We start from the raw sequence: 72,089 nt of genomic DNA on the forward strand, positions 1-72,089 counted from the left end.
CACGTTTTTGATATGTTGAGGCATGAAAGGGTCAACATCTGGACAGTCTGAGAGTTTGCTGCAAAAATCCTGCCTTTTTAAAGAAGTTTAATTAGTCTCGGGCCTTTGCAGACCTCCTCTGGTTTGGGTTATCATTTCTGGGTATCATCAGCCTGTGCTGGTTTTGGCAATATCTAGTCTCAGCTGCAACACCCCTGGCTGCTCATGTCAATGCTTGACATGAGTCTCTGCTTGACATGAGTGACTCCATCTTGCTCTCTATAACGATAGAAAACTATCTAACTTTTCTGTTTTCAAGCACAAGTTTGGGAAAAGACATCTCCATTTCTTGATGGATTTGAAAGAGGGAGAACTGTTTACTCACCAGCTGACCTATCTTTACAAGATCTCCCTACAAGCCTCTCCTTCCCTCTCTCCATGGCTCACATTTTCTGACTGCCAAGATGATGAGAGGGGTATAAGATTACCTCCATTTGGGAGATTTATTCCTTGAAATTTTACCTTTAGAGATCAAATATTTTGGATTAAGTGTTACCTTTCTTAACATCTACAATGTAAATAATTTCTGGAAGGAGGAGTAGGGGAGGAAAAATAATTGTCCCTCTACTTTTCTAGGTTCTTGAGTGAAAAACAAATTTAATCAAGTACATATGTGGTGAGAGCCCACTAAAGAAGTAACCAAAGCAGAAAGATTTTATGCCTTTTAGACAAACAAATTTGTGAAGAATCGATAAGAGAAAGAGGTTTGGACTACGTGTGGTAAAATGGCAAAGATATAACAAGGTTATTTACACAGTGTTCTTGGCCCTAAATTCCCTATTTCTGGTGATAAGGATGCCTATTAGCCTCCTGGTACAGGGAGGATATTTTCACATGGGAGATTTATCTCCTGCTTTCAGGGACACAGAGAGGGTCAGAGTGTCCTTATACCCGCTATTTCTCAAATACCTTTAATTCAAAATAATCAGTAGCCAAAGTGGCATATTTGGGGGTAACATATTCTGAGCCCTTACAGAGGTAACCTATTACTTTCTTTATACATTAGGGAGTTTATCACATCAATCTCCTTTACTTGAAAGAACTGGGTAGAGTGAGCTTTGAATATCTTTTGGAGAGGGAGGCAGAAAGCCTTGAAAGATATGCAAGGCAGGCGTTGAAAGGGGACATGAGAGTCCCCAACACCAATAAAGGGCTGGGTGGCCCTTTGTGATTACCAGGATGTCATTAAGGGTGAGGCTGGGAGAAGAGATAGAAGCTCCTGAGGGTTCTTCACTGGTCAAAAGAAATTGACGATTCTACTTCCTCTGTAGACTTCTGGTAATAGTGCTGCTTCTGGAAACAAGCCCCCATTGACCCACTTCCCCAGGGTAAGCAGTGTCTCTCAGCCTTTTTCCCCACTCTGAGTTAGGCCAGACCACAGAAACTCATCTGGGTTTACAGATAGGCAGTAATGACAATTTGTTATAGGTATGACCGATTTTACTTTGGTTTTCTTCAAAAGCAATGAAAAAGAGCCACCACAAAGGATATAAACAAGGTTAAGTTTGCTGGAGTGTGGAATGGCTCCCCATTGTCTCTCTTTATCTTATAGAGACTTTTCTAGAGTTTGATGATCTTGCCAGCCTGCAAAGATGCTTTTTATGCTCCAAATAAGAAAAAAATTTACACTAGCACATGAGGCGATGATTTTACTGCACAGGAAGCTACATCTCTCAGACCTTCTGTCTGAGTTTACAGCCTTGAAATTCTTGTTGCATCAGCCCTGGGACAAATTTCCCCTTATCTGTGCTTATGCTTCTGGGCTGAGTTTTCCATTTATATCTACTAGAGATGATGGCAACTACGTATGCTCCATATTCCAGGGGTGGGACACACTTCTGTGAATAACAGTACCTCATACCAGTGGGAACTTAGCTGGTCAGAGAAGAGAAGAGTAGCTATTGGCCTTTCTGGAGCAGGGAAGTTTCTAATATATCCTACGAGAGAGAGAGAGAGAGAGAGAGAGAGAGAGAGCACTCCAGGCAGTGTTTCCTTTAAAATATATACTTTTGGGGCACCTGGGTGGCTCATTTGGTTAAGTGTCCAACTATAGCTCAGGTCATGATCTCGTTGTTCCTGAGTTTGAGTCCCACGTTGGGGCTCTGTGCTGACAGCTTAGAGCCTGGAGCCTGTTTGATTCTGTGTCTCCCTCTCTCTGCCCTTCCCCCACTTGCAGTCTGTCTCTCTCTGTCTCTCTCTCAAAAATAAACAAATGTTAAAATTTTTTAAATATATAATTCTAGTGTTAATGGAAAATGGCAAACAAACTTACAATATAAATTTTGCTTTATAAAGTTTAAACTAGTTTCCAGCTGCTATGATGCATGTTGAAGGTGGTAGTTGGGATATCTGTAATGTATTCTCTTTAATGTCATGTATTCTGATTTCAAATGCTTGAATTTGCAACGCTTAAGGACTATAGACTGCTTTTAAAATTGTAATTTTTATAATTTTTGTCTTTCTTGATGAACTTTTAAAAATACTTTTGGCAATCTAAGAAATTACCTTCTATGCTTGGAGGGTAAGGATGTGATGACAGTTGTTCTTCTTTATAAACTCCTATCTTTTTGGAACAGGTTGTGATTGTGGGAGGATTATTCTGATACTATTGCTTTGGCTGTGCAGTATTTTGCAACCTAAAAGTGAAAGTTTTCTCTGTTATCATTGAACATGCATCTTTGCTAAGCATACAATGGTAGCTCTCTAGATACAAATGAGTTCTTTAAAATCTGTTATTTCAGTTCAGTGGCTCTCAAATTTTAGCATGTATTAACATCACCTGGGAAGATTTCTGAAATGCACATATTTGGGTGTTACTCACAAAGCTTATAATTGAGTAGTGTGGGTTGGGGTCCAAGGATCTGCATCTATATTATGTTTTTTTAAATTTTAATTCCAGTATAATTAACATACAGTGTTATATGAGTTTCAGGTGTACAATATAGTGATTCAAAAATTCTATGCATTACTTAGTGCTCACCAGGATAAATGTATTTTTTAATCCCTACCACCTATTTCACCCATTTTCCCCACCCCACGTTTGTTCTCTATATTTAAGAGTCTGTTTTTTGGCTTGTCTCTTTTTTTTTCTTTGTTTGGTGTTTTGTTTCTTAAATTCCACATATAAGTGAAATCATATGGTATTTGTCTTTCTCCAACTGACTTACTTCGCTTATACCCTTTAGATCCATCCATGTCGTTGCAAATGGCAAGATTTCATTCATTTTTAAGGCAGAGTAATATTCCAGTGTGTGTGTGTGTGTGTGTGTGTGTGTGTGTGTGTGTGTGTAAATCACCTCTTGATCCATTCATCTATCAATGGACAGACACTTTGGCTGTTTCCATATCTTGGCTATTATAAATACTGCTGCAATAAATGGGTACATGTATCCCTTTGAATTAGTGTTTTCATATTTTTTGGTAAATACCCAGCAGTGGAATTACTGGATCATATGGTAATTCTATTTTAAAATTTTTGAAGAACCTCCATACTGTTTTCCACTGTGGCTGCCCCAGTTTGCATCCCTACCAACAGTACACAACAGTTCCTTTTTCTCTACATCCTCACTAACACTTATTGTTTCTTATGTTTTTGCTTTTAGCCATTCTGCCAGGGATGAGGTGATATCTCATTGTGGTTTTGATTTCCATTGCCCTGATGATGAGTGATGTTGAGTATCTTTTCATGTATCTGTTGGCCATCTGTATGTCTTCTTTGGAGAAATGTCTGTTCATGTCTTCTGCCCATTTTTTAAGTGGATTATTTGTTTTTTGGGTGTTGAGTTGTATAAGATTTTTATGTATTTTGGATACTAACCCTTTATTGGATATGTCATTTGCAAATATCTTCTCCCATTCAGTAGGTTGTCTTTTAATTTTGCTGATTGTTTCCTTTGCTGTGCAGAAACTTTTTATTTTGATGTAGTTGCAATAGTTTATTTTTGCTTTTGTTTCCCTTACCTCAGGAGACATATCTAGACAAATGTTTCTATGGCCAATGTCAGAGGAATTACTGCCTGTGCTCTCTTCTAGGATTTTCACAGTTTCATGTCTCACATTTAGGTCCTTAATCCATTTTGTTTTGTTTTTGTGTATGGTGTAAGTAAGCAGTCCAGTTTCATTCTTTTGCATGTAGCTGTTCAGTTTTCCCAAAACCATTTATTGAAGAGACTGTCTTTTTCCCATTGTACATTCTCACCTCTTTTGTCAAAGATTAATTGACCCTAGAATTGTGGGTTTATTTCTGGGCTCTCTATTCTGTTCTATTGCTCTTTGTGTCTATTTTTGTACTAGTACCATACAGTTTTGATTACTACAGCTTTGTAGTATACCTTGAAATCTGGGATTATGATACCTCCAACTTTGTTCTTCTTTTTCAAGATTGCTTTGGCTATTCAGGATCTTTTTTGTTTTTATATAAAATTTAGGATTGTTTTTTCTCATTCTGTTAAAAATGCTATTGGTGTTTTGGTGGTTTGTTTTAACATTAAAAAAATTTTTTTTAACGTTTTATTTATTTTTGAGACAGAGAGAGACAGAGCATGAACAGGGGAGGGGCAGAGAGAGAGGGAGACACGAATCGGAAGTAGGCTCCAGGCTCTGAGCCATCAGCCCAGAGCCCGACGCAGGGCTCGAACTCACGGACTGCGAGATCATGACCTGAGCTGAAGTTGGCCACTTAACCGACTGAGCCACCCAGGCGCCCCATGTTTTAACATTTTTTTAAAGTTTATTTATGTATTTTGAGATGGGGGAGCAGAGAGAGAGAGGGATGGAGAGAATCCCAAGCAGGATCCATGCTGCCAGTACAGAGCCCAATGTGGGACTCAATCTTACCAGTTGTGAGATTATGACCCAAGATGAGGTCAAGAGGAGGATACTTACCTGCCTGAGCCATGCAGAGGCCCAAGGCATTGGTATTTTGATAGGGATTGTATTGAATCTGAAGATTGCTTTAGGTAGTATGGGCATTTTGACAACATTTGTTCTTCTGATCCATGAGCATGGAATACCTTTCCATTTGTATCACCTTCAATTTCTTTCATCAGTGTTTTTTTAGTTTTCAGAGCATAGGTCTTTCCCCTCAAGGATATGCATTGTAAAGCTGTGGACTGAGACCCACACTCTGAGGGTAAATCATTGCATTAGAGCAGGTCTCTCAACCTCAGCACTATTGCTGTTTGGCTGGATGAGTATTTGTTGTGTGCTGCTCTTTGTGTTGTGGGATGTTTAGCAGCATCCCTAGCCTCTACTCATGAGATGACAGTAGCATTCCCACTCTCTTCTTGGTTATGACAACCAAAAATGTCTCCAGACATTGCCAAATGTCCCCTGGAGTTGTGAATTTGTGAACCACTGCCTTTGGAATTTTATTATTCGTAATTCAAACAGCCTAGCTACCCATTCTTATAAATGACAGATTTGTTTATGGAACTCTAGTCCCAAACTTAGTTTTCTAGTCCCAAACTTAGGATTCTGTGTGATAAAATAAGTCTTTTGTCATGTAGGGCTCAAACTAAGGAGCCATGACCATTTCTAGTTCCCAGACATCTTCATTTGACTAGGATAGATTTTTTTTTTAATTATTAAAATTAGTTGCTAGCACATGCAATTTGGGATATACTCATTTCTAACTGTGCTTGAAAATTCAGAAGATTTGACCCCATTAGCCCTTATTAATATGAAGTTAGGACCAGCTGTATTGGGGGACAGCTGCAACAGAGACCCAGATGTGCTCTCTAGCCGCCTGAGTCCGCAGTTGGCCGATCTCACTTACCCACAGATCTTGTCTGGCTCCTACACACATTGGATTTGCAATTCTTGATTTAATGCTCCACAACCACTAGATAAAAATGGAATATTCCATATGGAATATTTCTGCTAGAGTTGGCAACTTTGATGCCAACTCTTGAATATATTTAAAGATTAAATGGATTGTAAGGCAATGGACCAAACGTTTTAATCTCCTGTGATTAATGTCTTCTAATTTTGTGATAGATTTACGTGGAATTTCAGGTATTTGCCCTTTCAAAAGGAGAAAATTTCTAAAATGTGGATCCTACGTACTCAAGATGCATCACCGGTTTATCACATTCGACCAATATTTGTTGTTGTTGACTGATGCAATTCTGCATTGTCTGTTAAGAATTCTTGTTTTCTCAAGTGGTGGCTCTTGGGAGGCAAATGAAACATTTCAGAAAACAGAAAAACAAAGGAGAAATGGGTGTGTGATGAACTCCCACCCAAATTACTCTTACCCCATATGAACCTACGTCATTGTGGGAATAACAATTTCATATGGGGTGTCTAGAAACTGGTTCTATGACTGATCTCAAAAGAAAGGTAGAAGGAAATGCCATGGGGTGGGGCTGGATTCGTGAGCGTACGACTGCACAGTTACCAAAGGCCTTGTGTGTAGAAGGGCCCTGCCCTTCTTTTAATGCTCCACTCTTGCCATCTTGAAAGGTTTTTTTTTTAATATAATCCATTATAACTCTTTCAGAGTAGTAAAAACACTGGAAACAAGGCAAATGTCCATCAGCAGCAACTGGTTGAATAAGCCACACAATGGAGGACACTGAAGCTGCAAAAGGAACAAAGAATAGTTCAACACAGTACTGCAAAGAGATCCCTGGGGTGAGTTGTTCTGTGAATAAAGCAAAGTGGGTGTCCAGGATAGGCAAATGTTTACCAGTTTATTATAAAAGAGTTTAACAGGAATAACCAGATGGAAGAGATGCGTAGGGCCAGGTATGTGGGAAGGGGCGGAGCACGCAGCTGCCAGCCATGCTCTCTGGCTGAGCTGCTCTCCCTGAACCCCCATGTGTTCACCAACCTGGAAGCTCTTGATATTCTTAATGACTTTTGACCAAGAGGCCCTGCAATTTCATTTTGCACCAAGCTCTGCAAATTAGGTAGATAAATCTGTATGGAGGAGGAGTTTTTCAGTTGATTTGATTTGATTTGATTTTTGCAGGATGTGGGAATGTTCAAGAACATCAAGTTTAGGAATTTCATTATTGTAGGAGCCCTCAGGTGGCTCAGTTGGTTGAACATCTGACTTCAGCTCAGGTCATGATCTCATGGTTTGTGAATTCGAGCTCCACGCTGGGCTTTGCGCTTGTATTGTGGAGCCTGCTTTGAATTCTCTCCCTTTCTCTCTGCCCCTCCCCTGCTCTTTCTCTCTCTCTCTCAAAAATAAGTAAACATTAAAGAACAATTTTTAAAGGAATTTCATTGTTGTAAAGAGAAAGCGTCCTTTGCTCTTAATGTGATTGGAGTGCATTTATTCCGGAAACTAACATGCTCTTAAAGTCAGCTGTGTGTGGGGAACCGCTAGGAGGCAAGGAAACACAGATGACAAGGAAAGCAGTATGGGGATGTGGAGCCTGGTGGAAATGGGTTCTAATGAATTTAGACAAACCATATAATGTCTCCAAACCTTAGTTTCTTAATCTATAAGATGAGGATAATAGTTCCAACCTTGAGAAATTGTAAGGATTAAATGAGATTGTATCTCTTACAGTGATTGGCACTTAGCCCTCAATATATGGCAGTTATGTGAATATGGGTCTTTGCTTTCAGGAAGTCTAGAATCTAAAAGAGGAGATAGACACGTATTGAATCAATTGCAGTAGAACCTGGTGTACTAGTCACCTTGGGCAGCCATGACAAAAGACTGTAAACTGGGTGGCTTAAAGAACACAAATTAGTTTTCTTACAGTTTTGGAGCTGTAAGTTGAGACCAGTGTACCAATGTGGTTGGGTTCTGGTGAGCACTGGCTTTCTTTTTTGCTGTGTGCTCATGTGATAGAGCTCTGGTGTATCTTCCTCTTCTTATAAGGACACCATTTCTGTTGGATCAGTGTTGTACCCTTAAGACTTTATTTAATCTTAATCACCCCCTTAAAGACCCTTTCACCAAATACAGTCACATGAATGGTTACAGCCACCCATGTGCATTTGGGGGATGCAATTCAGGCCATAACACCTGGTATAAGTACAACTAGGGCATAACTGAAAGTGATTCTATGGTAGGGGAAGGTCAGAGAAGGCTTCATGGAGGAGGTGATTCCTGAAATGCATCTAAAACATTTAATTAAAAAAATGTGTGTTTGAAATAACAAATCAAAGAGCATAGAGTAGTTTAGAGTAAAACACAATGGTCTCCCCACTTCTCTCCAGCCTCAGGAGTCAGTGCTATGGAGTAAGTATTTATGTCCCTCCAAATCCATATGTTGAAACCCTAATCCCAAGTGTGATAGTTTTAGGAGGTGGGGCCTTTAGGGAGATGACTAGGTCATAAGAGTGGGGCTCTCGTGATGAGATTAGTGCTCTTATAAGAAGAGACACAAGAGAACTTTTTCTCTCTTTCTCTCTCTCATCTCCCCTCCCTCTTCCCTTCCTCTCTCTTTCTCTCCCTCTCTATACCAGAAGGATACAACACAAACATGGCCCTCTATAACCCAGGAATAATACTCTCACTAAATACTGGACCTCCCAATGCCTTAATCTCGTATCTCCCAGCCTCCAGAACTATGAAGCCACCCCAACGTACAATAGTCTGTTATAGCCATTCACACTGACTAAGACAGTCAACATTGTAAAAATACTTGTTTTAGTTCTCATATTGCAATGACATGCTCCTTCAGTCCTTCCAGTGCTGGATGACTCACCTGTATTTTTCCCCCATTGGTTTCCTTTGTAACTGAAGGTAATTTACCTCTACCTGTGTTTCCTGTGTCATCAACTTTACCATTTATCTATTGCCTCCCTGCTTAATAGAATATATCGGTGCCCCATTCTTTTCTCTGGCTTTCCCCTCTTGCCACGGCCTCCCTTCTGTCAGCTATCCTTTTCCATGATCACGATTACCAATTTGCATTCTGTTCTGCCATCACAGTCAAGTCTTCCTTAGAAGCCAAAAAAGCAGCTTTTGTGTTAGTCGGCCCATGCAAACGCTGGCCCAGCTTATGTGCCTGAAATACTTTCAGTTTTTTACTGGGCCAAATGATATAAACTCAGGATCGGTAGGAGGATTTCTTTTCCTCAAAGTCAAATGGAATTTCTTTTCTTATAATTTAAAAATTTCTTAAAACCATTATGCATTTGAGTTTGCTATATATTTAGATACCTTTTTCTTATAGAGTTTTATTTTTAAGTTTCTAAATGCCTCCCCCCCCCCCCAATCTCTATTGCTCTCTCCTCTTAAAGCACTTGCTTTGGCTGATCCTTTCTATTATACCATCTACCCCATCATACCATCTGTCTGCAATCCAGGCTGCTGTAACAGCACACTATACACTAGGTGTTCAAACAATACAAATTTAGTTCCCACAGGGCTGGAGGCTAGAAATCCAGGATCAAGGTGCCAGTATGGATGGATTCTGGTGAAGACCCTCTCCTGGGTTGCAGAATGCAACTTCTTGTGTCCTCACATGGTGAGGACAGAGAGAGAGGAAGCAAGCTCTCATGACTCTCATAAGGGCACCAACCCTATCCATGAGGGCTTCATCCTCATGACCTTATCTAACCCTGATTACCTCCCAAAGGTTCCAACTCCTAATACCATCACATTGGGGGATGGGATTTCAACATATGAATTTTGGGGGGGATATAAACCACTAGTCCATCCACCATCTTTTTCATCAAGAATACCTTTTTAACAGAGACCATCCTCTCAAAGATCTGCCTCCGTTCCAGAGAGCTCCATCTTTCTGCTCCTTTAAGAATGGCATACTTTGGGGTACCTGGGTGGCTCAGTTGGTTGAGTGTCCGACTTCGGCTCAGGTCATGATCTCACAGTTTGTGAGGTTGAGTCCCATGTCAGGCTCTGTGCCAACAGCTCAGAGCCTAGAGCCTGCTTCTGATTCTGTGTCTCCCTCTCTCTCTGCCTCTCCCCCAGTTGTTCTCTCTCTCTCTCTCTCTCTCTCACACACACACACACACACACACCCCACACACACACACACACACACCCCACACACACACACAACTAAATAAACATTAAAAAAAAATAAAAAAGAATGGCTTATTTTCTAGCCCTGCACTGCAGTTATCATTCTGGAATTCTGGAACTTTCCTTCATTGCTGTTTTCTATGGCATCTACTGTTTCCTGAATACCATATCTTCTTCTTTCTTGGTTCCCTCCCTGTTGTGCTAAAATAGATCAAGAAATTTCCTAAAAATGGTGTTAAACTGAGAGAAATGTCTCAAAATATCTCAGTTCTGTCAGTGCATTTGATAGTTTGGTTGGGTATAGTGTTCAAGTATAACTGGAAGAGGGCAATTTTCAATTGGTTTTGCACAGTCTTGGTCAGAGGAAAGTGCTTTCTGTTCATGCCACCAAATCCCCACAAAACGTCTTAGGTATACACTGTCAGACAGTGCATAGTCCACTCATACTAATGATTGTCCCATCAAACTGGGCACTCAGGGGGTGATGACCAGCCATTAGACCAGAAGCACGGAGCTCCTCACCAGAGCCGGCAACTGGTGTGGACAGCTCAGCACCAGATCAGTTTCCAGGCAGCCAACTGATACCTGTGATGAGAAGCTTTCCCCACCTTCCCCATTCCCCTCCTAAATTTGGAGTTATCTTCGTTCCCTTCTAAGGTGGTCCCTCTGCCTTTTTCTTCCTTCTCCAGTTAATACTCTACCTCATCTTGGAGGTAGAAAACCTAGCTCTGCAAGCATGCTGATACATCTTTCTGTCCGATCCTTTGTGTAAAGGCTTTTTCCTTTTAATTTTATACTCTTTGTTGCCTATTCCAAAGTGAGTGACTCATGGCTATCTGAGTAGGACTGAGTGGAAGAAAAAAAGGCCCCAGGGGTTCAAGTAAGTAAAGAGGGAAGGAAACACACAGGAAACATACAGATTAATACCTCAAGATATCATCTTACCACAACAGGTCAAAAATTATTTTCCCTTCAGCCTTTGAAAGCATAGTGCCATTGCTCTCCAGCACCCGCTGTTACTAATGAGAAATCAGAAGTTAGTCTGGCTTGTTCCTTTGTGGCTGATTTGGTTTTCCTTTCTGGAAGGTTTTAAGATGTTCTCTTTATGTTTGGTGTTCTAAAATTTCATAGTAATGTGTGTAGGAACAGATATTTTTAAATTCTTGAACTGAGCATTTAATAGCTCCTTTCAACTTGTAGACTTGTGACCTCTTGGCTTTAAAAAATTTTCATTATTTTTTTTGCAAGTTTCCTCTTCTGCATGGTCTCTGTTTTCTCTTGGAATGTGATTTGTTTGCATGCTGGCTTGCTGAATTAGTCTTGTCTTGTCTCATCTTTTTTTTTTTGTTTGTTTGTTTTTAATTGTGGTAAAATACATGAAACATAAAATTGTCTCAACCTTCACTTTTTCTGTATCTCTGTGTTGTTGTTGTTGTTGTTGTTGTTGTTGTTGTTCTATGGTCTAAAGAGAGATTGTCTGAACTTTTCCATTCTTCCATTGCATTTTTTATATCAGCAACTAATAATTTCTTAAACAAATTTTTTTAATATTTATTTATTTTTGAGAAAGAGAGAGAGACAGAGTGTGAGTGGGGGAGGGACAGAGAGAGAGGGAGACACAGAATCTGAAGCAGGCTCCAGGCTCTGAGCTGTCAGCACGAGCCCGACGTGGGGCTCAAACTCAGGAACAGTGAGATCATGACCTAAGCCGAAGTCGGACGCCTAACCGACTGAGCCACCCAGGCACCCCATCAACTAATAATTTCTGATTATTCTTTCCGTTTTCTGATTTCTCCTTGTGTATAGTGCCTTAATCTTGGCTTATGAATAGCTAATTGCTCCGAGAATTTTCATTGCTTTCTTTCCTAAATTCTGTTTTTCCAGTTATTTATCTTGGTCTCTCTTTCTTGTTGCTGGTTTTCTTCCTATGCCTGGCAATCCTAAACTGTCTTTTCATATGTAAGAAGGAAAGACTGAGTAGCTAGTGTATCTTTCTTCTGCTGTGTGTGTTCATTTATATATATCTTGGGTAGTTCCAACAGTATGCTTTAAAAAGAAATAAAACTCTGGTACATCCAAATGATAAAAATTTCCTAGTCTCTGCACTTGAACTCACTTTCTCCTTCCTCCCTCCATAGAAGTTTAGTAATGGTTCAGAAAATATCTATTTAATTCAGTTCTTTTTAACATCTGTTGCAGGAATTCTGAATCCAATCCGGCATCACTGTGTTTCTGGATGGCAAAGTTGAAGATTCTAGGATCTTTATGTTTTGTGTCTACAATTGGTAAATTACCCTTTTGCTTACCTGGGCTGCCTCTACTTAATTCTGAGGCTTTAACTTTGGTGGATCCTGAGGCATATCACATCTTCTCTTTCTCTAGTTTACTCTGGAGCTGGATAAGCTGTCCTGCCTGCTCTATAGAGGTCCCTGGGGTCACGTCCTTGCTTATCACCCACTCACAATACAGAGAGTGGATCATGTCCAACAATCCCCAAGCTTTTCAGTAGAATCTTAAGACTCCTCTTTGACAAAATGTTGAGACTTTTTTCTCCTCATTCAGGTTGGATCCCCAATTTTCTGGGGGTGACAGCAGCCTAGGCTGGAATTCTGCATGCCTTTTTTAGGCACCGACGTGTACCCCAGAGAGAGGGCAAAGGCTACTCCAGGAGTCCGCCATCTCTATGAAGTGAATGCTGAACACTGTGTGCACACTTTCCATACGGAAACCCTAATGGTGTCCCCCTTGCAGCCAAGGTCAGTGGTCTCTGCTGTACAATGTGAGATCCACGTGCTTAAAGTAAAGGGTCAAAGGGCAGGGAAAGGTAGAGCCTGGACCCCTCAAATGGGTTCCCATTCCTTAATGCCCCCGCTCAACACATCTCTTTGGAATCCATGAACTGAGCGTTGTTTGTTTGTTTGTTTGTTTTTTACATTCCATGTGACCTGACTAATCCTTCATTTTGGAGTGGTAGCTTCATTCCAGGCTAATGCTTTAGAAGAACTTGAGTCCCTGGCCCCTTTCCTCCAGTAGCTAAAAAGAGCAAATGGCCCCGAGGGGTTATATAAATTGCTTCTTCCCCCTTTCTTTTTGTTTAGTAGAATTTACCTGAACATGAATAAATTCTGTGCAAAATTACATTCATGCAATTGATGTTCAGTCCAACAAATTACACAAAAATTAATAGAACAAATTGAATTTAAAAGATTCTTTACTGTGCCTTCAGATGGGCCCCAGGGGATCTATGTCCCTGTCTGCACTCCCTCTGCTTTATCCTACCCACCCCTCCCACCCGCCCCCACCCCCTGCACCCCCACTCTACCCTTTCGGTTTAAGACACAGGCATTCACCTAATGAGTAGCTGGTGCTGGACTAATGGTGATGGGGGAGGGGTGGGGAGAAGCCAAACAAGTACAATAAGGAAGAGAGCATCTCTAAAGCAACTACTGATGCCCCTGCAATAGCATTTGGAGGTGGCTCAGCTCAGCTCACAGTCTGAACCAAATCCATGCTAAGGAAGAGATGGATTGTCAACTTATTACTGTCTTCTAAATGCAAGTTGGAGTCACTTGCAAATCAGAAGAAATACAACGTTGTAGCCAGAAACGTTGCCAACCTATCAGGAGCTTCAGAGAGGTTGCCCTCAAGAAATTGAAATAAGGTAGGTGGCACGGAGTTAAACAACGACAGCAGTACAACATGGCACAGAATACGGAACATTGAATATACATTTAAAAGACAATTGCCCCCCCAGCCTGCAAGACAGCAACCTGACTGATGTTAATCAGAGCTAAAGAAGTCATGTGGAAATCAGGAGCATGGTTATTAGCTTAGAAAATTGAGTCACCTCGGACAGCTGGCAGGGTTCTTCAAAGCATTGTCCAGGGGAAAGAGGCTAATCCCTTCCATTGGCTGGACCCATCCTGTCATGTAGGTGGAAGCATCAGGCTATCTAGCCTGATGCCATTAAGCATTGGATTTATCTGAACAACTCTCTTTGTTCTGACTTCCTGCTCTTCAGGCAATCTCTGATTATTATCTGACTTCCTCTATAGTTCTGCCTTTGGAAATGGATCTGCTACAAGGGCTTTTAGTATTCGTTCCATATAATGGTTTAAAAAAATTTGTTTTTCTGATTATAAATGAACAAATGGTATTTTGACCATGATATTATTTGGCTTCCCCTGTAGTTTGGCAACTGGGGAAGAAAGGCCCGGTTATGTAATATATGTGCTCCTGTTCCTGTGAGATGTACTTCTCGTTGCAAATGAACAAGCTGGCCCTCAGTTTTGGGGGATTTAGTGGATGTGAGTCTGTCCCTGAGGAGATTAACATACTCAGGGAGCACTAGGTTTCTGAGCCTGGAAAGGGGAAGGCCTGCCTGCCTCTGGAATGTGGAAAGTTCCCCTTGCTAAAGGACACAGCCACTGAGCCTTGTTTCCTATGTGATAAGCACATATGCTTCTAGCTGCTGTTATTTTACCATTTTTAGGCAAAGATAAAATGCTTGATTCATAATGTAAGATACAGTGCTTACTGTGCGTGGTCTGTTCAACATTAACATTTAAGCTTCTAGAACAAAAACGTGGCATTGTTTCCCTCATATTCATCCTTTTAAAAGTTCTCCTCCATTCAGTACAAAATAAACAAGATCTTAAAATTTCAACTTAATTAAAATCCTGGTGTTGATGCATTTATTATTAGGCCCATCAACCAGGAAGGGAAGGGAGGAAGGCAAATGGATTATTGCAGCCCCAAACTCAGCCCCTCCTGTTCCCCTCCAAGCAAGAGGCAAGATGAGATTTGTGCCAAGAAAGGAGAAGAATTTCCATCCTGTTTGGATTATGCAGAGATGCTTTTGGAAGACTGTTAAGGAGAAAACGGAGTGGTAGGAAAGCACAATTGCCTATTTGCTTCTGTTTTGGATACACATTTATAAACCCTTAGAACGATGTCCCAAGAAGGCAGGATTTCCAATATGAAGCAAGCAGAAGTAGGGGCGTTTAAAATGGACTGGCAGGATTGCCTGGGAGGGGATCCTATCTAGTGATAATGGCTGCTGTTTCCATGGCAATTGCAAGCACAACTCAAATTCACCTGCATACCCTATCTCTCTGCTCCTTTTGTTCAGAGCAAACTACCAATAAGCTCCGAATGGCGATATTAGCAAGGCAGAGGCATTGAAGTGAACTGGAAGCCACCATTCTGTGTTCTCTGTACAGATCTTTTGTTTGTCATGAATCTGCAACTTCCTAAGTGCCTTGCTGTTAGCACAACGGAGGGAGCTGGAAAAAAATACCGGTCTAAAAATGGGATCTCACGTGGGCCAAATTTTTCTGAGAAAGAGTTTGAGTCTTAAATTCTCAAATCTAGTGATACCCAAACCCCAGTATGCCTCAGACTCCCTAAAATCTGCAAAATGCAAATCCCACCCTCAGGGAATCTGAGTTTTTGGGTCTGAGATTGGGCCCAAGACTCTGAATTTTTAATAGGTACCCCAGCTGATTCAGATATAGATGGTCCTGAGACCACACTGAGAAGCCTTGTTTTGGATATTTGAGGATGCTCACTCCTTCATGGAAGATCAAGATTTTAAAGAGAAGGGTTGAGTGTCAGAGGATTTCCTCCACAAGGAATCTACTTTGAATATATCCAGGCCCTATGACTTTTGTCAGGTGGCAGAGTGGTTTGAGGATAGGCCTGGGCTTTAGACTGCTTGCTTTGGGGTTCTTAGTTCATTATAATTCTGTTGCTGGGCTCGCTCAGAGTGGCATCCAGCTCCTGCTGTGTCATCTAGAGAGAAGACAAGGAACCACTCCCTCTCCTGCAGCACCTGGCAGGTTTCAGAGAGCAGGCAGGGGATGCTGTGACTTCCAAGTTCAAGGCAAAGAGATCAGGTTCTAATCACCTTCTGCCTTTGTCCTAAGGGTCAGTGAGAGCTTCAGCTTTAGGAAGGGGGAAGATGTCCCTTTAATTTCTTGTTCTTGCTGATGTGAGGCTCCCATACCTTGGAGAAGTTTTGTAGCAACCTCTTCCATCAACCAGTTTGTCCAGGCTCTTAAGTCTTAGATGTGCTAAGTTAGTCTCTCCCTGCTCCTTTTTTTCCCCATTTCTGGGTTGCTCTAGATGCTTCTTTTAACCATATTCTGTTTGTTAAATGGATGCAGAATCCCCATAAGCACCTGCCTCCAACAGCCGTGGAAAAGAGTTTGGCACATCCCAGAAACCTTCCTGCAGGGCCTGCATTGAAGGTAGACAGGAGTCACACACAGTGGCTCAGGTGGAAATTCAGAACATCCTAGGTAAAACTTTGCAGGAGGCTGTTCCCCCTGCCCCAACCCACAGTCCTCTGGTTCAGAAATAACTTCAGTGTGCATGTGCCAAAGCACCGCAGGTGGTACTTATGCTTTTATTCAAATGCAGTTTCTCTTTGAAGGAGAACAAAGTAGATCCGAATAAAAGTCCTATTTTTGGAAAGGAGAAGTGAGTGATGCACTGGGAGATATGGGCAATGTGAAAACTCCTTCCTGATGCCTCATCCTCATCACCTTCAGCAGGTGGCCGAGGAGAGGCCCAGAACACGAGAGGAGCTGGTGACCGCTGTGTTGCTGACACTTTGTGGCTTTTCCCTTCTTCTCAAAATGGGAGCAAAAGGACAGGTTTCCAATGATGAAAATTAAAAATGAAATAATGTAGAGGCAATTGTTGACAATACCTTTGTTTTCCTTTTTAAAAATCTCTACTGGGGTACCTGGGTGGCTCAGTCAGTTGAGTGTCTGACTTTGGCTCAGGTCATGATTTCACAGTTCATGAGCTCGAGCCCAGGTCGGGCTCTGGGCTGACAGCTCAGAGCCTGGAGCCTGCTTTGGATTCTGTGTTTCCCTCTTTCTCTGCCCCTCCCTCGCTCATGTTCTCTCTCTCTTTCTGTCTCTCACTCTCTCTCTCTCTCTGTCAAATAAATAAACGTTAAAAAAAATTTTTTTTAAATCTCTACTTTAACTGTTGTGAGTTAGAACCTCCCTTGCACCAACAAGTGCAAGGGCCAGCTTTATGTTTATAAAGTCACAGTTTAGGTCTGAGCACAGAGATGCTGGGGTATTATCCTTGTCCATTGAACTACAGGGAATAGTTTTACTAAGAAAGTGGCAGTGGAGGGAATCCGTAAAAAGTAGTGGTTAAGCCTGGAAGCTTCGGAACCAGGCTGCCTGGGCACTAAGGCACACTTCCTACATACGCGCCAGGCTCCCTGTCTGTAAAATGGGACCACTGAGAGCTACCTCACAGTGTTATGGTGAGCCTGAGACTAGGAACGCATGTTAAGCCTTTAGTGGAGGGCTGGTGCTTAGCAAGGGCCCAGTACAAATTCGCGATTCTAAACGTGGAGAAAAGGCTGCTGCATCTAAAATCACTCCATGGACTTGCTTGGGTTTATTTGGAAGATCAGGGAAACCACGTGATCATTGTTTGGATTGGAAGAGTTGGCTCTCTGGCTGCCACCTTGTGTTCACAGGGTGGATCCTGGGGTTAGCCACTGTGACTCCCTTAATCAAGCAAGTGAGAGAGAGCATGCCTACAGGCTTGGATTTGGCTCTAGCCATTCCTGTTTCCTGCTGACCAGGACCCCCCTTTTCTCCACACCAAGGTTCCATTATCAGAGCCTCTTTAGCAGATCTTGTACCTTGCCCTTTGAATATCGGGAAATATTGATGTCTGCCGTCCCCTTACTTCTTCATCTCTCTCTCCCTTCCTCAGACGTTCACTACTTTGCTATCGTGTGTGCTAAGTGCTAGTGACAAGGCAGTGAAGAAGACACACGTGCTCCAGTCCTGGTGGAGCTCATATTTGAGAGGGAGAAAGTCCACAAACAGGCAAAGGACAAAACAATAATTTCATTGTTTTATAACAAGCACTTCAAAGAAAAGAAAGAAGGAGCTGCAGGAAAACAGTGGAACAGAGTCAGTGTGCTCCTTTAGAAAGGGAAGGAGACGCTGGGGTGGTGCATTTAAGCTGAGAAAAAAATCACATCTTTGTAAGAGGACAGCAGGGGAGGCGATGTTCTTAGGTGATGCTGATGTTCTCTGTAGAGAGCCAGGCTTGGGTTGAGAGGAAGAGGTAAAAGAGACTTTGGAAAAGTCTGACATTATGGCACTGGTGCTGAGCTCAGAGCTGGCGTCCCAGGGTGCTCAGGGAATTAGGTGCATGTGGTGGTTCGCTGGGTGCCTGGTAGATCAGGGACATACAGAACAAAATGCAGATTTACTAATTCTGTCACTCTGCATGTGCTATGGAGCATTACAACATGTCAGGCACTGTTCTGGGCAGTTGGGCTACATCAGCCCATGAAACAAAGATTTCCACTTGGTGGAGCTTATGTTCTAGCTGGGAGAAATGGAAAATAATTGACAAAAGTCATACCCAAGTAAATGATGTCCAAGGTAGGTAGAGAAGGATGAGCTGGGAGTGAGAAGTATGGAGGTCGAGGAGCACATGCCTCTGTGTGTGTGTGTGTGTGTGTGTGTGTGTGTGTGTGTGTGATTTAAAATAGAGTGATCACCATAGGCTTCATTCAGAGGTCAGATTCAAGGATGATTGGGGAACAGGGGCCCACACAGACTGAACAGGCAGTATGAAGGCCCAAATGTAGGAACATGAGCCTCTGGGTAATGATGGGTGTCTGGGCACCGGGGTCTCTGGAGGTGCCTGAGCTAAGCAGGGAGGTGAGGCTGGATGGTTTCTGAGGGGAGAGTGGAGCTGCCATTCCTAAGGCAGATTGTTCTGGTGTTCAGCTGCAGGTGCCACTGCAGACGCCAGACCTGGTGTCTCATAGCGTTTATGAGCTGAAGCTCAGGAAGTGTGGGTGGGACACTGTGCGGGGTACTGGGGTCATGCAGAAGCCTTGTCTGCCTCTCTCCCTGGGCCTCTAGGTTTCCCTAAGCCCTCCAGGGTGGCACTGGCCCAGCTCACAGCTACCCACAAGGCTTTGTGGGTCCACGTTGCCTGTACGCACTTCTGGTCCCATCTTGTGCAGACCCCAGCCCCGATTCCTCAGGGCAGGGGACCTGAGGGAGATGTCAGGAGGGAAGTAGCTGGCGGCCTGCACTAACAAACAATGCTGATGAGTTAAGGGGCTGACTGAACCTGACCTTGGACTGATGAGAACCAGGCTATGCAGAACCAGACAGGTTTTGGCTTACATTTTGTCAAATGTACATTTGGCTTCGCCCCTTACTAGTTAAGGCACCTTGTGAAACTTATTCTAGGAGCTTCAGAGAATCCTGGGAAGCTTCCAGATTTTGAAGATCTTCACCCTTGGATTTTTTTTTTTTTTTTAGATACAATTCACATACTATAAAAAGTGTACAATTCAGTGGCTTTTCGTATATTCCCAAAGCTGTTCAATCATCACCACTATCTAATTCCAGAACATTTTTCTCACCCAGAAAGAGAACCATACCCATTCACACTTACTCAGCATTCACCCCTGGCCTCAGCCCCAGCAACCAGAAGCATACATTCTGTCTCTATGGATTTGTCTATCCCAGACATCTTGTATAAATGGAATCATACAATATGTGACCTTTCGTGACTGGCTTTCTTCACTTAACATAATGTTCTCAAAGGTCATCCGTGTTCTAGCACTGATCAGTACTTTATTCTTTTTACAGCTGAATAGTGGTCCCCCTTGGACTTAATTAGCACCAGGCCTCAGGGAATTTCTGTAGCACCTACTTCTCTGTAAGGATTTGCCATTGATGAGCAGTCAACAACCTCATCCCCCAAGCTTGAGGCCATGATACAGATGCTTTTGCATTTAGGGGCTCCTGACTGACTCAGTTGGCTAATCACCCAGCTCTTGATTTTAGCCCAGGTCATGATCTCATGGTTTGTGAGATCGAGCCCCACATCGGGCTCTGCACGGATAGCATGGAGCCTGTGTGGGATTCTCTCTCTCCCTCCCTCTCCCAGTTTCTCTCTCTCTCTCTCAAAATAAATAAATAAACTTTAAAAATTGCTTTTGCATTTATTGCCTCCTAGGTCCTGGGTATGTGTCCTTCTTGGGCTACCTGAGCTGTAAAACAGATAATAATTATTATCTCACAGGATGTTGTGAAGACTATTGAAACAGGTATAAGAGCATTTATCCTCTCCCTTTGTATCATATATGCTATGAGAAAATTGTGCATATTCCTGCATTAAATACCTTACTCCCCATCCACGCAGGAAGACCATTACTAGTCCTGGCTCCTGGATATGGTCTGGGCATGGGGCTCCCTGGGGTGGTAAGAGTCATGATTAAGCTGGATCCCAGGTTCTGGGGGTGTTTCCGACTATAGCATTGGATACAGGGGCTACTTGCTTTAGCCTCAGGGAGACAGTAAGCAGTATGCGTCTGAGAGAAGCTTGGCTCAGAGCTGAGCCAAGTGCTGAGCTATAGCTGGAGCCTCAGTACAGACAGTGCCTCATGTCGCCATGGTTCTCTGGCCTGGCCAGCCACCGCTTCTTGCCACTCCTCTCCATCACCGAGGGGCCCTTTGGAATAGGAGGAATGCGTTGCAAGTAGCTTTGGGCAACCTGTAGGCTCTACAGTGACGGGTGTTGTGCTTCTTGGGCACTGGGACTCCAGGCAGGGCAGTGGGTTTGCCGAAAGTTAGAGCCTTGAACAGACCAGCACTCTCTCATGACGTTTAGAGACACCCAAGCAGGATCCAGACATTTTTTAAAAAAGGGGATAAATGTTTTGAGGAGAGAAAGGAAGAGTGGTGACAGGATACTGGTTCAATTTTGGTGTACCCCCATTCCGTGATGCACCTTTCTTATCCCAGGTCTGTGTCTCGCTCATTTGAGAACTTACACCAACAGTTCTAAATCATCCTGAGGAGCAGAACCACGCGGGGACATGTAAAAGTACACGGATCCCGAGGCCCCTGTCTCAGCCATATCTGATTCAATTGCTCTAGGGGCATCCAGGCAATCAGTATTTCTAATAAGCTCTCCAGGTGGTGCCAATGTGCACAAAGTCGAGCGCTTAGCTGGAGTCTCCTCTCACTCACCTGGGAGGAAATTTCCTGTAGGCTGCTCTGTGACAGCCAGCAAGATGCAGTCTGTGGTGCATTTGGGGGACAGCCAACTCTTAAAGTAGAGAGATCTCTGCCCCCACGGGCATTCATCCTGAGGCTTCATTCTTGCTCTCTTGTCTTTCCTCCTGCCCACTTGGCTTTGTGGCTGCGGGCAGGCAGCCACTCCTGGAGCAAGCAGGGCCTGCACCCCCGCAGTAACCTGTGTTCTAGTACTTGTGTAGGAGGGAGGTCGGAAGGCAGCAGACACCACAGAGAGGCACTCTGCTGAGCGGCGTAGTCAGAGGAAGTGGGCTTAGGCTCCAGGACCATCTCTAACCAGCTTGGATGTTTGATGGGCAAGTTATCTGACCTTTGTGAGTTCCATAATTCCAGTCTGAACAGCCCCCCTAATACGGTTGTTGTCAGGTTCCAATAAAATAATGTAGGCATGAAAGGGCATTGTTGATTGTGAAGCTCAAATAGGACATTCATTCTATTACTGTGGAGTGGCCTTCAGGCCCCCTTTTCCTCTCCAGCACACAACCGTCTCACCAGTAGATGGGAACTCATCTCCTGCCCTGGGGATGGGGCTTAAGACCAGGACATCAGGAGCAAACTTGTTGGTGAGTCAACTCTTATGAACACAGTGCTGCCAAACTGGATGGTGAACACAGAGGGAAGTTTTTATTCCCAAGAAGGGGGGGGGGGGGGGGGGGAAGAAAGAAAACCAAGTGAGCCCTATGTGACTGAATTCATCTAAGGCCTGGGCTCCTATTTGGGTTTCCTTTATTTTCTTTAGTTTTTTTTTTAATGTTTATTTTGAGACAGACAGAGAGAGAGAGCATGAGCAGGGGAAGAGCAGAGACAGAGGGAGGGAGACAGAGAATCCAAAGCAGGCTCCAGGCTCTGAGCTGTCAGCCCAGAGCCCGACCTGGGCTCGAGCTCATGAACTGTGAGATCATGACCTGAGCCAAAGTCGGATACTTAACCGACTGAACCACCCAGGCATCCCATATTTGGGTTTTCAAGGTGGGAGAGCAAGAGGCCACGAGAAGGTGAGGCTGAGAGAGGCACAGGTCAGGGCATTGGGACCCATAGGGATCAGGGACTGGGGAGAGCCTTCCCAGGGTGGGGTGCCAAGGGGCCACAATGTAGGTGGGTGCAGAGGCGATGCCAGGCAGCACTACAGCCTCCTCTGCAACCCTGTGTAACAACCCAGCTGCCTATGTGCCCCTAAGGGAGCTCAGAGAGGGCCCCTGAAAGTTCCCTGTGGGTCTGGGGTGCCTCACTGGACTATGACAGGACGATCCCCAGTGCTCTCCCTGCCCCATCCTGGCTGAGGCAGGCACATTCCCCACACTGGCAGGAGACAGAAGCAATGTATTGTTGCACTCAAAGGTAGAGGCAGCGGGGTGTGCGGCACACCCTCTGGCAGGCCCACTTTCCATGAGAGCCGCCGTTGATGGGGAGGCAGGAAGATGAGAGAGTTGAGCAGGAGGAAGTGGGTGGGGAGAGCAGGACTCTAGAGGTTTTATATTTTGCTCTTGCTGGGCAAGTCTCCGAGAAAAGAGAAGATGGAGAGAAAAGTGCACCACAGGCTGCCACGTGCCACGCTGTGCCTCAGCTCAAGCTCGCCGGGAAGAAAGCCATGTGCTCCATCAAGCACAGTGCTGAGGTCCCGGGGGGGCTCTGACCTAATGTGGAAGCATGCTTCTGTTGGAGGGGACAGGGGATCTGGGGATGTACCTGTACTGAACCCTGCTTAGGTGGATGCTTTGCTTCTGTTTATGAAATATTTTCTCTTACAACTCTTTTGATTCTTCCAACAACCCCGGAAGGCAAGCCGGGCCAGCTGTATCGACCCCATCTTATAGAGGAGCAAACTGGGGTCCCCAAAGGTGAAGTGCATTATTGGAGAGCCTGACTTGTAAGCAGTGGAACTGGTGGGGGGTGTGGAACACATGTGTGATGACTTTTACTTTCCTGTTTGCTCATGTTCCTCCCCAGTCCCTGGCCTCCCATGGGCCTCCAATGCCCTGACCTATGCCTCCACTGGTTTCACCTTCTCTGGCGTTACCCAGTCTGCCGTGTCACCAGACCCTCCATCCGGCTTTGCTTCATCCAGGGCCCCTGGGCAGGTGCGTGATGGGAGCACTCTAGTGTCTTGGCTCCTCTGGTGAGAGACTGGAGTTTTGGCCCACGTGGGAACCTCTGCTTTTGCTCTGAGTGTTATGTGCATTTAATCATGTTTGACAGAATTTACTTTAGCTCAAATTCAGGCTGTGAGCCTTCCTCCTCTCATGGTTGCTTTCGCTTTTACTCACACTCAGTACAAGTGATTTGTCCTACTTACACCTCAAAATGCAGGTTCCCTCCCCTCCCCGCGCTCCCCCAGTCAGAGAAGATGCCATCCTCTGAAAAAGTCTCCCTCTTCCCCTTGGAGCAGACATTTGCTCATGGGACAGACGGTTGCCTTGGGATAAGAAGCCAGAGTTCTCTTAGCTTTTTGGCTCTTTTTCTTCTTTAAGCTGCACATTTGTTTTACTCTTCCTTTCCCTGTCTCAGTTTTTCCAAGGTTCCCTCCTGGGTTGACCTGAGACTTTCCCTGCATAAGTTGCCTGAAATTTTCCTGCTGCTTCTCAATGCTTCCCCATTTAATTATTCCAAGCAGGAATTATAACAACCTTTTGTTCTGGTTAAACAAGAAAACCAGGAGCGAATACTCATAATGTGTGGCTCCCTTCTGGGCAGGGAGGTGGGCAGGGTCGATCGTGGGATCCTGGAGTGTCCCGAGGCACGTCTGGGTTTGCAGAGTGCTCTGATGTCCCTGATTATCACAGTAGTGATGTGAGGCTGGCAGAGCAGGGATTGTCAATCCCATTTTACAGAGGACAAAATAGAGGATCACAGAGGGTGGTCCATCAAGGGTCCCCTGACTTTAAGTTTTGGCCTTAAACTCCGAATTTTGCATGAGAAAGCCCTTTGTTTGAGAGTAAAAAAACCTCAATATATAGAGCTCAAGTTGATACCAGGTGCTGTCTCTTTTTGTTCTGGCTTCCACAACAAAATATCACAGCTTGGGTGGTTTAAGTAAGAGAAATCTATTTCTCATGGTTGTAGAGACTGGGAAGTCCAAGATCAAGATTTGCCAGCTGATTTGGTTCCTGGCAAAGCTGTCTTCCTGTCTTGCAGACAGCTGCCTTCTCTCTGTGTCCTGTCCTGGTGTCTCACATGAGATCGCACTCTTTCTCTCTCTCTCTCTTTTCCTCTTTTAAGGCCACAGTTCTATTGGAATTAGGGCCTGCCATGACCTCATTTAACCTTAATTACCCCCTAAAGATTCCATTTTCAGATACACACGTGGTTTAGAGCTTCAACATATGAATTTGGGGAGCACACGATTCAGCCCATAGCAGATGTGTCTAGAAGAGATCAGCCTGACTTCTAATAGCCGTCACATCTTAGCGAATTCACTTTGGTCCAAAGTCCTTGGGTACTCAGGTTCTCAGAACTGGGAGTTTCTCAAGGTTCCCAAGCTCAGCCCTGCTTGTCTGTGCTCTAGACATTGCTTGCTGGCACACCTTTCCCAAGCTTCAAAGTCACACATTTATTAAGATAAACTAATTGCATTACAGTCAAATATTGTAGTCCTAAGAGGTAGCAGCTTTATCTCCAGTCTCTTCCATTGAGTGTTAGTTTATATTTACTCTCAGAGAGCCAACTTATTTCTGTTTCTTATGGGACAACCCACTGTCATTTCCATGCATCACCTGTATGGAAAAGACAGGTTTGTTCACTCTTTGTTAAACTTGATTTCCCCTCTCTTGGCTCCAGTTGTCTTACTGTATTTGAGAATCTCATTGATACCCATGGATGCTTCATTTCTTGCATCAGAGAAGAAAGATGCCATATCTCACTTTCTGCATTATAGGTTTTAAAAAATATTTTATTTTTATATAATCTCTATACCCTATGTGAGGCTTGAACTAACAACCCCGAGATCAAGAGTAAAAATCTCCATTGACTGAGCCAGCCAGGCACCCCAGAGGGTTCTTGCTCATTATTGCCATTAAATAGCTGGCTCAGCAAATTGTTATTTTCATTTTAATTTAGTATCACTTTTTTGGGGAACTAAGAGAAAAGTGCACCCCAGGGTAACCTAATCCTGGAGACAGAAGGAGCCTAACACAGTGGTGCTTTTCTTATCTTAAGAAACATATTTCCCAGACTCTGCCTTGAATTCTCACTTTCCTTCCATTCTACTATTGCCTGTAAACCCACTGATTTCAGATTCCACTTTGAAAAATGTGAAACTAGTTGGATCAGTTTATTTGCTCATTAATTCAGCAAACATTTGTTGAACCCTCTGTATATGCCAGATACTGTGCTCTGTATGTTTGGGACATGCTGAGGCAAGGAAAGTCTATGTCCTCTGAAAATGTAGAAGCCAGACAGGGGAAAGAGCTGCCACAATGGTGTGTGAACAGTACTGTGCTAAGTGTTATACATCGTACCAGAGGATCACTGCATCTCCCAACAACTATACTTCCAGAGGGATAATCCTCTCCCCACTGGCTTCAGCTCTCCCTGAGCTCTGATGTCTCTGTTTCTTCCCTTTGTCTTTTCAGCCCCAGGGTGGTAATGGCTTCCCACCATTGCTAGTCTATGGGCAATCCAATTTCCTTTCTTGATTCACCTAACCCTTCCCATACCTTTGAAGTTGGTTCTTTCATTCAGGAGCCTTCATTTGAACCATCCCAGGTGAGTTCTATTTCTGCCAGCATCATCATTACTGATACAGGCACCAGAACATGAGAGTGTTTGGCACATGCAGGGAACTGAATGTAGCCCAGGAGGACCTAAGAATAGGGTGTGAGGTAGAAAGAAGGGAGAGGAATGGTAGGGATGGGGCCAAGAGAATCCAATTCATGAATGCTTAGGATATAGGGATTTTATTCTGAAAGCTCGGATTAGCCAATGAAAGATTTTAAGAATGAGAGACTTGATTAGATTTCTGTTTTATAAAGAAAGTTTACTGACTGCAGTGTGTAACCTGGATTGTCAAGGTAGTATGGGAGGGGTTAAGGCAAGGAGGTTAGTGAGAAGTTCATGGAGACACAAGATGAATAGAGCTGCATCAGCTAATGGTACACCTTAGGTGGTAAAGAATCCTGATGCCAGACTCCAGTAGGAAATGAATAGGGTTCATATGATCTGGGATAGAAGGATTCCACAGACACTCGGGAATAAGTACAACTGATTGAATGTTGTGATTAAAAGGATGCATGTGGCTAAGGAAGAGAGAGAAGTCTAGAGTGACTTGGTTTTTAGATTTGAGAGACTAGGAGGGCACCTGCGTATTTCAGTTGGTTAAGCATCCAACTTCAGCTCAGGTCATGATCTCACAGTTCATGAGTTCGAGCCCTGCATCGGGCTCTGTGCTGACAGCTCAGAGCCTGGAGCCTGTTTTGGATTCTGTGTCTCCCTCTCTCTCTCTGCCCCTTCCCTGCTCTCTCTCTCTTTCAAAAATAAACATTAAAAAAATTAAAAAAAAAAAAGAAAACTTTAGATTTGAGAGACCAGGTACATGATGCATCATTCATGAAGATGGGGATATAAGAGGAGGATCACTTTTTCCATCCTAACCATTGGGGAGGGATGGTTAGCTCAGTTTTGACAAACTGAGTTTGCAAGTATTTATGGAAACATCCGAGAGACAGGCAGCTATGTGCCTCCTCCTGAATTTAGGAAAAATATCCAGCTGGAGATAGATATTTGGGAAGCATCAGCTTATCAGTAGCAGTTAAAAGAGTAGGTAACCTGAAAATAGAAGAAGGAAGAGCTGGGGGAAGGTAAGCAGCCCACACCGGTGAGGCATTAGAAATAGTAGTAGAAGGTCAAGGGGTAAAAGAGTGAAGAGATTGAGCATGGGGTCTGGGGTAGAGAAAAGAGGGTTTTGACAGGATAGAGAGAGTGGGTGAGATTCAGGACTAGAGGTGCCAGTTTGCTTGAATGGTGTGGCAGTATTGTGATGCTCTGGAAGAACAGGATGAGGTCAGGGGGTGGGTATTTGAGTCTAAGATTTCAGAGGTGGAGCAATTCTAGGGAGCAATTAAACTTAAGGCGATGTCTTGAGAGGTAAAGGTACTATGAAACTAAGGTGGTTTATGGATGGTCTTTTGCACAGAGATGAAAGTCCTCTGGAAGAAAGTGATGCCACACATGCCTGAGTTTGAGGCGAATGTGTAGTGAGGTCAGAGGTGAGAATGACAGTGAGGGACTGAGGGAAGTATTCATGACCCGGAAGTGCAAACGGGAGAATTCTGCACATACGCAGAGCTTGAAAATACACAGCAGCCTCTGTTCCAGATGACTGCAGACAAGTAGTAGTCTCTGGGAGAGCAGAGTTTCCCTTCATGCAAGGAAGGTAGAGGATACAGAAGACAGGGAACCTCTTTGATTAGATTGAGAATAATAAAGGTGGTTTTTGTTTTGTTTTGTTTTTGTTTTGTTTTACCATCAACTGAGGCATGATAGGTAACTGTAAGAAGGAGAATGGTGGGAAATAGGACTTGAGGAGCAGAATGGGGAAGGGGATAGACAATCAGAGGGGTCTGCAGTGTTGGTAATGTCCAGAGAGGGTAGTGGAAGGAAACCTGGGTTCACATTGGTGCCTTGGCCCGGTGGTTATCCACCCATGGCAGCCTACTTTTTGTCCTTCCATGAGCAAAAGTGAAGTCACCTGGGATGTGGGACACTCTGGGACTTGTGTTTCCTCCCAAAGGAGTGGTTTCCTACTCCAGTCTAAAGAAGCAACTCTCAGGGTCCTTGGGTGGCTCAGTTGGTTGAGCGTCCAACTCTTGATTTCCCCTCGGGTCATGGTCTCATGGTTTGTGGGATCCAGCCCTGCGTCTGACAGCGCAGAACCTGCTTGGGATTCTCTTTCTCCCTCTCTCTCTTCCCCTCCCCTGCTTGCTGGCATGCTCTCTCTCTCTCTCTCAAAATAAGTAAATAAAATTAAATAAAGAAGAAACTCACCTTCTAACAGGAATACCCACCAAGAGGTAGTAAGTGATAATGAGAAATTTTGATACCATGAACATTTAAAGCACTAAGCCCTTCTCAACTGTTTGCCTTTGCTGCGCTCTGTAACTGATGTCACATACAAATGTACTCCTGTGAGTACTCCTGTGATGGTTTTCTGAAGTGTTTATCAATTATAATTTTAAAAAATATATTAAAAACATGTTTTTTTCTAAGAAGATACATACAGTAGTCTCATAACAAGGAGGAAGAATTCTGTCAGTGTGAACATAGGGTCTATTTGCTCCAAGTTGGTACATCAGCAAAGAATGTTCTTCCTTGTTAAAGGATTAGGAAAGACTTAAAGTAGCTACCAAAATTGTCAAGTCAGGAGCATTTTTGTGCAATATACAAAAGGTTCATTAGCCTACTCGTGATGATTTTGACATGTCTTCTGTCTTTGTCATCTGGACCGACTCCTCTATCAGGAGGTGAAGAGAAGCCAAAGATCCTTTGGGGAAAATCCCAATTCTCTCACAACAGAGAAGAGGTTACTCTCCAGATTAAAAGCGCTGAGGGTTCTTGAGCTAATAATGAAGCCTGAGGCCACTTCTAGTTTGTGAATTCTGACCCCTGGGGGTTGGTTTCTGCAAATGCACCTGCACGCTGGGGCAGGACACACAGGACTCTACTTTGACTTGCCCTGCCTTTAAAAAGAATGGTTGCTGAACTGGAGCAAGAATGTGCAGCCATTTGTTACCAAACTGAAGAGAAAGGAGGTATTGAAAGGCACCTGAATGCAAAAGTGAACTCATTAAAAAGTTTAAAAAATCCAAAGGGAATTTATTGGCATTCTGATTACCCAGCAAAGAATGCATTATTTACAAAATCATGAAAATGTCATTGTCAATTTTCTTCATAAAAACAAAATGACTGGCAAATAACAGTACTTTGTTAAAGATTTATTAAGCATTGAATGTCTGCCATGTATATTCAAATAAATTGTTACTGAGCTCATGTAATATGGGGAAGAAGAACAGCACTATTAGCTCTGGAGATTGTACCGGTAATAGATGAAATTAGTAAACATAGAAATCTTAACTTATAATTTTTTTTTAACAAGGCAAGCTAAGTGGGAATGAAAAACAGATTCAGAATATGGGGCTAAGCTGCAAAAAATTCAGTGTGTTTCTCATTTCTCTTAAAACCTGATAATGGAATATACGTATGGTCTCAGAAGCTACATCTTTACACTCAATCTTAGCCAAAAAGCCAAGAAGTGATAGAAGCTAAATCTTTGGCTTCATGAAAGAATGGGAGTTGAATTCCTACTAATGCCATGTCCCCCACATAAAATTACAAGTCTTTATTTGAAATTAATAAAATTAGCTTGAAATTGTCTTTGGCAATCAATGCAAATGCATATCACATGGGAGATGCCCAAGGGCATCTTCTAAGTATCTTCAGAGTACTTTCCCCATTATTTGTGTATATTCAGCCAATGGTTGACAGAACGATCCCAGCTGTAGTATACAACTCTTCCTAAATAGGGGCATTTGATGAATAGGGTCTCACTTGTGCAAATAGAATAGTGGGGGTGGGGGTGGGGCTTTCTAGTGTGAATACAACTGGGGTAAGTAGAAACCTCCTAGTATGACTGCTAGGGAATTTTCTATTTTGTGGTTTGGCCCCAGTAATTAAATGGTGCTCAACTTAGTAGACCTTGATTAAAACTGAAGCAAGGTTTGTTCCTGGTGCACTCAACAACATTCTTTGCATTTTTTTCCACTGAGTACCTATTATGTGCCAGGCATAGATTTTAGGGATACATGGCCCTAACCCAAATGGATCTAATAGTCTAAAGAGAGAATCAATACATGACAAAAAAAATCTTTTTTGAGAGAGAGTGTGTGCATGTGCATGTGTGAGCCAGGGAGAGCAGAGGGAGAAAAGAAGGGAGAAAGAATCTTAAGCAGGCTCCACACCTAGAGCAGAGCCCAATGCAGGGCTAGATCCCATGACCATGAGATCATGACCTGAGCTGAAATCAAGAATCAAACATTAGGAAGGAAACATACAAGGGGGAGAGAAAATGGGAAACATTCAAACTAACATCTAAAGATGAAAAGGAGCTTCAGTTTAGTGAATTGTAGTGGGTCCAAGAATCTGAGAAATGCCAGTGAGGCCAGAGCTTTCTAAGCTAGAGAGAAAAAGTCATATGAGTCTAGAGACAAAATTGGTGTCTTCCTCCCAATGATTTTCATCCCTTCCCCTGCCTTCCATCACCCAAAGCAAAGGTCATGGTCATTCATCTATTTGTTCATTCAATATATAGGTACTATTCCAGGTGATCAGAATGTGGCAGGTAACAAAACAGACAAAATTCCTACTCACATGACTTTTACATTCTAGTAAGAATGTAAAGTGAAAGTTCACTAAGTGGTTGGAAAGAGGTAGAGGTAGGATGGGAATTGGGAAAAGAAGGGAAAGTATTGATACAGGGTGGTCAGAAAAGGCTCTATGATTACGTGACTACCTCTCAGCCTTTCAAAGTAGGAAACAAAGATAACCCAATGACCAATAAGGTGTTGGTTGATGGACTTAAGATGAGCGTTTCCCTAGGGTGTTTTATTCAATACTTGACACAAAGGGCATTGGGCTACCCATTTGCTGTCTAGATGAGATTGGAATACAGACTGGGGGTGAATATGTGTGAGAATTAGAGGAAAGCTCCTGGAGAAGACAGACTTTGGGCTGAGCCTTAGGGGATGAGCGAGGTCTGGCTGAAAGGGGAAAGGATGACATTCCAGACTGAGGGAGCTATGTGAATGAAAGCCCAGAGGCATAGCAGTACTTAGTATGTTTAGTGCAAGAAAGGTAGGGCAGATGGTGTGGTTTTTTATTACTGTGGGAAGAGGGCATAGGGCACCATTCTCTGTATATCCAGAAAAACGCAAAGCCCTTTAGGTATTTCGAAAGGAAATTTAATGCAGAGAACTGGTTTCATAGATGATAGTAGAGTTAGGACGTTCTAGCAGAGGTGATGAGGCAGCTCAGAGTTTAGCACCAGCAGGAACTGCTCCCTCTCCTAGGGCTGGTGGGACAAAGAGTGCTGTTACCAGAGCCTGGGACCTGGGACCATCTTGTGGGAACTGGAATCACAATATGTCCATGAAAGAAGAATATGTCCAATGGCACCTGGGGACACAGTCAGTGTTAGATATGGTGATCTGAAGCAGAGAAAGGAGAAATACTCTGACTTCTTCCCAACTCCTGCCTTCCACATCCTGCCAGGGCTCCCTCTGATCAACTCCACTCAAGTTGCTTGGGAAATGTAGTTTCTTGTGATGTAGAGGGAAGGGAGAAGGGCAGAGAGTGGATCTAAGAGCAGACAGACAAATTACCAACAAAGGGGGCGTGGGGGGGGAGGGCAAAAGAGGGAAGCAAGGCAATTCTGATTATAGGAGATGAGGCTGAAAAGAAAGGTATGTTAGAAATAAACCATGGCAGCCTTTGGTGTGCTAAGGACTTGTGCTTTGTTTTTGGCTACAGAGAGCCATAGCATGGCTTTTTAAAAAAGAAGTTAATTTCTATGAGTTTTAAAAATTATAAAAGTAATGCACACATTATAAAAATACTTTAACAGCACAGAAACATGTAATATAGGAATAAAAAGAAAAGATTCTCTATTTCTTTCCTGGGGCATCTGGGTGGCTCTGTTGGCTGGGCAACAGAGCTGGGTGGTTCTGTTGGCTTGATTTTGGCTCAGGTCATGACCTCACAGTTGATGGGATCGAGCCCAAGTCCAGCTCTGTGCTGACAGCATGGAGCCTGCTTGGGATTCTCTCTCCCTCTCTCTGCCCACGCCCCCACTCTCTCTCACTTTCTCAAAATAAATAAATAAACATTAGAAAAGAGAAAAGAGTCTCTATTCCTTCCTGATTGCCTCCCTTCCCATTCCATACTCCAGACATTACCAGTTTGGGGTATGGCACACACTCTTCAAGTGTATACAAACATCACCACCACCACCACTTTTACACACACACTACTACTTATAGATATATGCATAATATAACTAATTTATTATTTATATGTGTACAGTATGCCCCATTATGTATTTTAATATGTATGTATATTATGTACATGTGAACACATAAATGGGGCATATGATGTATATTTATATTGATATTAAAACACATAAATGGATTCATATTAAACAGTCTTTTCTGTCATTTTTTTTACCACTAAAAATACATCTTGGACATTTTTCATGATAGTACATGTAATATACACATCTACCCGTGGTTTTATTAATGGCTGTATAGTATTCTAGTGTACAGGATTTATTTAACCAGTACCTTATTAATAGCTGTTTAGATTTTTCCAGTATTTTGTTCTTATGAACATTACTGCAATAACATATTTATACATACTCTTGGATTTTTGTCCAAGTATCTAGAAATAGAATTTCTGAGTAAAAAGGAATGTACATTTCTAATTGAAAATATATAATCAAATTGCCTTTAAAACCACTGCACAATCTACGCTCCAACTAGCAGTAAATTGAATTGTTTTTCCCATATCCTCAACAGCACTGATTTTTATAAATGAAGTAGCTAATCTGATAGTTGTAAATTGATATTTAATTGTTTGAAATGTACATTTATTTAATTATAAATAAATTGAATATTTCCCTATATTTATTAACCATTTGTAGATTCTTTGTCTAGTTTTCTGTTGGAAGTGTAGCTCTTTTCTTACTGATTTTGAAGAACTCTTTGTATTTTCTGGAAATTAGTCCTTACACTTTCATTTGTGTTGTAGATATTTCTATTTGCTATTTGGCTTTTGACCCTCATAATATTTTTGCCCTAAACATTTGCTTTCAACTTCCCCCCTAAACGTTTGCTTTTAATTACAGTTAGCAATCCTGCAGAATCTTTTTTTTTATCCTAGAAAGACATCCCTTAATGTTATAAAAATACCCATATTTTTTCTACTGTTACTTTCAATTTTTAGATTTAAATCTTTGACCTACCTTGAATTTATTTTGATATAAGATGTGAGTTAGAGATTTTATTTTATTTTTCCAAATAGCTGCCTTCTTGTGCCAAAAACACTTATTAATAATTGAGTAATATATATTTTCTTTGCTAACTTGAAATGCCACATTTATCATACACTAAATCCCCATATGTATTTGGGTCAGTTTCAGGAACAATTTATATCTGCCTCTTTCTGCATGAATCCCTTATTATTGTGGCTTTATTTTTTAAATATATTTTTTTAATGTTTATTTTTGAGAGAGAGAGCATCAGCAGGGGAGGGGCAGAGAGGGAGAGGAACAGAGGCTCCGAAGTGGGCTCTGTGAGAGAGCCTGATGGGGGGCTGGAACCCATGATCCGCATGATCATGACCTGAGCTGAAGTCGGACACTTAACTGACTGGGCCATGCAGGTGCCCTTAAAGTGGCTTTATTTTTAATTTTCATATCTGGTAATGCTAGTCATCCCTCATTACTTTTATTTTTCAGCTTATTACACATATATTGTTGCACACATTCTCATGGAAGGTTTTTGAGTAGAAGACAACTGTTGATGATGATGATGATGATGATGTGTTTATGGCATGCTTATTAAGTGCTGGATCTTATCCTAAATGCTTTATTACTGATTAATTTCTGCTATATTATAAATGCTTTTATTACCATTCCCATTATGGATATGAGAAACTGAGAAAGTAAGGTGCTTATTCTCTTATGTTCTCAACATTTCTTAGTTTACATTTTCAAGAGAAGGACTCATCAACTTTCCATACCAGGCTCCGTCAAGGGTCACCAGCCAAGCTATGGACTGGCTCATATTCAGCTATAGTCCGGTGAGGTCACAGTCTCTTAGAACAAAGCAGAGCTCCCTAGGCTGGACTGTGGTGAGGCAGGCACCATGGCTGCTAGGTTTGGTACATCCTCCAAATGATATCATGTGTACAGTGCTTTCTCTGTTTCCTTTGATGTTTGATCCTGGACCATAAACCCATGTCTTCTTTGGTATTCTGAATATGAGCAAATGAACTTAAACAAAACTTCTCGGGGGCAGAATCAACCTGCCGTAAAAGACACATGGATTCATATGGGATCAGCGATTTTTGCCATACCAGGGCACCTAAAAAATATTTAAGAGGTTCACTAGATTTGCTTGGCTCACCAGCAAGCTTATCTGGTTGGCCTAATCAAAGACTAAACTTTCCGGTTTAATAGTGGGTATGATACTAGGGTTAAGTAGTTGAAGCATTAGAGGAAGAAGAGAAAAATATAATGGATATGACATATGCTGAAAATAGATGGCATTCACACCCAGAGGACTGAGTTCTTAAAATGATCTTTTCTCCCCTCCCCCACTTAACCATCTCCTAAAAGGAAATGTTTTTCTGTAACTCTCATTGTTTGTTTTAAGAGAACACTCCATTAATTCTGTGGTGTAGAAAGGGAGTTGGAGTTTTGCATTTGTCTCTGAATGTCTCAAATATTTATGCATAACGTCAGTGAATTTTAAGGTGTTAGTGTTACTTGTATTTTTATGAAAGCTGTCTGCAGGGAAATTCAACTGTTGGGGGAATCTAGAAACACCTGGGTCTTTTAAAATCATAAAGAATTAAATAGTTTTCCATCAGATTCTCTGGCTTACTTTTGAAAGCTTCCTTTGCTTTTCCAGCTTATCATTGTTCTTTCTGTTATAGGATGTAAATCTCCCACTGAAAAGAGATCTAAATGCTAGAGCATTAGAAGACTTGAGTGTTGTTTTTAACAGGAAATCACACTGGATGAAATGATATAGAACTATGAGCAGAAGACCTCATATTTGTTTGTTTATGTATTGATGTATTTATTTATTTTTATAAAGATTTTATTTTTAAGTCATCTCTACATGATGGGGCTGGAACTCATGACCCTGAGATCAAGAGTCCACACTTCACCAACTGAGTCAGCCAGGTGCCCCTAGAAGACCTCATATTTAGATGATTGTTTATTATTTGCATTTTATTCATATTCTTAGGAGTCCTTGAGAATTAAAGACAGAAGGAAAGCTTTGGAAATCACCAGCTAAATACCAATGCAGATGGATGACACTTGTCCTGCTCTGTCTTGTGTCAAAGTTATTTGTGCCCTTTTTCACCTCATTAGACTCTAAGGTCCTTGAGAGTTGTGTCTAAGTTATATTCTTAACCCCCATGGTGCTTCATATAGTATTTAATAATCATTGTGCCAAAACAAACTTTCATTTGACAAAATTTTCAATAGATAAAAATTTCCCTATTTTGGAAAAATTAGGATCTTATCAACAAAAAACTCTGAAATAAGCACATAGTAAGCACAACATAATCTGGGAAAAAGGCTATCTTAGTGTGACAATCTCTTGTTGCATTAAAATAATATATATTAAAGTAATACATAATTATTTCATTATTGAACTTTCTTAAAAAAATTTTTTTTAACATTTATTTATTTTTGAAAGACAGAGAAAGAGCACAAGCAGGGGAGGGGCAGAGAGAGAGAGGGAGACACAGAATCTGAAGCAGGCTCCAGGGTCCCAGCTGTCAGCACAGAGCCCTACATGGAACTGGAACTCGCAAACTGTGAGGTCATGACCTGAGCTGAAGTCGGATGCTCAACCAACTGAGCCACCCAGGCACCCCTCATTATTGAACTTTCAAGATGAAAGATAGCCCAGCCAGAACTCTCTAGGGCAGCTTTGAAGACAATCTAATAGTAATATGTTGGGGTTTTGTTGTTGTTGTTGGTGGTGGTGGTGGTGTTGTTTTGAGAGGAAGAGCATGAGCACATGAGCAGGGCAGAGGGAGAGAGAGAATTCTAAGCAGACTCCACACTCAACACAGAACCTGACACTAGACTCGATCTCACTACCATGAGATTATGACCTGAGCTGAAATCAAGAGTTGGATGATCAACCGACTGTGCCACCGAGGCACAACCCCCACCTTTGTCCCAGCCTGGTCTAAATATGTTGGGTAGAAGAGAGAAAAACTGGCAGAGCTCCAAATTAAAAGCCTCATTACTTCTTACCTGTCCCACTTTGCTTCCTCCTTTCCGCCTTCTTGGAGAGCTCTTTGTAATTGTCTTTGTAGCTCTTTTTCTCACAGTCTTCAGCCACTGTGTTTCAGATTTTCATAAGGTTGTGGTGTGTTTAAAAATCTGCTGATACTGAAGTACATAAGGCATCAGGCAAAGAGTATTTAAGAACTTTAAATTAAGGTGTTTAAAAGCACCCTCAGAAAAAACAAAAGGACCTTTGGTTTGGCAAAACTGTAAAAGAGTAATCAATATCTTACCACTGTTTTTTAAATGATGCTATTGTTATTGGGTTATACTTTTCCTTTTATATTTAAGCTCATTTATCACACACTATCCTATGAAATTGATAGGATCAGATTATCTCATTTTAGAAATAACAACAGGGAGAAATGAAAGCAGGGAGAAAGTAACTCATTTATACAGCACCACTCTTGTCCTAAACTAAGATGTGAGACTTCCACTCAGCCTTTGCAGTAAGGAACCAAGCCTGATATGGGACCAGTAAAGCAGAGGCATAGTATATTAGCACCAGGGTTTTGGTTCTAGAATAGAAAGAAACACCCAGAAAAATAGGAAACACAGTAATTATTATATTAACCTTTTTTCCTCAAGGGATATTAATCTTGGCCTACAATCTAACATGGGGTTGGTCTTAGAAAAGACTGTTGATTCCTAGAGTTGATGTTGCAACTGGAAAGGTTTATTGAAGTGCCTGATGGATGCTCCTTTACGTGAGGGCTTAAAAACAACAGATTTTCATCAAGTGTTATTACACAGAGGTTGTACCTAAAAGCAAGGTAGGTAAGTTGCCTTAATAAATTCTTGTTGACTCTTCTGATCTTCTGATAGGAGCACCAAGGTTTCCTGGTATTGTCTCTGGTTTACTTTTCTTTTTTTTTTCTGACTTTTTTTTAATATAAACATTTTATTGAGATATAATTCACATACCATACAATTTACCCATTAAAGTGTACAATTTAGTATATTCACAGAGTTGTGTAACCATTATCACAAGCAATCTTAGGACATTTTCATCACCTCAGAAAGAAACCCCATGACCATTAACAGTTAACCTCCCCCCCCCCTCCCCCCCCCCCCCCCCCCCCCCCCCCCCCCCCCCCCCCCCCCCCTTCCCCCCCCCCCGCCCCCCCCCCCCACTACTAGCCTCCAGCCCAACCCCCAGGGTTTCTAACCATTAATCTTCTTTCTGTCTCTTTAGATTTACCAAATCTGGATATTTAATATAAATGGTCTTTTGTAACTGGCTTCTTTGACATAAACTTAGCATAGTGTTTGCAATGTTCATCCATGTTGTAGCATATATCAGTACTTCGTTGTTTTTTGTTGCTGAATAATATTCCATTGTACATTTTAATTCATTCATTCATCAATTGGTGAGTCGTGGGTTGTTGCTAATTTTTGCTTATTATGAATAATGCTACTATGAACATTGGCACTAGTTTTTATATGGATATAGGTTTTCATTTCTCTTGGTATATACCTGAGTGGAATTGCTGGGTCAAATGGTAACTTGATGTTCAGTCTTTGGAGGAACCGCCAGACTTTTCCAAAGCAGCTGAGCCATTTTCCATTCCCACCAGCAGTGTATGAGGGTTACAATTTCTCCACATCCTCACCAGCCTCATTATTCTCTTTTTGATTATTGCCATCCTACTGGGTGGGAAGTGGTCTTTCATTGTGGGTTTGATTTACATTTCCTGATGGCTAATGTTATTAAGCATCTTTTTGTGTGCTTATTGACTGTTTAAAATTTTCCCTGGAGAAATGTCTATTCAGATCCTTTGTCCATTCACAGACTGGATTCTCAATGCTAGTCCGTTGATCTATATGTCTGTCCTTATGCCAGTAACACATGGTCTTCATTAACTGTACATTTGTGGTAAGTTTAGAAATCAGGAAATCCTCCAACCATGTTCTTCCTTTTTGAAATTGTTTCAGTTATTCTGGGTCCTTTGCATGTCCATATTAGGATCAGCCTGTCAATTTCTACAACAAAGCCAGCTGGGATTTTGATGAAGATTGTGTTGATTCTGTGATCAGTTTGGGGAGTATCACCATCTTAACAATACTGTCTTCTGATCCATGTATATGGATGCGTCTATGTTTATCTAGATCTCCTTTAATTTCTTTCAACAATGTTTTGTAGTTTTCAGAGTATAAGTTTGCCCTTCTTAGTTAAATTTATTCCTAAGTATTTTATTCTTTTGTGTGTTATTGTAAATGGATTTTTTTCTTTATTTCATTTTCAGACTGTTCCTTGCAAGTGTATAGAAATACAACTGGATTTTGTACATTTGATTCACTTTTTTTTTTAATTTTTTTTTAACGTTTATTTATTTTTGAGACAGAGAGAGACAAAGCATGAATGGGGGAGGGTCAGAGAGAGGGAGACACAGAATCTGAAACAGGCTCCAGGCTCTGAGCTGTCAGCACAGACCCCGACGCGGGGCTCAAACTCACGGACCGCGAGATCATGACCTGAGCCGAAGTTGGCCGCCCAACCACCTGAGCCACCCAGGCACCCCTGATTCACTTTTGATCTAAAGTAACACTTATACTGGCAACAGAAAACAGCTATAAAAAATACTGTTTGTTCTAAATAGATTGTCCTAATGAAATAACACATTATAGCCCAAGAAGTGTCTCTGTTTCATCCTGAGGACTGAAATATCTCATCAAAAAGCAGTTGCATTGGGGCGCCTGGGTGGCTCAGTCGGTTAAGCGTCCGACTTCAGCTCAGGTCACGATCTCGCGGTCCGTGAGTTCGAGCCCCGCGTCGGGCTCTGGGCTGACAGCTTGGAGCCTGGAGCCTGCTTTGGGTTCTGTGTCTCCCTCTCTCTCTGCCCCTCCCCCGTTCATGCTCTGTCTCTTTCTGTCTCAAAAATAAATAAATGTTAAAAAAAAAAATAAAAAAAAAAAAGCAGTTGCATAATGCAAAGGCATTTAAGCATATCCTATCTATCCCATAGATGGCTTTTGGTGCTTAAGTATACCTCCTGGAACAGGTATTGTCTATACCAATAGCATTGTCTATTTCTATATGTACTTAATTTTCTCTGGCAACAGCTAATAATTAACTAAGTACCAGCACCCTAATTCTCTTCCTTCTAGTTTTGACTCAGATGTCAGTTTCTTAGGAGGTCTTTCCTGACCCATCTATGTGTGGTTGTCCTCCTGCAAATACTGTTAACACATCACCTAGTTTATTTTCTTAATTACACTTATTACAGTCTGTAATTATCTCATTTGTTTATTGTCTGCCCTCACTATGCAGTGTAAGTCCATGAGAAAAGGGATTTTCCCTGTATTTCCTCATGAAAGAATTTTTTTAATTATTTATTTTAGAGAGAGAGAGGGAGGGAGAAAGAGAGAGAGAGAGAGAGCAAGGGAGGGGCAGAGAGAGAGGGAGACCCAGAATCTGAAGCAGGCTCCAGGCTCTGAGCTGCCAGCACAGAGCCTGATGGAGGGCTCAAACCCATGAACCGTGAGATCATGACCTGAGCTGAAGTTGGACGCTTAATCAACTGAGCCACCCAGGTGCCCCATCACTAAAGAATTTCTAATGACTAACACACACTAATTTTTGGTGCACACGGGAATAAACATATTTCTAACTACAAAAGCATAGCACAGATAACCACTAAACATGCAAAGCAATAAACAAGTGGCACTGACATTGCACTTGTGTATGCTTTTGATGTACACCCAGAAGAACTGTAGAGATTTGAATAAGATGGGTCCGAAGACTCATTAGCTAAGTGCCTCAAGTCCTCACATGAGCCTCAAAGCTGGGTTCAAAGTTGGCCTTTCTACAAAAAATGATCAGTTAGTACCTACCATGGACCTTCAGAGTTGCCCTTCAATAGTTGGGCTCTTGGATGTTAGATCTGCAAGTGTCCATGGCATATTTTATGGCTGTCTCAGGAAAGTTCGTGGGAGGATTTTCTTTTAACCTGAGTACATTTAGATTCCAGTAATTCTAGTTGTCCCAATATAATTCATGTGATTATTTAGTCCAATTAGTTAGGCATCCTGAAATCTTTAATTCTATTCTGCAGTTTCTATATCGAGATTTGCATAACTTCAAAATATTCTCAAGTCAATTGATGTACTTGGTGAAGACAAAGTATTATAAGCATTCAGAATATGCCCTACATATTTGATAAATATAAGATAAATATAACATTTTTAGAGAGTTCCAGGAAACTTGAGGAAAAGGAAATGCTGTGTTAGTTACCAATCAACAGTGTATTTCACTTGTTATTTGCAGAAATAGAGGGTTGAATTTAAATGGCAGGCCCACTAACAAAATGATAAGCCTTTATTGAGTTTTGCAGGTGAGCTGATGGTAGTTCTTGTTCACACAAAGCCTATGTCAGTTTGGATTTCTAGCTCCTTTTTCCTTCTAAGAAGAGCAAAGGCCAGGAAGGATAAGAATCATTCATCAGTGATCAACATTTGAAGAACTTGAGCTCTTGTGGTATAAAACATTTAGAAGGCCAGGCAATTCAAGAAAGTTTCTCACATCTAATATTTTATTCAGATTAATTAGGGAACATGATATTGCCCTAAATGTGAGCCAGAAGAAAATACAGGTGGGAGACTTAATTACCCTTTCTCTGAAGGAATAGTGTGTTATTAATTCTGAATTCCAAAGATTTCACAAGGTGTCTGGCACATAAATGATAGTCATATTGAAAGAGAAAGTACATTATCTTGAAAGTAGATTGGGTACTTCTGGCCGTGACCTCACGGCATCTTAAGTGCTGAGGATGACTTCAAGTGGAAATGGGGGCGCTGTTTTGGAGGCCTTGCCAGGGAGTCCAGAGTAGGTGCTGTTCTAGCTAATATTTTTTCCTCTTGCCTATACAAGACTGGTCAATGTTATAATTGCACTGCCTGTCCTGATCTATTAAATAGAATCATGCAGTCTCTTCCATATCTTAGAATGATATCCCTTTCCTGGTGTGATTTGTTTGATTTTCATCTGCTCTATTGATGTTGGACATGGGGGAGGATCTTGAAACCCAGATATTGAACTGATGCCTTAAAATGTTAAGAGTTCCCAAGGAAGAAATAAAGTAGACCTCCCAAGATAAGCATCCCTAAATTAGAGACAAAAGTCAAAGAGGCAGGCTGATTTCTTTCTGATAACAGCCCTGGTTGTTATGGAGATGGGAGGGGGAGGAAACAGGAGGATGGTGAAATGTTGCAGTGGAAGAAAGGGTTACTTATATAAGCTGGTGGCTTATAATATATCCCTTTAAGCTAGGCAGGAATCATGCTCAACCTAGCTCCCATGGCTCTTTGGGAATCGAGGTATTAGTAATTTCCTAAAATTCTTCAAGCCTGATTGTTCTTTTTTTGGTAACCTTACCCCAAAACTCTAAAAGGTCACAGCTACTGATAAAGGCCCTGGGACTGATACATCACCCATTCTGATACACACTATGGGACTTTCTCCATTTCCCTTTGATAAGCTAATGCTTGCAAATGCTTTTAAAATATGCCAAAAGCCACCTGGGCATATTTTTCTAATAGAACCAGGTAGTAAAGAGAGACTTGATACTAAATAACTGTAAGCAAAATAAGCCCAACCATTGCTCATAGAGCTGAAGAGCCCTCACCTTGACCTTTTAATGAATAGCAGGGGGCAGCCGGCAGGAAAGAATCCCCAGGCAGCAGCACCTGCTTCTTGAGAAGGTGCATGTGCAAGGTTCTTTAGAAAAAGGTTTCCAGGGAAACCATATAACTTCTATTCTGTTTTCTTAAATGTATTAAGCACTAAACGTGCCTGCGAATGCTTGGAGTTCTCATTTGAAGTCAGGAGCTGCTGAAGAAGAGTGTTTTCATGAAACACACCTACATAGCCAGAAATCATTTTTATGCTTCTTTCACTAAATGTCAGCTGCATACTCAGCTGGGGAGAATTAAGTGACCTGGGTTCATCTGTGGGGTGAAAGATAGGGAAGATTAACTCCAGTTGCTTGAATTGCTTTTCTTCCCTGTTATTATGATGGTTACTAATAAATGATAGTAATGTTCAGATTCAGCAGCTGTGTCTTACCAGTTAGATCTTATGTACATTAGACTATGTAGAAAATGTTAATACCATAGAATGTCTTTCTGTATATTGTTTAATATGTAAAGAAATATTCAAGTAAGAAAAATCACAGAAAACTTGGCCGAAGTGTTTCTACACCTACATATTGCCTTTCATGGCCAAAGACCTTCAGACATTTGTGTGTTACCCTGCCCCTGTTTCCAGCGTGGTGGGGGGGTGGGTCCTGGCAGCCATGTTTTCACCAAGTGGCCCCGCCTCCCTGATCACAACTGATTGGCCTAGAGGTGGACAAGCTGAGCCAATCATAACCTTCAGTGTGGTTTAATTGGAACATGAAGATGCTGGAGGTTTAAATTAGATGTTCCTACGAGAGGGGGGATGAGACGTGGCCATTTAGCGACCTGCTCCACCCCGGCGAGGAGAGGGGGGTACGCAGGGAGAGAGAGACAGTCAAGCACACAGAGGAGAAAGGTAAGGCAGAGGGAGGGAGGGAAGGAGAGAGATTGGAAAGACTTTTGATGTTTTTCAGTTCCTGTTTCTTTGGGAAGCTTGGATGTACTTCTTGATCCAAGGTTTTTTGAGACAGATTTATATCCTTAAAATAAACCCCACCTCGTTCCTAAGTTAGAGTGGTTTTCTGTTACTTCCAATTAAAAGGCCTGTCATAGAACACCCAGCTTTGCTAGAATCAGCATTTACCACATTTCTTTCCATGGTCTGGGGGTGCGGGTTTTTGGTCTTGTCATTTCTGACTGCCTGGGTGCTGTGGTAGATGTCCTTTTGGCAGTATCACAAGGATACTGACCTCCCACACTGGCCATTTAAGAGGTGGGTGTGTGGCTTTAGTCACACTCTTCACACTGGGTGTGGTTGGGTGATCTGCACAGAAATGCTGCTTCACACTCATGTGATGGGTTCTGGTGGGAGTGTCAGGGAGGCTTTTTATAGAACTGACACCGAGCAGGCTGACCAGACAGGGACTAGAATTGAGGAGATTCAGGATTGTCCCTGGGAGGGAGAGCTCGGGGCAGAGAGGGACTTTTTGGTACAAAAACACCAAATAGTAGATATGGAAGGAACCCTATGCAGAGTCCAGCTCTATCTCTTTGTCTAGATGAGAATCTTGTTGCCCAGGGAGGCTGATTGATTTGCCCTGGAGTGGAGCCTGGACTCCCCACCTCCAGCACAGTGTTCTTTCCCCATCCCCATTCTGCCACTAGCACTTTCTTAATGAAAAGAGTATTTAGATTCCTGTGTAAAGGAGGAAAAAAATTCTCTGTCCTCTGAGTGTCTCCAGCTGGGCCTGGAATTAAAATGATATAAGCAGATTAACAGGTGAAATGCATACACATTTTATTAAATTTTTTCATGTACATGGAGGGCTTCACAAGAGAATGAGGACCCAAAGAAGTGACCAGAACAGAAAGCTTTTATACCTTTTAGATAAGGAGATGAGGGGCACCGGGGTGGCTCAGTCAGTTAAGCATCTGACTCTTGATTTCGGCTCAGGTCGTGATCTCATGGTTTGTGAGTTCGAGCCCCACATTGGGCTCTTCTCTGATGGCGCAGAGCCTGCTTGCAATTCTCTCTCTCCCCCTCTATCTCTGCCCCTCCCTTCCTCATGTTCTACTCTCTCTCTCTTAAAATAAATAAAACATTAAAAAAATTTTTTTTAAGGGAAATGATGATACATTTGAGAACAAATGGCAAGGCAAAGGGGTTTGGGTTGGGGGCAGTAAATTGTAGGGCAGTTCCTAAGAGATATATCGGTGAGGGAAGCTAGTGGAAGATGAGTTATTTTAGTATATTTGTAGAGGTCCATTTCGGTGATGATTCCAAGTCTCTGGTGATAAGGATGTGCTTCTCTTCCTGATATAAAGAGGGCACCTCTCTCATGGAAGCTTGTGTAGAAAAGGGGAGGCCAGAGCATTCATGCATCTGCTGTTAAGTGCTTTCAGTTCCAAATAAACAATATGCCAAAGTGGTATCTTTGGGGTGGCATGTTCTGAACTCCTTCCCTGAGCTCTTCTCTTATGCATTGTATTTGGAATATACATAAGAAAGTACTAATATGACATATATGGCTAAGGATTTTTATGGCCCTTGTAATGAAATTAGATATTTATTTTATTTTTAAGGCAAATTGAAGAAAAATATGAGTCCCTAGGTAATGAGAATGAGTTTTTTTTTCCCAGTAGATTTGTATGTATGCCGTTTGTCTAACTTCAACCCAAGCTGTCTTAGCCTGTGTTTGTGCTCACAGCACATAAGCCATGTAACATGCCAGGGTCACCTGAACTTATTTCACATGGGTAGAAACATGATGAAATCTAAGTTTTGTCTTTGTGTCACAGGACCCCATTGATGACACCTAAGATTTCCACACTTCTTAAAACTTTTCTCCCTTGACCCTTAAATATTCCTTGTGAGGTTATGAACAACTGCTGTGTTCATGTCATGCCTGTGATGTCTGTCCTGGTTCACACCATTTGATCTCTTGACTAGCCTACTGCAGGGCCTTTCTGGCTTCTGGGGGAACACCTCTACTTCATTGGCCCCCAAAGACTGTCTCTAGAATTCCTTTTTTTATTTTGCACAGTTTTTTTCCCCAGATTTGCACCCATTTCTGTTTCTTTTGAAAACAGCACTTGGATTTTCTGTTGAGGACTCACTCCCCCTTCAGTGAATAGAGTTTGGGTTGGGCTGATGCATGGGCACTACATTGCCCTGGCCCTGGCATTTATGATGGTAATGGGCGATCTAGATTATCCAGTAAGTTTCAGCCACCAGACTCTTGAAGAGAAACCCTCTTGTCTCACAGAAGGCCCTAAGCCACTGGGATGTAAATCATAAGCTGTTGATGACTAACTTTGCTACAGCGTGGAGAGAATCCCCTTGAGAAAGGAGTCAAGAAGGGGAAGGTAGTGCTGAGAGATGATATCATTTATTCTTTGGCACCAGCTGAGCCTGAAGCCAGATGTACCTCTTTTCTTTCCAGTTGAGTGAACCAATACATTCTGTTTCACTGAAGCCAATTTGAATTGGGTTTCAGTCACTAGCAACCTAAAGTGTGCTGGCTAATGAATGGGCGGATTGCTCTTGTCCTTAAAAGGTAATCATGCTTTCCTATTACATGCAGAATGTATGTCATAAATCCAACCTCTTTTTGGTTTCAAGGCTTTTTATGATCTTCCCCCATTTTAGCCTTTGCTTCCCACTCTCTTGCCATCCAGCTGACACTTCCGGTGTGGTGCTGTAGCTAGCATTTGTTGACGTACCTTACATTTTTACACCTCACTTTTTGTCTCTGCTGCTCCTACCCTTACCCCATCTGGAATGCTTTTACCCACATGGTGAGATCCTATTTATTCCTCAAAACCACACTCAAATGTTCCCTTCATTAGAAAGCCTTTTCTGGTCCCTTAGTCAGAATTAATTTTTGGCGCCTTTCTATTTTCTCCACTCTTTACATATACCCCTATTACAACACGTCACAGCCTGCCTTGCCTCTCTAGTTAAGAGGTCATCTTTGCATCCTCGTCTTTGCTCCCAAGCCTATAACAGAGCAGGTGGCCATTGGTTATGATGCTCCCTCACGGGTTTTCCTGACAGTCAAGTGTGACTGTGCCTGCTCCGTCCACCAGATGGTGCTTGACTTATTTTTGTTTCCTGGGTGATCCCAGGAGGGCGGAATGCCAGGCACACAGCGGATGCTGAATAAAGGTCTGATAGATATGATGGACTTGGTCTCACTTTGAAATGCTTTTACATGTTTATCAGTGATTTTCATGTAGATTTTGGTGATACTGAACCAATTTGAAAGTCCAGTTTCAGTGAAGGGCCATAATGGCTGGTAAGAGAGTGGCAGCTCCCAGCCTGGACTGACTTCCCTTCTTAGAGTTTCCATTTGGTTTGATGATTGCTGTTGAACTTGTATCTTTGAATAAACTGGAAGGTAGGAGGGAGAGAATGAGAAGAAAAATGTGGGAATGCCACTTTATAAAACATAGTTCAGTGGGAGCTCCCTTTCTTTCCTCCTCCTCTTCCCTCCTCCTCTCCCCTCCTCCTTCCCCTCCCCCTCTGCTCCCTCCTCCACCTTCCTCCTCCCCCCTCCTCCTCCTTCTCCCTCTCCCCCTCTTCCTCCTCCTCCTCCTCCTTCTCTTCCTCTTCTTCCTCCTTGCTAGGGTACTTGAGCACAGCTCTAAGATCCATGAAAAAACAAGCTTATATTTAAAAAGTGAGATATCTACATATGTATGTAAAACATGCATGGGTATTAGTTACGTCTTTGTATTTATATGTATATGTCAAACTTTTTGGTCTACAGGTTCCCCAACAAGGCTGAAAGTAACAGACTTTATATACATAGATTGTTCTTGGATTAGTGGATGCAGCTGCTGTTTACAAATCCTGGTGATGTTTATGACTCTGCTGTTTTTAGATTCAACTAGCATTGCCAAGCAGCTACTCTGTGCCAGGCACTGTGCTAAGTTCATTCACATATATTAATTCTTTTGTCTTTTTTAATCCTTAAAACAACTCTGAAATCTATTAGTTATCTATTGCTACACAATAAATTACTCTAAAACTTTGTGGCTTAAAACCGAAACATTTATTATCTCATGGCCTCTGTATCAGGAATCCAGGCATGGCTTAGCTGAGTCCTCTGGCTCTGGATCTCTCATAAGACTTGACTTGAAAAGACACTTTTCCCAGCTCATTTATGTGGTTGGTGGCAGAATTCACTTCGTTTCTTACAGTGGGCCAGAGGCCTCCCTGGATTCCTTGCCATGTAGATCTCTCCAGAGAATGGCTCACAACATGGTGGGTGGTTTCATCAAACTGAAAAGGTGGGAAAGAGCAAGCTCGAAATGCCAGTATGGTGAAACTCATAGGCTTTTAGAACCCAATCTTGAAAGTGATGTTGCATCATCTTTGCTATATTTTATTTGTTAGAAGCAACTCACTAGACCCAGTTCATACTCATGGGGAAAGAATCCCACAAGGGTGTAACATCAGGAGTCAGAGATCATAGGGGACCATACTGGAGGTCTACCTACCACAGATAGTTTAATTCCCATTTTACAGATGAGAAAATTGAGATGCCATTAGAAAAAACAAAGATGATATATACATACACATATATGGATTGATGAAAATTCATGTCTTTGGGTAGTATTTCTCAGGTGCAGATTGGTACATATTTTCAGCCTTCTTATTGCTTTGACATTCCCTACCAACCCACAGAATCTGCCTCTGTGTCCTATAGAACCTTGTTATGCAAAGTGTGGTTTGGGGACCAAAAGCATCGGCTTCCCCTGGAAACTTGTTGGAGAGACAGAACCCCAGGCCCTGTCCTACACTATGGAATCAGAATATGTATCCCTAGTGATTTATGTGCACGTTAGGAGACACGCTGCTCTAGAAGGTCTCTTTTCTAGATTCTCTGATGACTTCAGGGGTTCCTGTGTTTGTCTGTCTGTTGGCACTGCTAGTTGCTTGCCCTTCGGCAGCAGTGGGGAATATTACAATCTACCTCTGCACTATTTCAAAACCAGAGGAAATGAAGGCTCCTTGTCATCTATTATCTTATATAAACAACAAGGTAAGAGTAATAATGGGTCTTTCTCAATAATCTAAGACAGAATGGGAGCCATGGGCATGCATTGTCACAGACAGCAGACAAAAGTGAAAGTTGGCATTTGACTCTAGAGTGAACCATAGCAAACCTGTCCAGCAAATGAACCTCCCTAAATTATATTTTATTTAGGCAATCTAGATGAATCTCCAAAATATCATACTATGTGAACAAAAGACCACATATTGCATGATTCCATTTATATGCAGTTCTAGAAAAGGCAAAGCTATAGTGACAGAAAGCATTTCAGTGAAGACATGGGAAGAAATTTACTACATGCAGGCCTGAGGGAGTTTTTTGGTGATGGGGCCGTGCTGGATCTTGCCTGTGGTGATAGATGAATATATGGGTGTGTACGTGTGTCAAACTTATCACACAATACATTTAAATGGCTGAATTGTATTTTATATAAATTAACTTTCCATAAAGTTCACGGGGAGGGGGAAAGTGAATAGGAGTTAGTGGCCTTGTCAATTGGTTCCAGGCCCTCTAACTTTCCTTAGGCCCAGACAGAACCCACGGATAATGTACACTGATTAGATTAACTGGTCAGAGAAGGATGTTATTTAAAAGATTTCCTTGGTATCTGATGTTGACATAGAGTGGAAATTATTTCTCCTTTGAAGTCATACTGGGAGGATGTCATATTTATAAAGTCATTAAGATTTCCATCATTTACTTCTAGAAGTCATTCCAAGGATGATGCCTTAGAACTTTTGATTTCTTGAGATTCTTCAGCCTTCCTTGAAAAGGAGCATGGAAACGATGGCTTTTGTTTATTGAGCAAAGACTCCAGACATTCCAGTTAATGCTTCACTTTCATTATTTATTTTTTTTTTTATTATTTATTTTTTTATTTTTTTCAACGTTTTTTTATTTATTTTTGGGACAGAGAGAGACAGAGCATGAACGGGGGAGGGGCAGAGAGAGAGGGAGACACAGAATCGGAAACAGGCTCCAGGCTCCGAGCCATCAGCCCAGAGCCTGACGCGGGGCTCGAACTCACGGACCGCGAGATCGTGACCTGGCTGAAGTCGGACGCTTAACCGACTGCGCCACCCAGGCGCCCCTCATTATTTATTTAAAAACATTTTTTTTAATGTTTGTTTATTTTTGAGAGAGAGAGACAAACAGAGCAAGAACAGGGGAGGGACAAAGAGAGAGGGAGACACAGAATCTGAAGCAGGCTCCAGGCTCTGAGCTGTCAGCACAGAGCCTGATGCGGGCTCTAACTCATGAACTGTGAGATCATGACCTGAGCCAAAGTCAGTCACTTAACTGATTGAGCCGCCCAGACACCCCTCACTTTCACGATTTCATTTAATCTGCACAGCAGTTCTGTGAAAGAGGTACCACTCTCTACCCAGTTTATGGAGGAGAGAGCTGAAGCTTAGCAAGATTAGACAACTCTTTCAGGTGGACAGTTTGTACTGAATTTGGAATGATCAAATGCCAGAGCCACTGATCTACCCTCTTTCCTGCCTCACCTACTCTGAACTGCTACTGTGGCATCTGGCTGACTTTAAAGTGGATTATCCCCCAGTTACTGGCTTATGGTCCACTCTGCATCCACAGCCACACACACTCACCCTGGCTTTCCACTAGGGTATCTCAAGTCTCAGACTCCTTTAAATCTGTATAGATTAAAGGAGTCAAACTCCTCTACCAGTTGAAAACCTACAGAATGTGCTTTGCCATGAGAAACAATTACTGCCTAAGCAAGGGGTTGCTTCAAAATTGAGAAATTAGTGGGGCACTGGGGTGGCTCAGTCAGTTAAGCGGCTGACTCTTGATTTCAGCTCAGGTCATGATCTCACAGTTCATGAGTTTGAGCCCTGCATCAGGCTCCATGCTGACAGTGTGGAGCCTGCTTGGATTCTCTCTCCCACTCCCTCTCCCTCTTCTTCTCCCTCTCCCTCCCCGCCCCCGCCCTTCCCTGCCTCTCTCTCCTCCCCTCTCTCTAAATAAATAAATAAACATAAAAAAATTTAAAAATACTGTAAAATTGTCTCTTGTGGTTTCTAGAGCCATGGATTGGGGAAAGAGAGCCAGGGAGAACTCAGGGATTTGGCAGTGGTTTGTGGCCACAGGATTTTCCCAGTGGAGACCCTGGTAATTTTGTAGAACAGGTGTTTGGCGATGATACAAAGAAAGGCATGGGGTGGGGGTGCTAGGGACCAGTATGGCTTTGGCTGCCATATGCATCCGGTAATGGGAGGTTCTGTTCAGCCACAACCCTGCATGTGGCTGGAAATGGTGGGGGTCATGGTGGGCACATCTCTGAAGAGAATAGGGACCCATTTTAACACTTAAGTGTAATCAGAAGAATTCTGAGTTTGATTCTCTACGTATAAAACTTGTCAGAGGGCTGGCCACCCACTACGAGATACAGAGGGGCTGCAGGTAAATTTATGTTCCTTTTTACGTCCCTGTCTCCATCACATCCTCCAAATTGAATGACCGGTGCATTATAAACCCAGACTCAGAGCCCAGCTCCCAGAAGGAAAACGTCATACCAAAGCCACAGGCAGTGAGATTTAATTTGTACTAATGAGTGAATGCATAGAAAAAATTCTGGCACTCCCCGAGAAGTGAAAATGAGGTGCTTTGCACCTCCAAGGGGGACCTCATGTGTGAGCTAGAGAGCTCAGTGTAGAAGATTTGCAGAGCTAACAAGAGCTGGCCCGGGCAAGGCATCCCTTACTGACTAAACAGACAGCATCCTTGGAGGCCTCTCTTCTCTAAAAGCATTATCATTTTAGGGGATGGATCAGGCTGGCATTAGTGTACCAAAGGTCACAATCAGGTAGGGTTGAGTAAGACAGGAAACTTTGACACGGTCATTTGTATGCCAGAAAGTTCTGACAACAGCTTGGCCGTCACTCCTTGACAACTGCTGACTTCACGGGATTTTTTTCCCTTAGAGAAACAAAATTTTCTGAGCTTTTAGTGAGGCTTGATGTAAGCTAAAGGATATGATTATCGTGTAGACTGTATTGTTTTCCCAAAATTAAAATACTATTTTTCCCTTTTTAAAAAATTCAAAAATATAGCATCAAGCTTCCCAAAACCCAAGAGAAAAAAAAAATAAATGTAGGGTAAAAAAAAATCACGATTGACAGTTTGGTGTGAATATATTCTCCCAGCCTTTTAATGTTGCTATAAGCCTACATTTTTACTTGAATATGACTGTACCGCAACACTGGCCTGGTAACCACCTTGTTTCACTCAATTATGTCAGATCTACGTGGATGTTAATACATTTTCATCTACCTTATCTTTTCAGGGGTTTCATTGTACTCCATTGTATGAATGTGATTTAATTAACCAATCTCCTATTAAGGGACTGTTAGGCCATTTCCAATTTTGGGTTGTATTATAAAGAATATTGGTAACTGGTTTTGTCTGTAAGTCTTTGCACACTTGTCCGATAGTTTCTAAAGGATAAATTCTTGGATGTGAACTTGCTGGGTAGGAGAATAGATATCCTCTTTGTCTGTTGTTTTTTTAATTTGATTTATTGGGGCTCCTGGGTGGCTCAGTCAGTTAACCCTCTTACTCTTGATTTCAGCTTAGGTCGTGATCTCATAGCTCCTGAGATCAAGCCCCACATCGGGCTCCCCGCTGTCTTTGCCCATACCCAGCTCACTCTCCTGTGTGTGAGTCAGGGAGGAGATGAGCAAGAGAGAGAGAGAGAGAGAGAGAGAGAGAGAATCCCAAGCAGGCTCCACACTCGGCATGGAGCATCTAGATCATGATTGAAAGATCACGACCTGAGCTGATATCAAGAGTCAGATGCTTGGGGCGCCTGGGTGGTGCAGTCGGTTAAGCGTCCAACTCTTGATCTGGGCTCAGGTCATGATCTCACAGTTTGTGAGTTCAAGCCCTGCAGCGGGCTCTCACTGATGTTGCAGAGCCTGCTTGGAATTCTGTCTCTACTTCTCTCTGACCCTATCCCGTTTGTGCGCTCTCTCTCTTTCTCCAAAAAAAAAAAAAAAAAAAAAAAAAAAAAAAAAAAAAAGTCAGATGCTCAACAGACTGAGCCCACCCCAATATCTTCTTAATTTTGATAAAATGTGACAAAATGCCATGCATAAATTTTATCAACTTGCTCTGTTTTCAACAGTGTGCTAGAGTATTCTTTCTTCCAAATTATCACCAACTCTCAGTATTACCAATCTTTCCTAATCTGATGGTGAAAAGACACTTAAATTATCTTAATTTGCATTTGCTTCATCAGCAGTGATTTGGGGTTCTTGTCATATGGTTATTGGCCACATGTATTTTTTTGGTGAATTCAACATTTTCTGATAAGGTATTCATTTTTTACTTATTGAATTATTACAGCTTTTTATATATTAAGTATATTAGCACTTTGTCACATATTTTGCATTCAATTAAGTCTTTTTGGTAACAGTAGAAAGCATCAAACAGGTTTACTTACATAAACTCTGTCTGCTCCTCCAAAAAGAAACCCCCACAAAACTGATGATTGTCGACACTCTATTAATTTCCTAGGGATGTCATAACAAAATATCACACACTGAGTGACTCAAAACAGTAGAAATTTATTCTTTCACAGTTCTAGAGGCTAGACATCTGAAAGTGTTGGCAGGGCCATGCTCCCTTACAAGCTTCTAGGGTGGGACCCTTCCTTGCTTCTTCCGGCATCTGGTACCCCAGGTGTCCGTTGGCTGGTAGACACTATAATCTCTACCTCTATCACATTCTTTTTCCTTTTGAGTATGCCAGACATATTGAATCAGGGCTCACCATCATGACCTCACCTTAACTCTATTACATCTATAGAACCTAATTCAAATAAAATTACATTTACAGGGACCAAGGGTGAGGACTTCATCTTTTTGGGAGGACACAATTTGACCCACAAGATACAACCATTATGAGGTGTCTGCTATTGCCAGCAAACTATAAACCCTTTAAGGACTGAGGCTGGGTCGAATTTGTTATACATTCTAATCCCCAGTCCTCAGCACACAGTCTAGTAGGGCGGTGGGCACTCCATAAAGATTTTTTTTTCTTTCTTCTTTTTTTAATGTTTATTTATTTATTCTGAGAGAGAGAGAGAGAGAGGGAGAGACAGCAAGGGGGGGAAGGGCAGAGAGAAAATCCCAAGCAGGCTCCATGCTATCAGCACAGAGCCCAATGCGGGGCTTGAACTCGAACTGTGAGACCATGACCTGAGCCCGTGTCAGAAGTGAGACTGACTGAGCCAGCCAGGCACCATACTCCATAAAGATTTGTTAAGGAATCTGACTTTCAGGAATATCTGGACTTTCAGACATTAAAAGATGCGTACAGAGAATATAAGGCGTCGATTCTTTAATTTGAATTTACATTCAACGATTGTAATTGAAATGCAAATACAAGTGGGGAGAGCTGGACTGTCCAGAAGAGGAAATATCTCTTGACTTTCTGAATGAGCACCTTTGCCAAGGTGTGTGCTTTAGGCTCCCCTGGCATCTGTCCTAAATATGAGTCCTTGCAAATATGCAGACAAGCACACAGATAAGAACCAGATTAATTGACCAGAATTATTAGGTTGGGTAAAACAGATATAAGATGGCAGAGTCCTTAAAAATCCAAGAACTTTTTTCTTCATGTTGTAAAATATAACTGACAATTTATTTCATAGCCATGGCAAATAGAGCCTGGTTTGCCAAATGCCAGAACTTGCTCCAGAAATATACTTTCTAAATTATTTTTTGGCCCATATCAAAAAAATAATTTCCATTTACCTAGGATTCCCAGCCTCCAAATTATCCCACAGAATTCCCATATCTAACTTTTCTTTAATTTTTTTTTATGTTTATTTATTTTTGAGGGACAGAGGGAGACAGAGCACAAGTGGGGGAGGGGCAGAGAGAGAAAGACAGAATGTGAAGCAGGCTCCAAGCTCTGAGCTGTCAGCACAGAGCCCAACGCGGGGCTCAAACTCACAAACCGCAAGATCATGAACTGGGCCGAAGTTGGATGCCCAACCGACTGAGCCACCCAGGCGCCCTTCTAGTCTTTCTTTAAAAAATGATTCATCTCCTATACATATATATAGTTAATAAAGTTACCTTTTTAAAAGTCAAGAGTCTTCTCTAGGAATTTCTATATTTTATCTACGAGGTCTCCACTCCCTCCTACTTTCACTAAAGGTAGTTAAATGGGGTCATATGGGGCTAGGTGTCGAACATCTGCTTTGCTCTCCTTTTAGTGGCCATTGTTCCAGTCCTCAATCAATGGGCCAGTGTTTTACGTCCAAATGTACAGCCACAGAAATGAGGTATTTTAATTAGAACATAAACAGCATTTTGATCTGGGCACTTTATCTGAACTCATACAGATGGAGTCCAAATGCAAAATTGAGCATCAAAGCTATTATTCAGATCTGTACAGCGCCAGCTTCACAGGCTTGTGACCTGTGCAGTGACTCATGGTCAGAACTTCCTGTGCTTGGTTTCATGCTCTGCTGTTGCTATCTTGAACTTCTTAATAATTTTTGAATGGCAGGCCCCACATTTTCATTTTGTACTGGGCTCTGCAAATCATGTATCCAGTCCTGGACATACATAAAAGCTGCTTTTACCCGAATCATCTGACCTGTAATCTCTGTTTTCATCTGGCAGTGAAGACAGAGTTGTGGGTAGTTCCCCCAAATCTCCTCCCAGGAGGAGATGACCCGAACTCTACAACGTTTTCAAAGGTCTAAAAGCTGTGGGTCATGTGATTCACTGTAAATAATGAATGGAAGAGGCACACAAAAGTAATTTTTATCTGTAAGTCTAAAGAGTTAAAGTTCTACCTTCACTGAAATACAGAAGAATCAGGCCCAATGTGATGTGTGTCAGCATAACAAAAGAACTTGTCCATCTGAAAATAGGTATGCCCATGTGCCAGCAAGCTAAATATAAATACATTCCTCTAACTCTTCTATCAAGACGATTATTTCAGCAATTCAAATAAAAAGCAGAATCTGTGCAAGGCCCAGCTCAGCTATGTTTTATAAGAATGATGACTACATCTTCTGAATTAGAAAGCATCATCCTTCCTGTTCTTGTTCAGAAGAATGGTGGGGAATAGTTGTAAAAATGTCATACAACATCTACCTTCCATCAATGCATTCATTAATGCGTTGCAGGGCATGGTCTTCTGTACCAGGGGATGGAGTAGTTTTGAAAGAACGAGCTGTCAAGGAAGAGTTCTTTCTAGACACCTTATGAAGCAAGGGAAAGGCTCAGCCGGCAAGGAAGCAGTGTTACCCATACCTTCAAAGGCCTTTTACATATACAAAAAAAAAAAAAAAAAAAAAGTTCAGACTACACCAAAGGTATCTATTTAGAAAAATTTTAACTTAAATACCTATTTATATCTGATTGTGTTTAAACATAGACATGGTTAACAGTTATTTCTAGGTAAAGTATTAACTCTAGGTAATTTAGAAATATTTTATAAATAATTTAACGATCTTTCTCTAAGGTTAAACAACACTTCCAATAAATAGCAAGCTATTTAGGAGAGAACATGATTTTTAAAGAAACCATTTCAATTTTTAGGAAATCTGAAGAATGTGTCAGAGTTTAAAAGTCCTTTAAACTGAGAGATGAACAGGGCAAGTAGTGTTCTTGCTAATATGAAATACTGTTCAGATACCAAATACCTTCTTCCATTAAAAAAAAAGAATAAAAATTCTTAGACCAAAATGTAAAATTAAGGCGTGTGAAAACAAATCCATATTTCCTAGAATGTCCTCTTTAATAATATACTTAAAAAAAAAAAACTCCACCAAACATTTTTACAAATAAGTACATAAAATTCCAGTAACCCTAGGGGAGAAATTGCTTTTCAACTAAGTTTTGAATTCTAGGGTAGATGCATTCTTGAGGACTTCACAACTTGGGTAAAGAGTTGTGGGAGGGTAACAGTTAAGGAAGAAGGGAGGCAGGGAGGAGGATGTAAAGGTGAAAAATGAGTCCCTTTAGTTTCTTCCTGTTTCCATGCTGGAGAAGGCTGTAGTAGCTGGAATTGGCAATCTGCTCTTGGGCAGAGTTGAGATGAATGGTCTCCTCTCTGTTCTTCCTCTTCGTAACCCTGAAGCAGACCAGCAGAGAAGTGCCAGGGCACAAAGGTCCAGATTTTCCATTGTATGTTTGTGCATCTCAGCTGTACACTGTACAAGAACCTAATTACAAAAGACACTGAAAAGACCAACTCGCCTTCCTTTGCCTTTAGCAAATCGCTAGCATCTACAGACATGGAGGGGGATGTTTGGAAGTGTCCTTTAGGGAATGAGACAGAGGTTACAACGATTACGTCTTTTTCTCTAAAGAGGTTGAGGAGCACAAGAATGACCCAAATTGAGAGTATACGCAGATGAAAAGAGATGTCACCAATTATTCCCAATTTCCAGAGACACTCGGTAATAAGACAGTCAAACCAGCAGGCACAATGAAGAAATAGTTTGTTTAAACTTAGAATGTTCTCCAACATCACTGAAGCAAATGACAAAAAACAAACCTGCATACAAGCCTAAAACTGAACATTATTTAAACAAACCGACATGCCAGTATTTTTCTCCAGTAAAGGGTTCCTCCAGCAACAGAGCTGCATTTCTGAAGTGCCAGCTTTCATAATGTCCTGTCCATCAGTCCAAGTTCAATGATGGACATGCTGACTTAAAGCTTTAGAACACTAACTTGTTTTTAATTCTAGCCCAAAGAATTAGGCTGAATGTTTCTCCCCTTGTTTGATGCCCAGAACAAGATGCAGGAACCAGTTAAACTGCACGGTCCATCCTTTGTCTCTACACACTTCGATCTGATCAAGAAAATACTTCTTAGCATCCTCCTCACTTTTCCCCACTGTTAGGGCATCCCGAATATATTCAATATCTTCTTTGCTTGTTAACTGGGGCATTCCTGTCATCAGCATCATGGAGAACAGGATGATCAGCAGGTTTGTGTGATGACGAAGGGCGAGGTAAGCCTTAACGCAGACGTCCTGGATGAAGGGAAAGAAAGTACAGTTATGTTGATGAGGTAACTAAGTAGGGTGATGACTGCCCAGGGATCCTGGAATTTACATAGCATTATCCTGTCCATGAGAGGAAGCTATCACCAACAGGGCAGATCCTCTTTCTCAGATGGAGGGTTTGATGAGAACATATGCTATTTCCATACCCTAGGAAGCACATTAGTGTAATCGCCCATGTCCAGGGTGTGCTCGGGGAAAACTGGTTGATACGGTACATTTCATCTTTTTTCTTACTCTACCTTTTACATCAGTTTCTCTCCTAGGAAACTGAAGGTAGAAATTTCTGTACTCTCTTTAAAGAAATGAGTCAGTTTTTGAACACCATACTGGGATCACTGAGCTTCATGTAAGCATACGTGTTTGCCAAGGGCTAATGGAATCCAGAGAAATGATGGAAATGTGGCATTTGAGGTTTTGTTTTCATCTTTATTTTACAATTTGCCCTATTCTAAGAAAACCAACGTATTAGCGTTTCACTGATGCTCCAAACTGTTGAAAAAACTTGGGAATTGTAATACAAATTCTTTTTTTTAAGTTTATTTAAAAACTTAAATAAAAGCAGGGTAGGGGCAGAGGGATGGAGAGACACAATTCTAAGCAGGCTCTGTGCCATCAGCACACAGCCTGATGCAGGGCTTGAACTTACAAACTGTGAGATCTTGACCTGAGCCGAGATCAAGAGTCAGATGCTTAACCGACTATGCCACCCAGGAGCCCCTACACACATTCTGAATACTGAGCGAGAGGGCTTTAAAAATGCTTTGGCGTGGGGCGCCTGGGTGGCACAGTCGGTTAAGCATCCTACTTCGTCTCAGGTCATGATCTCGTGGTTCATGGGTTCGAGTCCCGCGTTGGGCTCTGTGCTGACCACGCAGAACCTGGAGCCTGCTTTGGATTCTGTGTCTCCGTCTCTCTCTGCTCCTCCCCCATTCATGCTCTGTATCTCAAAAATAAATAAAAGTTAAAAAAATTGAAAAAAAAATGCTTTGCCTGGCGCATTCTCCAAAAGCCTTTGAGCAAGGTGCCACAGGTGAGTTAAGTCCACTTATTAAGCAAGGCATGCTTATTTCAATCATATTGTGCCAAAGTAAAGAAGAAAGTGCAAGGTTCTCAATTTTACAACACGAGGACAGCCCAACCTTAATGTTGTAACTTGGCAAAGATGGTGTGTTGAAGAAAACTGAAGTTAATGATTACAGATATGAATACTTCAAAAAAATCTGGATATAAGGATATAAATGTGATTTCACACCATAAGGCATAAAAACAGAGCATAAATATGAAAAAATATGCAACCTCATTTGTAATCAAAGAAATGTAAGGGAATGAGATGGAAACATTCACCTATCCAGCTGGAAAATCTTAAAAAAATTTTTTTTTGAAGAATAATACCCAATGTTCACATTTCATAGGCCGATGGTAGGTGGGAATAGGTATAATTTTACTAGCAGACAATTTGATAACATGCATCAAAAGCTTTAGAATGCTAATAAATGTTAGAGAAGTTCATTGCGGTGATGGTTACGTGACTGATGCATTTGTCAAAATTCAAAGAACTGTACCCACAAAAAGGCCCAGTTCTGCTGTAGGTGAATAATGCCTCAATAAACTGGACTTTAAAAAAATGCCTATGTCCTTGTACCCAGCAATTTTCATGCTAGAAATTTACCTTTAAAAACTTGGATAATTTTGCAGTGACCAATACATAAGAATATTTGTTAGAATGTTTAAAAATGCAAGAACTTGAAGGTAACCTAAATATCCTACAGTTGGGTACTGATGAAAGTACCTACAACTGCCTGCTCTGTAACTGCTAGAATGATACCGTGAAAGAATATTGAACAAGCATGTGAAAGTGTCTGAGTTAAAAAGCAGGCATAAAACAACAGCATAGGTGGCATCAGCCCATGTTGGCAAATGAACACAAAATATTTACATGGAAAAAAGATTGGAAGTCTACAGGCCAAAATGTTAAGATAGTGAGTTTTCTTTTTTTTTTTAAGTTTTTAAATTTACGTGTTGAGAGAGAAAGAGAGAGAGAGTAAGGGAGGGGCAGAGAGAGAGAGAGTCCCAAGCAGGCTCCTCACTGTCAGTGCAGAGCCCAATGCAGGGCTCGAACTCATGAAATGTGAGATCATGGCTTGAGCAGAAACCAAGAGTGAGATGCTTAACCGACTGAGCCACCCAGGCGCTCTTCCTTTTTGCTTTTACATTATCTTGTGTGTGTCATTTGCACGTGGCAGGATAACGGCAATGGTCATGGTAGTCATGCCTATATCATTCTGTGTGTCAAGGCTGGACCATGAACGCATCACCCTGTCTAAGTAGAAAAACCCATGGACTGATCTGGCATTAAATGAGACCATATATATAAAAAATGCCTGGCACAGAGACTGGCACATAGCAAGTGTTCAATAAGTGTTAGTCCTCTCCTTTCCCTGCCTGGAGGGTAGATCACTTTTACCTGCTTTCTGCTTACTTGTCAGGGAGCTGGACACTCCCAGACTCAAAAGACTGGGCTCTTCCTACTGTGGATCCAGCGCATTAGTGTTCTTGCATCCTTAATGACTTTACTTATGTCTGGAAATCATTATCTTTTGCTCCTCCATTGGACTGACCAAAGTCACTCTCATTTCTTGGTGATTACACAGGCAAAGGGCAGACTTCACCCCCGGCAACTGGCTTATTAATTTGTTAGCTCACACAATTTTCACAAGGGCAGAGATGGGGATGCCTTTTGATTTTGAATTAGAGTACATTCTGATTTTTAATTATTTTCTATCCTTCTGTACACTGGGGGCTTCAGGCACAACCCTTGCTTTCTGAGCTCACTGTGTGGTCAAACTCCTTAACAGAAAATTTTTGAGAAGGGAAATTGACCTGCGGCCAAGCTATTCTAACACCAATCCGTAGGTGCTCCGGTGCATATTTGTTCAGCAGCAACCCATGGATTCACTCGTCACTGTAGCACACAGGGACATGGTAAAGGAAGACAAATGTCTTGTGTCAGTCTCGAAGGCCATCTCCTCTATATAAAGCATTTCTGCTGGTTCGAATTTATTCAGTTCTGATATTTACACACAAGGGTCACTTCTGTGAGAAAGAACTTTCCTCCCCCTAGATTTTCATGCCCTATGCTGGTCAGACACAATATGTAAATTCTGACTGGCAGTGCAGGCTTAGAGATTTAATTAGAGATTTATTCTCTTTTTCTTAGAGATAGTACAGAGCCATGGTAAAAACTGCAGGTTCACACCTTGCTGCCTGGGTTCAAATGTTGGCTTTATTACCGACAAGCTGTTTGTCATTGGAAAAATCACTTAACCTCTCTGGACCCCAGTTTCCTCATCTGTAGAATAAGAAGAATAATAACAATACCCGTTTCATATGGTTGTGGTGAGATTTCAGTGCTATGTATGTGGTCGGCAATTATTATTAATAGTATGAGAAGTTGCATTATTGAACGCGCACTTCTCAATGCGGAGGTGGGTGGGAAGTAGGAAGCCAGCACCCTGGCTGTGTGTGCAGATGGTTCTCTTGCCCCAGGGGCACAGCTGGGTGCTTGCTCCACCCCCTCAAGCCCCAGAAGTTTCATTTCTGCCCTTTGTGCTCAGCCACAGGGTGTCTGAAAGAACCCTGGCCATGCTGCCTTGGGGCCGGAGGCCTGTGGTTTGGGGGACTGAGGATGTGGCCTGGGGACCTGGGGGTGTGTGGAAGCACAGAACACAGAAGTGACTGGCTGGGGAAGCAGAGTTTTTCCCTTCTGCCAGGCCTGCCTGGCACTGACCTCAAACATCCTCATTCTGTCCTTCTCAGCTGCCTGGGGAAGGCTTTATAATATTGAGTGGAGAAGAAGGGGCAAAGGTAGAACCTGATTTCAGGGATTTGGTGTAATGTACTTGTTAATGGATGTGAATGTGGGGAACACTGAAATGTTGTTAGCTGGAATGGTATACGTGAGTAGCTGATCAAGTGATTGAGCCTAGATAGTATATCAGCTCTTAATTTCATAGTTGATTCAAATGCCTTGATTAGAGCATCTAGTACCAAAAGAGAGGATTGTTTTTACAAAGCTACCACTCCCATAAGTCTTGGGAACAAAGGACTTCATGATCATTTCGGGGTCCAAACTTGGAGTTGATTTGTTAACCGGCCCAACGTAGTTCACTAAACCGAAAACTTTCTATACACAGTCTCCTAATTTCTTCTTAACTGCCAGTGAGTTCTGGCTGCCTCAGACTGTGCAGGGTCATACGGAATGGGCCTACTTTTTCTTAAAACAAACTCCTCTATTTTCATCTAGAGAACAAAGTGGAAGTGAAATATTACTGTCCATCTTGACACAAATGAGGAAGTAGCCCCAGGACTACAAAACAGGAACTCCGGGGCCCAGAGAAGAGAGAGAAGAAAACTCACAAATAGCCGTCAATGAAAAGCAACGTCCTCACCCACTGACTTTTCCTAAATATTAATGCTGCTGCTGTCTGCTGGAGGAAGGAGATGGTGGAGAGAAATCGTATTTCTGTCAAAGAGGATTTTATTTGTGTTTTGTATAAAAATTAATGAATTGGCCAAGCAATGCCTTTAGAAGTTATTTTGGCAAAACAGAGAGTCACCGATTAGCTGAGCTCATAAGGCAGGAGGAAGCACTTTCCGAGAAATCTGAAAGAAGAGTGTGTCTGACGCTTGGCTGTGTGTTTGCTGAGTTTGAATTAGGATTCTTATCCCTAAGGACCTCTTAAGAATGATTCTCAGACTAGTTCTGTCTAGCAGGGAAAGGGCGGTATTGCCCTCTTCTCAGATACTTGGAAGCTCATTAGAAACCTAAAGGTTACAATTAGGTCGTTCTGCTTTAGTCACATATTCTAAATGGATTGTATGTAGGGGTGTGTGTGTGTGTGTGTGTGTGTGTGTGTGTGCGTGTGCACGCACTAGCCTGTTCTGAAAAAGATTGAGGGTGGATTACCTGGATACACAAAAGTCTAAATAACATTAATTAGAATTGGGTAGAAAAAGGAAAGGAATGACAAAGGAAAAGATCACAGTGGATTTCGAACAGAGACCAGTTTAACGCTATACATCACAAATGCTATTTACTTGCTATGGGTGGTCTTCAAATATATCTGTAGCCAAAAGGAAAATCAAATCCATTATTTAACCAATGCTCAGAAGAGTTTTTTTAAAATGATAGGAGAAACACAGCTTTTCTAGAGATTATGACCTGATAGAGATTTCACAAGAGGATCTCTATAAAGAGTACACTTTTGGTAACATGGTAACACCCTCGGTAATATTCTTCAGGTAGACAAAACACTTCTCTAAAAGAAACTAAACACTGAAAGAAGATACAGTTGGAAGCTTATTCTCCATAAATGTTTAAAAGTCACAGGGGTCTAATATCTTAGACACTGAGTGACCCTGCATGCTGGTAGATTAACACATCAGTCCAATTCAAGGCCATCTTTCAAGTCTGCGTCTGGGGCAGGTACCTCACCAGGGGATTCAAACGCCTACAAATGGCTGATGCTGGACCCTTCTCTGACAGTATCTTCCAACAGATAGTACAGTACTGAGCATCTTCATGCCTGGCTAGAAGGCTGAGCTTGACCTTGTTAGTGGTCCTGGGTGCAGGTCCTGAGAGTGAATCCTTTATCAATTCAGTGTATTGTGGGCAGTTTGACAGATAAACTTGTCATCTCCCTGTTGACCTATAGTAGGCTTCTATTACAGTCATTTGTGGTTAACCAATTGAGCTCTAAATGACTTCTTTGCTTTGCTCTCTAACCCCCCTAATCCAGCCCTTGCACTGCTTCAAATGGAATGCAGATCTCCTTTCTTGACCCAAACTCCAGGACACATTCACATCAATACCTGTGTTCCAACCATATCAAACAACTGTACTTTTTTGTTCTTAAGTACTGATACTAAATACGCACTTCATGCCCTTGCTAATGTTATTCTTTCTGCTTGGGTGTTCCTCCCCTCCCTGTATCTGCCTAACAAATGGAACTGATCTTATCAAGGGCTGATGAGAACCCTTCACTGGCAGTCCCTTTCCATCCCCCAGGGCAGGATTGCTCCCCCTGCAAACCACTTTTGCAATCCTTAGAACAAAGCTCTGTGTGTGTGTGTGTGTGTGTGTGTGTGTGTGTGTGTGTCTTCTGCAGTGTGTCAGGGCTGTGCTCCTGGCCACCTGTGCCCAGAACAGAGTCTGGAACACTGTTGGGCATCTGCAAACACACGATGAAGGAATGCTAAGATTCAATGCTTTAAAATCAGGATCAATCTGTGAACAAGTCATATTGGAAGGCTATTCAACTGTAAAGACATCTTGCCTTGCTCCAGCAGGACTTGGGCCTTCTCTGGGCCTGGCACAGGCCTGAAATGTAGCAGGTAGTTAAGAAGTGTGTGTTGAAATGGTATGCTATCTTGGATATGGAAGAACAGGGCCTGGGGACTATAACAGGATGGAGCAGGAGGCTGAGAAAGCCCAGCCTGGAAGGTTACAAGTATAGATAGCTACTGGTGTAGACCAGTGCAGGGTTACCACACAAGGGCAGTCAGAGAATAGGGATGGGAAATAATGGGGAGGGGGCCACAGTCCTCAGAAGTGGTCAGATGGTCAGGTCCCTGTGGCCCGGGAGGTCCCTGTGGCTGGGGTGAAGGAGACTACTTGCATTTCCAACAAGGCAAGTGTCAGGAGGGAGCAGGACCCCAGTCGTAGAGGTGGATTAACTGAGGCAGAAGTAGTTAAAAGACCCTGGGATCCAAGATGAGAGCAAGATGGCAGCAGAGATAGACTTTGAATAAAGGTTTCCTAACAGCCCAGGTCAGGACACTGCATGGAGACTGGGCACAGGGCTGAGCCTGCAGGTGAAGGCTCCGGGGTACGCCCTGGGGTGAGGACAGCTCCGCCAGCGGTGGGCACCAGGCAGGGCCTGATAAAGCTGCACCCAAGACTAAAATAACACAACGAATATGTCCCAGACTACTCTCCTATAAAATGTTTCTTAAGAGTGACATCTAGGGGCAAATGCCTTCCTTTTAAGTATGCTCATCAAGCTGCCTGCTTTATGTCGATGCACCTGTGAAGGTGTTATTGGGCTCCCCTGGTTTCTTCAGCTGTATTGAACATACATTTGCTTAGTGCCTACTGTGTCCAAAGAACATCTTCAAAATACTTGTTTATATACTAGGCCAAGTTGTTCACACTCCTTGGAAACTGTTCCATATTGAAAGTACACTATAGGTATATACTGTGTGTCCTGTTCTCTTGGCATGAGCTACTGATCCAATCGGGAAAAAATATGTATATTTATATTGTTAAGGAACTCTCCACAAAAATGTAAACAGGCACCATGTGATGTGACACTTACATTTTTGTATAATTAAAAAAATTTTTTTTAACACTTATTTATTTTTGAGACAGAGAGAGACAGAGTGTGAGTGGGGGAAGGGCAGAGAGAGAGGGAGACACAGAATCTGAAGCAGGCTCCAGGCTCTGAGCCATCAGCACAGAGCCTGACGCAGGGTTCAAACCCACAAGCTGTGAGATCATGACCTGAGCCAAAGTTGGATGCCCAGCCAACTGAGCCACCCACCCAGGCACCCCACATTTTTGTATAATTTAATAAAATGTTAGATTTCATGGGCGCCTGGGTGACTCAGTTGGTTAAGAGTCTGACTCCTTGATTTTGGCTCAGGTAGTGATCTCGTCATTGTGAGATTGAGCCCCATGTCAGGCTCTGCACTGCATGGAGCCTGCTTAAGTTTCTCTCTCTCTTTCTCTCTGCCCCTCTCCAGCTTGCACATATTCTCTCTCTCTCAAAACAAATAAACATTTAAAAAAACACATCAGATTTCATAACTAGGATTACTTCCTCTTCTGATGTGTAGATATTTAACCTGTATCTTGAAGGCTTATTAACATATGTGTGGCAGGAGCTTGTCAATCTATGCCTGAGTTGATATTTCATAAACTCACAGAATACAATGTATTATGGAGAAGGAGGAAATCCAAGGAGGTCGCCTGGCCTCATCCAGCCACTAACCAATTCCAGAACTGTCCCCCTCCCCCCCTCCCAACCTTCTCTCCTCCACTCAGCAAATAACCACTGAGCGCTCACTAGGTCTCAGGCCCCTGATGAGGGAGTCAGGTCAGGTGTGGTCCTGCTGCACAGACTCATACATATAATGATATGCTGTCATAGGTGCTGTGAAAGCAACATGCAGGGGCTGAGGCAAAGGATAACTCGAGGGACCTCATTGGGGGTCTGCTCTGAGGAATGACATTGAGGCTGAGATCTGAGGGTGTTCCAGGGAGAAGGCAGGAATGGGGAGGATGTGGAGGAAAGCCACTGTGACCTTGACCAAATGCGAGACTGTGGGGAGAGCCTTGTAGGGAAAGCTTAGTTAGATTTTAGTCAAAGTGAGGTGAGAAGCCACTGAACAGTTTATAGGGAGTCACACTGTATCTGTAAAGTTCCGTTTTTAACCAAATTCTGGTTAATTTATAACCTTGTATAATACCAAATAATAGAATGAGGGAAAAACACTAAAATGTTGACAGTGTTATTTCTGGAAGGTGGGATAATGGGTTCTTAATATCCTTCTGTTATTTTTAATATTTTGTTGGCTTTTTAAAAAGAAACACGTACTACTTTTAAAATTAGAAACGAAGCCCCCACATTCCTATATAAAAATAAAGGGGAAGGCAAATTTCATTTGCTAATGATATAAATGTATTTGCATGTAATCTATGTTCTAAAACCGTTTAGTGACATTTAAAGCAAAATGGTTCTAAAATAAATTATTGGGGTAAAATATTGTTTTCTCTTTTCACTCTTCAGTAAGGGAGAGAGTTTTCAAAAGAGAATGTATCTATCAACATCATCACCACTGAAATGTACATGTTTAGCACCTGGTGTATAGGACCGTGCTCCGCAGGCTAACAGATATTCCTGGACTCAAGTAGTAAGTACGCCTTGGTTTTATGTCTTTTTGTCTGATTACAGCTTGCTCCTGAAGTCTGTCCTATTCTAGAAATAATTTATTAATATGGTCCGGGGCTAAACTGAGTATTTTGGAAAAAAGAAAGGGGTGGGATAAAACAGTGCCTTCCTCTTTCATTTTCTGGCCTTCTGTCCACCAGCCAAGAGCTAGATATATTTTTAAATCTTTGTGGGGAAGGCTCACCTCACCCTTAACAAAAGTGGGTCAGCTTTTATCCACCCTCCCTAACAGGTTATTTAAATGTGATGCATGCATTAAATAACCTTCCCATTCAAAATTAGCGGTTCACTGGAAATGAGGACACCTTTGATTTAAAATGTAAATATATACAACATTTCCCAGCCTGCCTAAAAGTGGCAGTTTTAGTATACAAGATCCTACGTTGCTATTTAGAGGGTTTAGAGATGTACTCCCAGAGCCTGAAGGATGTCATCTCAAAAAGGGAACATAAAACTAAAAAACAGAAAAACATCCGGAAGGCTTAGTAGTGTGTTTAAAAAAAAAAATTGTCACAAGGTCTGAATCAAATGACGAAAAACCTGCTGCTCATCTTTATCAAGCTGGAAACTTTAGAAAGCCTGTGTCTGTATAATTGTACACATAGATGTATATATGTCCACTGTTTTTCCTGTTGTCCGGTGGGGGGGTGGGGGCAAGCAGGCAGAGCTTGGACCCCCACGTGCTCTTTAACCAGAACAATGCTACTACTTTCTTGTGTTTCATATGTTGCCGTTGGACTTGAGATCTCATTTCTAAGAGGGCTTCTCAACTTAAAAGTTTTCAAAGTTGGAAGACCCTTTGTGATGTATGTGACATCGGAAGCTACTGTGTATTAAATTTTTGCTGTGGTCTAGGCACTGGGGGAAGCATTCTACACATTTCATTCAAATAATCCCTTTAAAAAATCCCTTAAAAAAAAAAGAGGTTCTAGTGATTTTAAGAAAGCAGCTTTGGTCACAGGGATGGAGAACTGGTCCCAGACCAACAGGTTGGCACAAAGGCGCCTTGCAAAGGTTTCATGCTTGGAGTAGAAGCTGCCTGGGGCAGGGAGCAACGTCTCCTTGGCCTCCCACATCCCAAATCTTTTCATTAAAGAATATTTTGAAACTTAACAACAAAGAAGATTACAGGAAGAAGTGCTGCTGGGATTTTAGGGGTGGCACGGGCACTCTGGGTGGTCATTCTGGGGAGCGATATGACAAAAAGGAAGAGAAGGCACAGAAAGCAGGAGAGCCTGCCAGCGAGGGCGGATGCCTTTGCGCCTGCCTCTCCTGGTGGCAGGATTGCCGCTGTGCTTGAAGCTAGGTAGATGAACCCCCTCCTCTGCAGAAGAATTGAGTGTCCCCCACTTCTTTAAATGGTAAAATTCTTCCAGGTTATTATTATTATTTTTGGAACCATTTTTCTGTTCCAGGAAGTTGTCAACATATGTGATTTTTAACTTTAAAGAAAAACAGGACTGAAATGTGTCAAATCCCTGGAAATAGTCTGAAACCCAGTTGAGTTTACCCAGAAACACACACTAAAAAATCCTAAGACCATCTGGCCCCAAAGATCTCAGTTTCTCTGACAAGGCTCCTAGAACTGTGGGGGCTGGGGGATGGGTAAGTCCTGTAATCAAATCGAAATCAGCCGGGAGAACAAACAAGAACAGGCAGGTTTCAAAACAATACATACATCCTAGTTCCTGTTCCACACAATTTCAAGGCCCAGGCCATGTCCCAAGGATAACAGGGAACTCAAGAAGAGACTCTGAAAAAAGGCTTGTTCCTGACCTAATTGCAAGCCACACCGGGTTTAAGACAGGCCTAAAATGGGGAGGGCGGGGGGGCGGGGGCACTCTTTAAAGGGGACCCAAGGCGCTTGTGCATATAATGGAATCCCTCTTTGCCTCTACTGATCTGTTTTGTGTCTGTGTGGGCTATAAATAGGTGTTTTATGTAGTCATTACGTAGTAATTTCGAGGTCTGTTCCTTCACAGTTATTAAATTTGCAAGCGTGAAAATTTTACTCCTTGCATTTTTGAAATATTTGATAGTCAAAAGTGGATGGAGACCAGGAAGGAGTGACAAAGAAAGCAGGATGTGAACACTTCCAGGGAGATGGGGTGACCCATGCAGGAGCTTGTTTACAGGTGAGCAGGACAGGCCTGAGCTTTTCTGTACAACCCACAGTGGAGTTGACAGGATCAAGTGAGGGAAGAGACTGTCCTTCACCGAAAGGGGACTACATACAGTGGTGCGGCCAGAATTCCCTCTGTAGTAACCTGATAAACGCATACCTGCAGCAAAAATCAGAAGCTCACAATTGTTTGAGAGTCCTGAAAAAATACATGTGGAATTTGGATCTTCCAGACAGTCTTGAATTGATAAATATTCAAAGGCTAAACCTGCTTACCAGACGCTCCTCCTGAAAGCCCCTTTTGGGCACAGTGCCATCCTGGCATTCTCTATTTGCTCTCTATTTGATTACGGAATGCTCTCTCTCGCTTCCTGGTTGGTTTTAGATGGGAAACCACGTTTTGTACTCAGGGATGGAATGGAGGGAACAGAGGAGAGGGAGGGTAGTCAGAAGCAGAGAAGCCTTAACATGGAGTGAGGGGGAAGGCTGCTGTGCCCTGAAGGCACTATCTGATTGGTACTCTGGGAGGAGGCAGAGGCAATGAAGAGGGAGGCCAGTTACCTGAAATTTCTGGAAGTGCAGGCTTGTCTTCTTTCCAGAAGTTCCCATCACAAACAGGAAGTCTGGGGTTAGCACAAATGGCACTCTCTCTTTATTGATGCCCAGAAAACTTTTGTAATTCCCGAGAATGTGTCCAAAGTCAATATGAAATAGATTTCCTTAAGAGAAGAAAATGTCTGACATCATTACGCGGGCATAAGCACTTGTAACAACACTCTGGTTTGTTTATTTCCTGAGATATTTTTTAAGTTGCCTGAAAATGAGCTATCTTGGGCGAGAGAGCTATTTTTATACTGTTTTATCAGCTTGTGATATTTTTCAGCTTAGCAGGTGTGTATGGTAGTAACCACAAAGCACTCTTTGAACCAAGTGTGTTTTTGATATCCTTCTGGTGTTCTTCAGATGACAGCCAAATGCCATTAAAAAAAATTCTCGTCTCGTCTGAGAATTATTCTTAGAAATAGAAGTCAGAACTCTCTGGCTAATCTGTCATCATTTTGCCCGAGACTCTCTTATGCCCTTTATATGACTCAGGATAGACTGATGGTTTGCTCTGCTTGGTGGGGGTGGGGGATGGGGGGTGGGGGAAGGCATTCACCTTTTCCTTTGGAGTAGCACCATAGAAATACATCACTGTGAATCTCCTTTGAGTCAGTTTCTACCACTGTCGCTGTTGCTACCATGATTACCATCATCTCTTCTTGTTTAGATAGCCTGTATCATACGTATGGTCCATAAATACGTGATGTCTTTGATTCTCACAGAGAGTAAGCAGTTTACCTCAATATGGTGCTTTTTCTGGATCCCACTTTTAAACTGGTCCAAATTTCTTAGAGATACTTTTCATGGCACGGCAGCCAATACTGACCATGGTCAGAGTGGTCGGTGAACTCGTGACACGAGGTAGGTTAGGAAGGCAGAGCATCTCAGATTTAAGGATGTCTGGGAGTTCTTTTTGTTGCTTCCCTGTAACATCTGACACTATCGATCACACCCTCCTTCACCAGCTTCTGGGATATGCCCCTACTTATCTTTCTAGCTAATCGCTTTTCCTTCTTAGGTCTCATTTCTGGTATTTTCTTCCTCTCTGGGGTGATCGCAACATCTATGTTCCTACATAGTAATGACTTCTAGATGTGTACTCCAACCTTAAACTCTTTAAATATTACTCTCTGCTGAGGGATAGGGGAAATGGGGAGTTAGTACCAGTTCAGTGGGGCCAGTGTTTAAGTTGGGGAAGATGAGAAAGTTCTGGGGGATGGTGGTGATGGTTGCACAGTAATGTGAATGTATTAAAATTTTTTTTAATGTTTATTTTTGAAAGAGAGAGAGAACACACACACACACACACACACACACACACACGCATGAGTGGGGAAAGGACAGAGAGAGGGAGACTGAGGATTCAAAGCAGGCTCCAGGCTAAGAGCCCAATGTGGGGCTTGAATCCACACAACTGTGAGATCATGAGCCGACACCTGTCACTTAACAGACTGAGCCACCCAGGGGCCCCACAGGGTGAATGTGTTTAATGCCACTTAACTACACACTTAAAACTGGTTGATATGGTTGGTAAATTTTATGTCCTGTATGTTTTACCACTGTAAAAACAAATTATAATAAATAAACTCACCTGTCTCTGTGATCATAATATTGTCGTTGTGCCTGTCGCCTATTCCAAGAACAAAGGTAGCCACACAGTAGCCAGCACAGGAATAAACAAATCTCTCCACTGCTGCCTGAAACTAATTAGACACATCTGAACATTAGTTGTGTTCTAGCTACAAAGAGCAGTGTGGATCTGTTATAAACGACTTCCAAAAAGGTACTGTTCTGGGAACCAGTTTCAAGTTCATGGCACCTGATTTCATTAACATCCTATCTGCTACATGCTAACTTTCTCCTTGCTCTCCTTACATTCTAGGCGAAGATTCAGTGACTCACAACAGCACATGGAGGAAACGAGAGTCAAAGAGCAATGGTAATTTAATCAAAGGGCTCATTTCCTCTCCATGCCATCGTTTGCCAATGCTACAGAACCTATAATAATTTCTCCTTCAGTGGAGAACATATGTTTTGCTTGTGACCACTTCATGTATGCATGGGTTCACAAATCCACACATACAACAGACTAATAAATGCTGCTAATTATATTTCCTACCCAAAGGGCTGCTAACCATGCAAATGAGAAGTGGTAATCCTGTACCGCAGAACTTGAAACAGCAGCCAAACAGCCAGCCTAACCATGCAGCTTGTGAAGGATTCAGCATGTGTGCTTCGCAAGGATGGTGAAACTGATGTTTTCAGGATCTCTAATTTACCATTTAGAGTGCAGAGGTACATCAGAAATTACTTTGGAGGATATGTGGCATCTCCCAGGTAGGAAAGGACCTATCCACGGTAACTAGATTTTTCTGCCGAACATCAAAAGGAGGCGGTCGTAAAAAGTGCCCACCAAGTTACTTCATAGAACCAAATTTTATGCAAAGCATGCCTGATAGTCAAAGGACAAACAAATGCTCACTGGCATTCTGAACTGAGAGCTTCCGTCTTACACAGATATGCTGTGTCACACGGGAAGGCACTTAAAACCCCCACGGCCTCACAGGTAAAGTATTTTGCCAAACCTCAGGAGGCACGACATCGGTATATCCTTTGAAAATGCAAACCCATTATTGCTACATGAATGACGGCTCATAAGGAGCCTTCAGAGTGCGGGAAAAGCTGGAGCTCACCTTTTCTTCAATAGGGCATTTCTCTTTGAGCCAGTGATTCAGGACTTCATCTTTAAATGCACCCGTGTTGCCCACGGTGCTTTGCTGAATTTTGGCAATTGTCGTGGCCTCTTTCACGATCTCGATCATTCCTATGAGAAGATGCACAAAGGCTGATGGACACTGGGGCTTGGGGCCTGACCCAGAGGAGGAATGGCTGGGTCTCTGTTGACAGGAGGGCAGAGGGCTTTTCAACCAGGCGGCTCTTTCCCTGGTTTGGTTTTCTTAGGAGAGAGAGAAAGAAAAGGAGGAGGATGCAGAAGTTTTGTGGGACATGCTTTCAATCCCTGAATGAAAAGAGGAAAGGTTGGCTTTCAAAGGCAATAAGTAAAAGCACTTATGTGCTGAGCATATGTGCTTGGCAAACGGTGCCTTTTCCTTTTTTAATCACAGGGTCAAATGGAAGTGATTTTGTACAGTTCTCGGATTGGAAACTTGAATAAAAATATGTCTGATTGAAACAAAAATGTTAAATGTCTGTAAAAGCACCTAAGAGTAGAGTATGTAATAGTTTCAATAATGTGAATTCTAAGATATTAAAATAAGTGACAGATCTTTGCGTCTATTTTTAAACGTTATTTGTGAGAGAGAGGTTTAATGTGCAGTGAAAAGAGTTACAGTTTAGAGGTGGAGAAGTAAAGAGGAGGGAACAAGTTCTTATGAAAATCATTTCCATGTATAGTCACA

At 42.2% G+C, this 72,089-nt stretch overlaps 1 protein-coding gene and 1 long non-coding RNA gene across 4 annotated transcripts in view; both read right to left on the bottom strand.

Annotated features, from left to right (window-relative positions):
* Positions 1 to 31,073: 31,073 nt before the first annotated feature.
* LOC125929833 (uncharacterized) lies at positions 31,074 to 41,904 on the bottom strand. The gene is made up of 3 exons (XR_007459976.1): positions 41,818 to 41,904; positions 36,161 to 36,298; positions 31,074 to 31,275 (listed from the first exon to the last, which is right to left on the bottom strand). It is a non-coding gene; the product is annotated as an uncharacterized LOC125929833 (long non-coding RNA).
* A 13,733-nt stretch (positions 41,905 to 55,637) lies between these two features.
* Positions 55,638 to 72,089, bottom strand: part of PIK3CG (phosphatidylinositol-4,5-bisphosphate 3-kinase catalytic subunit gamma) — a 33,138-nt gene continuing 16,686 nt past the window's right edge. For all 3 annotated transcript variants that reach the window (XM_049641332.1, XM_049641331.1, XM_049641333.1), the window contains exons 8-11: positions 71,364 to 71,494; positions 70,262 to 70,373; positions 68,629 to 68,786; positions 55,638 to 56,901 (exon numbers count right to left, since the gene is read on the bottom strand). In XM_049641332.1, the coding sequence (XP_049497289.1) occupies positions 56,623 to 56,901; positions 68,629 to 68,786; positions 70,262 to 70,373; positions 71,364 to 71,494 (680 nt within the window). In that variant the 3' untranslated portion in view covers positions 55,638 to 56,622. The remainder of the gene's footprint in view (positions 56,902 to 68,628; positions 68,787 to 70,261; positions 70,374 to 71,363; positions 71,495 to 72,089) is intronic.

Source organism: Panthera uncia, chromosome A2 (assembly GCF_023721935.1).
Source record: "Panthera uncia isolate 11264 chromosome A2, Puncia_PCG_1.0, whole genome shotgun sequence".
NCBI classification, from domain to species: Eukaryota; Metazoa; Chordata; class Mammalia; order Carnivora; family Felidae; genus Panthera; species Panthera uncia.